Here is a 72,089-nt window from a genome sequence, read left to right as displayed (position 1 = left end):
CGTTTTAATCTACCTATTATTATTAGGTATAATACCACAATATATTTATGTTGTTTTTTTTGAATGTTGATGATGAATGATTAATTTATAACAATGAGAAAAAATGTAGAGATACCTATCTCAATAACTAGGTAGATAGGTATATAGTATATTTCCAATTTCCATATCGGTTTATTGGCAGTTGTCTATTACCTGTCTATATTTTTAGTATGCTAGCGATAACTACTTTATAATCTAAAGATTCTGATTTAATATGACTATTATGCATTATTTAAATGTATAAATTGATTTATTTTTTGAAAAAAATTATGTGTACATACAAATAAGAGAAGCGTATTAATTTGGCTTCTTCAATCATAGAAGAAGTGACGAAATTCAATTTTGGATTTGTAATCCAAGAATAATACATCCATCGCCCAAAATAGGTATCTAAGTTCCACGGACATGATACTGTTTTTACTGTTTCCATTATACGGTATTGTAAAAAAAAAAATGTCTGTACAGAAAAAGAGAAATATTAAAATACTACTAATTATATAAAAATACTATTTTAAATAAGAAGAATTCTATAATAGAGATCTATTGTAGAGAATAGAGAGATATAGGTATATAGAAAATGTTCAATGGATTGTGAATGTGTGAAGAGACAGTCAGCCATAGCCACTAGATCCGACTTTAATTTAAAATAAGCAGAAAGCCTGATATACTATATTATTATCCGTCAAATTCACAACATTAAGTGGTGCTAAACATTATCTTACTTACATATTATACGGTAGTCGTTTTGGAGAATCTAACTTTAATAATAACTACCTAGTACCTATATAATTATTTCTAAATGCAACTGTTGAGAAAAATCGTAAAAAAAATATTTAATCATAGATTGGTAAATGCTAAAACATGATCATCAAACATTCAAACACCATAGATCATAGTAATTGTATGTAAAAGTTTCGATTGTCAATAGTTGTATTCACTTGTACAAATCCATAGATTAATATTTTCTAATCGTTTAGGTGAAATGCCGCGGGAGGGGAGGGGCACAATTTTTTCCTAACTCATAAATCCACCCCTCCACCACAATATCGGCCATTGCTATGAATAAAAAATAGTTGATCATATTCTCCAGACAGCCTGACACACTGATTTTTTTAGTAGCCATCACCGCCCACTGCACAGAAAGAAACTGTAAGTACGCCACTGCATATAATTTAATTTAATAATGTTAATTTAATAAATCAATCAATTATCATATCTAATATATTATAATTATATAACTAATATTTTGTTAAACAATAGATATGTCTGATCAGTAAAGTAGATAGTTTGAAAATCGAGTTACCCGAGTTAGCCCATGGTTTTTTTACAATTGGGTATCAACATTTTAATTATATTGGTTATTTGTTTTTTAGATAAATAGTTGTACTGTAAGGTACTAAGCCACTAAAGGTGTACTTTTCCTCAAGCCTATATAGTTAATATTTACTATTTAAAATTTTAAAATCATGGCTATTTAGTATTTTTAAAGCAGTAGTAGACAGGTCTATTAGTTTACTTTTACTGGTAAATTCTACAATCATAAAATATTTATTAATACTTTAAAAAAAAAGAAACAATTTTTATAATTTTTTTTATTTACAATGGTCATCATTTGTGAAAATATAATTTTACCCAGGTCCATTATTCAATATTTACCGGCCGCGGTAGCCTCAAAGAAAGTCCAGAGGCAGCATATATTCATGATTGTAGAAAAAGACTCACCTATATTTGAATAAACACTATCGATTCATTGTGCGTCCTTGGACTCACGGCAATTGACGACAAATGATCAGTTCAGTCAGTCCAGATGTATATAGTGTATACATCCGACTAACCGCAACCGATACCGCGGTCATTACCACAAATACCTCCACCCTAAAAAAGCTATATAATTTTGAATTTGATCCAAAGAATGATTTGAAATTAATCAATATCATTATTGGATATCGAGATTATTTACTGTGAAGAAACAATGTGCAACAGTACCTAATAGCAAAATAAAGTTAGCTCTTCGGTTTTTTTCTTTGTCATTTTTTGATAACCGACTAAACCGAGTAATAGATGATTTTCTCTTTTAATATTCTATTGTATGTATAGTACTTTTTCATGTTAGGAAAATATTACAATCATATTTTTGATAGTTTAAACTGTTTAAAAGATTAGGTATTTTAATCTAAATTCCTGCAACTTTTGTCAATGCATAATATTGAGCTAAACACTCCAAATGTCTGGACATACATTTAATGTTATACATCTATAAGTTAAATTTGTAAAATATATATTTTGACGTTTCATACTTATAATCTGATCACAAATTAGCATTTATGTAAAATATTTATACTAAGCACTTCACTCTTATAAATGTTCTTTCTCAAAATTTTGAAATAAAAAAGATAATCAATTAAATAACTAGTACCATTATTTTACTTACCTTTTATTTCATATTTTTTTGATAAAACATATTATTTTGAGGAGCTGGAATATGAAATAATGATGAAGTATGACTTATAAACCAAATAGCAAATACTTTGTTTTTACTAATAGAATATGTTGATAAATAATTAATACGTATAAGTACAGATAAAAACAAAACAAAAATATAAATTTAATATCTAAAACATCTATTTAAAACGAAAAAAAATTTCTAAAACGGAACAGTTTAACAACAAGTATTATGAATTCGTTTTTTCATTTTTCACAGTTTCACCAGCTTTTTCTTCTGCATTTAAAAATTCTTCATCATCTTTTAAACCTTCTGAATATACTTCTGGATATTGGTCCATGCATGCCCACATAGCTGTGAACTTTTCCCTACATTCCATACCTTTAGGTTCTTCTTGACTATAATGAAAACACGTAAATGATTCTCTAAATTCAACCCCACAAGGTCCAGTTGCCATTCCTCCTAAACATGGACAATTCCAGTTTATGGAGCCATCAGGAAAAATAAGACCAGGTGAAGGTTCTGGAGGTGATAATATGACTTTACTAGGTGACTGATGATCTTCTTTTGTGGCAAATATAATTGTGTCTTTACCATCTTTAATTATTTGTGACATGTTTATAAGTGGTGTCTTCAGTGATGAATGATATTAAACACGGTGAAGCACGATGGACGTTAAATGCAACAATATTTGAATTGTAACGTCCAAACAAAGTAAGCGCTCCTCGAAATTTTACGTAAAAGGTAGATGGACACCGAATTATGCCTTTTCCAGCTTCAAACTTTAGTACATCAAAGTTGACACTTGATCCAAACTAAAAACAGTTTAATTATTACAATTATTCCTTTTTAATTATAAATGTTTATCAAGTATTTTTTAATATAACATTAAACTTTGGTCTAGCTCAGTGGCGTAGTTATGATTTTGTTCTGGGGGGTGATATACAATTTATTGGTTAAACATAAAGTGGGGGGGGGGCTCCAATAAGTCAATGATTTAAACATTAAAAAAAGGCTCTGGGGGGGATCTATCCCCATATCCCCCCCCCTAAACTACGCCACTGGTCTAGCTTATTAAAAGCATGACACAATAATTCATAAAATAGATGAAAATAATATGTTTTATAATTATATACAATTAAATTGAAATGTTTAATTGCAGTAACATTAACTTTTAGTTAACAGTATAAGTCTACTAAAATAAAGTTAATGTAAAAATCAAGTAGAGCATAAAATAAAATCTCATCAATGATTATAAGTAGATAATGGTATAAGTAAATAAATGCAAGCACTTAGTTTAATTGAAATTGTTTGATATTATTTAAATATATGAATGTTATGAATCACAACTACCTAATAGTTTTAAATGTATATAGCATACGTATATGATTTAATTTCTAAAATTATAATTATTTCAGAATTTGTTTGCTGAAAATATTTGCACAACATTTTAAAAATACTGTGGGTGTTTGGGTCATTAAATAAACTAGAAAACAACAACAACAAAGTTTACATAACTGAAAAGATATTAGTAAACATAATTTTGTACCTGGCCAAAAACTTCTTTAAGCGCTTCCTTAATGTAAAATGAAAATTTTCCGTTATTCACGTCCACGTTGTCCCCTTTTCTGTCGAGAACACTTCTAAAGAGGAAAATAGAAACAGTTAATAAAAATTTAAATAAGTAAATATCGAACAAGCAACGTCTAAGAGTTAGCAATTCACTTACAATGTGACTTCTAGGAAATAGTAAGAACACATAATCGGTATATTGTCAACATTGTATTCTATGATAATATTTTTCGAATATTAAAGCAATAAAAACAGCTATTACCACAGATTATATATATATCATATAATCTGTGCTATTACAGTGTATTTTGTATTTTGGAAAAAAAATATACAAAAAACGAATACAAGTTTCGAGGAGAACGAGCGCACCTATGAAAGATGTTTTAAGCCCTAATGCAAATTTACTATCAACAAGGCAGATAATAATGCAAATGCAAAATTGAAAATTGCAAATGCACTACTAAGTAAAAAGTAAAAGTTATAATACTTCTTGCTTAATGCCTATAAAATTACAATGCACTATCATTAAAGATTTTTAATCGGGTATTCGGGTTCGGACGAATTTGAGGTTAAGACCGACCTCAGTGGTCGTGATTGTAATCGACGGGCGCCGATCAGTGTGGCCAACAGGACGCTCGCCGGGCGGCCGGGTTTGACCTCTGATACGATATTGTCGGGTCGGTCGCGCCACCGGTTGACAACCGGGCCCGCGCGCGAAATTTTAAATCGTGTCACGGCGGCTCCTGGATATGCCGACGGCCGACCCTTCTACCACTTTCATTCGGCCAACCCAACAATACGATAGCAGCGTGATAACGTTCATCTTGATAGTAAATAATTTCCGTCGGGCAGTTTAGGAGTACCTATATATTTTCAATTTTGTAATGAAAAATTCAAAGCCAGAGGTATAAAAAAATGTTACAATAAAATATATATTTGTGTAAATATAATTTGTGTTATTGAATATAACTTATGTTTTTTTGTACAAAAAATTAAATAAATATATTATTATGTATGTATATTTTTGTATGTGATTTAATTAAAGGTTTATAGTCATAAATTAATTTGAATTGAATAACAATATTAAATATTTTTGTGTTTGTATAATTTGTGTTATTGAATATGAATGTAACTTAATATGTTTGTACAACAAAATAACTAAATAAATATATTATTATGTAAGTTTATTTTTGTATGTGATTTAATTAATCTCTTCATGCACAAGATTTTAGATTTTCAAAAAAAAAAACTCATATTATAAAAATGAGCTGAAAAAATGATAAAAATGTATATAAAATAAAAATAATAGCTCTCACATATTCTTGTGACCATATAGAATAATAACAATAGTACCTATTACAATTACTAAATTCATTAACTAAAAATGAAAAATTATTATAATTTCAACATAAACAACAACAAAGTGAAAAAAATAAAAACCAAGTTAACATTATACCATGTATAAAATTAAAATAATACTTTGTATGCCTTCAGCCTTGTGAATGTAATACAACTAATATATTTTAATATAATTTAATTTTGTTATATATTTTGGAGTATCATATTTTCCTATTTGAAACATTTTCCAAACAATGGATTCTTTAAATTCAAGAAGTCATATATTATCTTGACAATTTTCTTTATATATTATCCAAGAATTAACTATGCTAATATTCCTTCCTATTATAATGTGATGTAGTGTCTTCAGGGTGAGCTCTAGCATATGTCGATATAGTGTGTACAAGTTTTAAAGATTTAAATTTTTTTAATAGTGGGACAGTAGTTGTAACAAGTTGTCCATGAAAAGTTTATGGTTTTTCCCCTCAATTGAATAACAGTCTTAAAACTGTTTCACCTATTGGACCAAGGAGTGATTTATTATTTTTTAAGGCACCTTGAAAAAGTTCAAAACAATATACATAACCATTGGTTCCTGCCTGAACCCAAATTTTGAATCCCCATTTTTTAGGTTTTGATTTCAAGTATTGTTCCTTTCTTTGGAAGAAACCATCATTTCATCAATTGCTATATCTATATGATGACTAGTTGATATAGCTGAATGAAAAGAATTACGTAAAATATCAATAACAGGTATAATTTTCCAATATTTATCATTTATTTCTTGAGGCTTTTCATAATTGTCTGCACAATGAATAAATCTTTTTATTTCAGCATCAGCAATTAGGTTCATTGTCAATCCTTAAAATTTGTGTTATTGAATATGAATATAACTTTATGTTTACAAACACTTGTGTTCATTAAGTAATTTATCTAATTCTAATACAAATTCAATATTATAGTCTTTTGTTTGTGATGAGTGTAATCTGAGCTTTAAATATAGCTATACACTATCGAGACACCAAAGAGTGAAACACAGTTTACAGAAAAAAAAAATTGCTACACCTACCGATCTTCAAAAGTTCAAACAACAAGAATGTTGTAAAAAAGTTTTGAGAAAAATTAAAAAATCTTAATCGGCATTTGAAATCAGTTCACGGGTTTACACCTAAACAAGTTTCGGACTCGTCGCTTATATTACGGGTAAGTAAACCTAATTAAATTAGTTTTAAAGAATCAATTGTACCCAAAATTAAATAACTGTCCGGCTATCGTCGGGGAGGACGGGAGTTGCGTTAATTTTTTTTGAATGACAAAATATTTCGGTTTTCGCTTCCAAGTTCCATTCGTCCCGTGGTGGCGTGATTGTAGCCGCCGCCGCCGCCGTAGACTGATTATTACTATTATTATTATTATTATTGTTGTAGTGCACTTACCCGCCACCGCGGTCGTCGTTTTCACACCATTTCGTGTGCGTGTGCCGCCGTCTGCCGTGTCGATCGACCGATCTCGCGCAGTTCGCCGACGCCGCCGCCGCTGCTCGTTGCTGTCTCCCGTGTTGCGCGCCTGTGTATGTGTGGTGCCGTGCGTGTGCGTGTGCGTGTTGCCGTTTCGTTGCGTTTGTTGCCGACGACGACACGTCTAAATGGGAAGCGTGAACAACGCTGTCCGTTGCGGTTTCATATGTCGTCTGTGTTCGAAAATCGACAAGCGCGTTGTGCACATCTACGGCGAACTAGGCAGAAAATACAATTTGGTGCAAAAGATCAGAGACTATTTGCCCATAAAGGTAAGGGACACACACACACACATACACATCGATCGCACCACCGCTCTGCGGTCGTTGACGTCGATTTGTTTTTTTTTTTTTTTTTTATTTATTTTACTGTTACTACCTATCGTATTATATTATTATTTTGTTCGTTTTGCCGTGCTCGGGCCGACGCTTTTCCCGAAGTCGGGAATTCGGGTCGGTCCTACGACCGAAGAACTCTGTGGGTTGGGTTGGAAACAAAAATTCGGGCGGCGATTTTCGTTTTCGTCGACTCTATTGAATTTCATTATTGTGTTTCGAAACTAGTATGACGAAATCGGTGCGCGCACGCGCGCTCTCGTGTGCGTGTGTGTGTGTGTAGTAATGTATACCATGTCATATATTATTATTATGCACATTGCACACACACACACACACACACACATGCGCGCCCGTAGATTGTGTGCGTGTTGCGTTATCACCGGGCCCGTTGCGATTTAGCGCTACCTAAATGTGTGTAGAAACACGTCTGTTTTTTTTTTTTTTTGCGCCATCGCCGTAGACGGTCGCGGGGGCGACGGGACGGGACGAGTTTCTCGCGGACCGCGTCGTCGTCGACGTTTTCCCGGCCCGTGGGTTTACCGCTTTGACATATTATTTTGCTCACCGTTTTTCGGGAGACCCAATTCGTCTGTTTCTCTCCGTCGGTTCTGACCGAGACACATCGCCGCCGCAACCTTGACCTCGGGTTTTCGGTGAACTATTTTTTTTGTTTTTCAGGGTTATTAAAAGTGTGTTACTTTCATAGGCGCCGAGGACGCCGTAGCCTTGACGCTCGTGCTCCTTACGCATAATTTACGCTGACAATATCACAATAATAATATTATAACGCAAACGGTTGTGTACTACCACTTAGGCGGGCGCCTGTTTTCGAAATTTCATTTCTCCGTCCGCACGTCCTGCCGATTTTCGTACAATATACTTAGTTCCTATAATTACACACCGTGTGGCACATCCACATCTCGTACCCGCCGTGTCTGCTCAAACCGTAAATCGTATACGAGTACGTTGGTACCCACACGACGTGCGAAATTTCTTCAAATCCACTTGCTGTCCACTTTTTTTTTTTCAGTCGCGATTTCAAGGTCTTACACCGTATTATATTATTGGCTTTCTAAGTGAATTGCTATTTCGTCTTTCAATTTTTGCCGTGTTCGGTATTTGATTGTAGTTTAATAATATGTTGAATTCGAAATATAAATTTGGATGTCCTTTTTTACATTTTCCATGGTCCATTTGTAACCTTGACCCAACTATACCTAATTGCCTACTGTTTGGATACATTTTAAATTAAAAGTATTTGAAAATAAGTCAAGGATATTAAATTGGTTACACTACTGAAATCATACAGATTGTATGCAATCTTAACAATGATTAAATCGGTGATGTCATATTGATGTGGATATTGGATGATTATGGAATTAAGTAAATGTTTACCTCAGTCTATATTAATGGCTAATGGTTTTATCAGTTACATGTCTAGATTGTGTAAATACAATTATTTTAATTTTAAAATTAAGATTAACTTTAGTTAAACTCTATTGGACATTATCTTAACATCGTCAAGTTCAAAACTAAATTATCTAAAATTATTTTTTTTTTATTTAGAACCATAAGTTTACAATAAAAATAGATTTTTTTTATTATTTCTCGTGTTAGGTACTTACTTATGTATATCATAATTTAAACATTTTTTTCTTTTACTTTACTTTTAGGTACCTACCGATTATAGATATTAATTTATATTTACCGAAGTAGGTATTTATCTATTGAAACATTTTCTTATGCATAAAAATACTATATTTAATAATATACTTGGTCTTGAACTATATTAAATTATTTGAATATCAAGAAGACTGATTGTGGGTTTGACAATTATGTTTTTTTTATTGTTTAGTTAATAGTTTGTGATAACAATAACATTCAAGTGCCCTTGATTTGTTACTAATAGTTGATAATTTTCTGACTTCTCCCATACTCTTTAAAATTATAGGCACTGTTTTGTTGTTTATTTTATGTTTTAAATAAGACATACCTAGATATGAAAAGTATTATTAATAAAACACCTAACCATAAATCATATTTTTATAAATTTAAAAAAAGGTTATTGTAATTATTTATTTATTTGTATTGAATTTCCTTGTTTTTGGTTACTTGATGAAAAATTAGATTTGTGGCCTTCTTACAATATCATGCTGTATCACAGACTATATCATGTTTAATGATAAATTATAATTTTTAATAAGTCTTATTTTTGCGCTCCAAATACTTAAATTAATCATGATATTTTTTATACCAAGTTTGTTATCATTACTTTTAAAATAAATAGGTACTCAGTTTACACTTCTTATTTAAGTTCTTGATTATTAGTATTTACGTAGTATTAATTAATTTAAAAAAAAAATGTAACTATAATGTGTTAAACTGTTAACACCTCGGTTAACACATAGACATACACATGTATTACATAATTGTTAACATTTATATGTGGTAGATGAATTTGTAACTAATTGTTATTTTAATATATTTTTCTAAAGTAATTTGTAAATTTTAACTATGATATAATCAATAATTAATTCACAAATGATCACTTATAATTTAACAAATTGAGTGCTTCAACAGTAATAATTTGATTGTTATAAGTATCAACATGCTATGTTATAATTGCAATGATATTATAAATTATATGTGTAGATTGACTAATTTAGAGTAGTAGATAATTAATAATAAGTGATGAAAATCCTTAATAAGAAAATAAAATCTTAGTTATCAAATTATTTTCCCAACCTAACAAATTTCTCAGTTTATGTCACATTTTAGATATACAATATTTAAAAACGTACTTATACCTACTAACCTTTAATATTTTTAAAGTTCTAGAATTTTCTTAGATCATATTATATTCTTTTGTATTAAAATATCATAAACTTTTGGCTTATCATAGAATTAAATTCCTTATTCATAGAAATCGCATTATTACGTAGGTAGATTAAGTAAAGTCAATCTTAAAAATTGTTAATAACAGATTCTTGGATTTATTTCTTTTGGGATTTCTTTGTTTAATTTATTATTTATAAGAATGCATAAGAGACAAAAGTACCAAATGTTGTAGAATATAATTTTTTATGTTTAATACTTGTTTTTGAAACAAAAAGAATTGTGACTATTTTAATAAACTTAATTTTAAATAAGTAGTTAAGTTATTGACTTGTACTAGGGTTTATTATCAAAACAATTGAATAAATTTACTGATTCTTAAAGTTGTTACCTACTGTTAAACAATGCATCTGATAAAAAATTCAAGATATATAGCTACTTATTATATGAGTACATAATATTAACTAATAATACTAATAGTTTATTTTATTTTTGTTATAATAATATTTATATTATATGTGTGAGCATTGTAAGGTTAATTATTACAAATAAAAAAGAAATATTGTTGTATTTAATTGACAACATACTTTCATTGAGACCAATTTTTGTCAGCAGTGATTGGGCAATGCTTATCCATCAACCTTATTAAGTCTTGAATCTCCATGCATATTATATAGTGGCATGTGTGCTACCAGAGTACAATTTTATTCTGAATAGAGTACTTATATTATACTTTTATTTAAATAGTCTGGTCATAACATATGTGTTTGAATCTTTGCTTGTTAGCACCAATGAAAAAATTACTTTTGCTACCCAGGTTTATTATGCTCCCTCTACACTCTTGTGAGAGTGTAGTCGATTCATTTGTGTTTTCTTGTCTCACCTTGCCATTTGTACTCTCCGTTTAGTGTCGGTGTTTTGGTCACGAGACAATAACATGGTTGCCTTGCTTGGTTTTTGTGAGAGTATGGAGCCAGTGTCTCGCTTCATCCTCGCCTCGTTCAACTTTATGATGAGATAAGCTAGCGAGAGTAGGGTATAGAGCATTATGTACAAGATTTGGATATTGTAGTACTTGGTATATTTTTTGGTAGGGACAAAATACAGTTAAATTAGATAGAAATTTGTTTCACTTATTGGAGATTAAAACTATGGTATTTTCATTTTTCATAATTCAAGATTATATTATTGAGTTTATTACAAGTTTATTTCTAAAATTATTTCTTTACTCATAATTTCTTTTAAACATTTTTTTATTATTATTTCCTATTTGTTCTTAATTTTATTTTATTTCAACAAAAATGTTCAATTTTGTTCAATTCTTATCATGTATTGTTTATCGCAATTGTAATTTATGTAGGTATGTATAGATTGTGTATTTTTTATAAATCATATTTTTATTTGTTTGTACATATAAAAAACACATAGGTAATACCATATTTCTTAGAATATACTTTTTGAGCACATTATATATAATATTCTATTAGCCTAAATCTGCCCTAACCTAAGGATATGTTTAGTAGTTTTTCCGAGCATATAAATGGGATAATAATTATTAATTGTTTTAAAATTATTACATTTTTGATTTAATTTATAAGAATATTAAATTATCAATAAAGAAATAATATAAGTAAACCAACCCAAAATCTAATTTATCTAAATTATTTATTATAACCTTTTTTTTGTGTAAACTTTGTTGTTAATCCATAATTTTTTTTTTTTTTTGGTAAAATAATTTATCATTGTTTTCCAATGAAAAAGTGTTACAAATGACTACAATATTACTACACTTAAAAAATAAACAAAATTCCATAAAACCATCCTTAAATATACATATTTTTTAAAATATTTGTGAATTAATAATAAGGATATGTTCAGTAGGGCAGGGTTCAATGTATTTAAAATAATAGTATCAATGTGAAAGGTTTTTATAGTCACAGAATAGCTTATGGTTTTTAATTATACATAGCAGATTAAAAAAATATAAGGACTTAATTCTGTATATTATTCAACTAAAAACCTGTCTTGTACTATATTATTTAGATAGGTATTTATAAAAAAGATGATACTTGGTCTATGATCTATCTGGGATAAATGAATATTTTCTTCTGTTTTAGATTAAATCTTCTGATGGTTTGCCGCTTACATTATGTGTATCATGTGTTCAAAGATTAAATCGCAGGCACACATTACAAATGGCGATAAAGCGCAGCATAGTATCTCGCGCCAGAGTAGAACCTACCACCGGAAGAAACGAGTGTAATCAACGTCAAGAGATACATCTCAGCTCTGCTGTACAGTCAATTTGATTTTCGTCTTCTTTTATTGTATATACCTATTTTTTTTCAATGAAGACTGTTATAAAAATTGAGTTCAAAACACATGAGATGAATATAAATGAATATAAATGTTATTCAAATTTATTAGTCTCATCAGTGAATTACTAAAAGTGTTTTACTAACGGTTTTTATTAGATTTAAGTTGAGCAATAAGGTTATTTAACAAAAATTATTTTAAGTGTTTAATTATATTTCTATGTATAACATTAATAATACCTAAAATAATTTATTTTTGATTATATGTAAGTTAATTTTATTTAAGGTTAAATGCTTGTTTTATTTAAGAATAGTGTTGATGTAGACCTATTAGTAATATATTGTGGGTAGTCAAAATAAATATGTTAATAATAAGTAAAAGCATATATATCCAATCTACCACTGCATTTGACAACTATGCATTTTTCAAGTATCGTATAAAAATAGGGCGTAGAAAACAAACAAATATGTATTTTATATTAATAATTGAACATATTTATGTTAAATGAAAAACTTGAAAAATGCATATACATAATAATCTTATTTTTTTTTTGAATAGTTTCAATTTTATTTCTAAAAGGGGTTACTACTATTGTTTACTAAACCACCAACGTATTTTAATAACATGGCGTGCCATTTGTCTTTAATTTTATGTTATTTTTTTTTTAAAGCATTCACTTTGTTTAATTTGAAATAAACTTTTCCTGATCTCAAACTTATGGGAAGGTTTTTAGTGCAGATTTATTGAATTTTTTAACATATTCAATTTGACATCCCAAAAAATATTAATTTTTAATTGATTTTTTAGTAAAATCAGTGCCTATAAAATTCAATTAAAGTATTAATATTTTATAAAATTTAAGTTTATATTTTACTTTGTAGATCTAGAAAAATAGTACAATAAGTGCAATATGAATTGGCGCTGAATAATTTGTTTAAAACTTTTAATTTATTATGTTTTATGAAATACTTCTTTTTCAGAAATAATAATTTAACAAAATTATCAATATTTTTTTTAAATTGTATTATGTTGTATGACAATTTTGAACTTCCATTAAATATGTTTATCTCCTTGTTAACTTGACCTGCAATATAAATAAATGTTAAGATGTGAAAGAGATAGTATTATAATTTGTCATTTGAAAAACTTATATTTATTTGCATTTAATTTTTTGCTCTGTTTTCTATTCCTAGTAATGTTTAAGATAATCAATAGTCAATATTGAAAAATGATAGATGTTTTACAAAATTAATGGAATTGCTTTTTAATCCATCTAAAATTAAAAAAAAAAAAAGTCAGAAATAATTTATACACTGACTTACTAAAACATAAGTATAGACAGTTTAGCTGTAGTTTATGATAGTTACTACAGATAGTTATTACTAGTTTATAGTTAGATATTATTAAGTATGGCCTTTATAAAATGATTATCTTAAAAAACTAACCTAATTAATCATATTAATTCTAGTACTCGGAAAATAAAAATACTGAAAATGTTGACAAATGTTTGCAAATTATGTAGAACTTGCAATGTTTGGTAAAATCTTTTTACTAAGGGTAAAAATTCTCAGTCTAAGAACTGTTATCATGATCAGATTAGAAGGTATTTTACAATGGTACAATAGTAGGTACCTGTAAGTAATAATATTATTGTTAAATAGTTATAAGTCCCATTGATATAGTGTACTAAAGGCTGAAGCTTACTGGTAAACCTTGGTTAACTGCTTCCGACTGCTAATACATCGCGGGTAATTTATATTGTATATTGATAATTTTAAAGTTTACTAATTTTTATTTATCTCTAGTTGTTGGCATTATTACATATATTTCATAAATAAAAACAATTTTGCGACTAATGGTATTAAAATTTAAAAGTTTAAATATAGCGTGTTTTATGTGAAGTATTAGAATACATATGCAGATTGCAGATTTCAGTGATAGATGGTACCTATGTACTACCTATACAATTTATATTATTACATTTTACAATTTTTAGTAATTGTATTAATTACCTATTCTGTTTACAAATGTAATTGTTTTTGTATTAACAGTGGTTTACATTATAGTAGGTCAGTGGCGGATCTACGGGGGTAGGGATATGGGGGATAGATCCCCCCCCCGTAGCCGTGGAAATTAAATCTAGTAGAATAAAGCATATATACCTATACATGTTCAGTAAGAAAATATTTATATCCCCCCCATGAGAAAATCCTAGTTCCGTCACTGTATTAGGTATAGGTACACGTGATGTTTTTAAAATCTATAAATCAAGTGTCAAATAATAATATTTATAAAATACGTGTTGGTAATGTTTAATATTTTTAAATGGTTTTTGTATTTCAACACGGAATTAATAAGGCAAGTGGTAATGTGTAAATATACGTTCATATTTGAAAATAAATTACATAGTATTGAATTTTTAATTTGTTAAGTAATCTCGATTATGTTCAAAATTGTATTAAACATTTGGCTGAACTTGTACTATTATTGTCATCATAATTTCGAAATGTATACATAATGACACACTTAGTACTTGCAAGGTAATTGCGTTTAATGAGCTACTCAAGGACTTTAATGCTACTTCATTTTGGTAGGTTCCATGAGATGGTTTCATCGTCGAATCATGAAGGTCACTAGACAGTTATAATCATTAATGCAACTTTTTAGCGGACTATTTTGTAATGCTGTAATTTTGCAACCAGTAAATTTTGGAGATTTTAATAGGTAGTTTACGATGTATCGTAATCAATAAAAAATAATTCTCCTAGAATGGACATTGTTAGTTTAACTAATTGAAGAAATCTACATTAAAAAGTTCATTATTTAGATCGCGGAGAGAGGAATCTTTAAAACAATATAAAACAATTAAATCTATGATTTTAATTCTAAACAAATACTTAAACAATTGTCCATCACTAATTAGTAACTAAAATTGCTACTACATATGCAATAACTAATAATATATTAATTAGTTAATAATTATGTATAATATTGTAGGTACTAAAAATCGGTAAGAAACCCTATCGATCGACTTATCTCTGATAGCCATATAGGTGTACCTATTTTAATATAATATACATTAAAAACGAGTTATTAATCGCAATCCATTTTATATTTTATTGTAAAATTCAATTCTATTAAGTCACAATAATAATATAATATAGTATATAATTAATAATTATAATATATTATTATTATATACAAATTAAACTTTGGAATTGGTAGTTGCGTATTTTGAGGCACCCTATAATATACTTGTCTTAAACTTACTTTATTTATTATTACCATTACTAGCTAGCTATAGGCATAATCAAACATTTTCGTATTAGATTATATTTGTATATCTAGTATTAATTTAATTCAGCATTTATGTAAATAAGGCATGACTAATGATGTGCTCATATCCCTGTCTATTATTATAAATTGTATATAGATTAAAGCTTGTGATCGTGAAATTTTTAGATTATTATAAATCTTATTATGTTATAAATAAAAAGATACAATTTAAAAACACTCAAAAAAGAGGTGGTAGTCATCTACTTACCTAGTCTATTTGGTATTTTGTGTGTGGTGGGGGGTTAAAGATTAAAAAATTCTTAATTTTCAAAATAATAAACGGAGAAAATCAATTATAGGAAACAAATATTTTTATGATAATATTTTACCCAATCAATTATATATTTTTGGTGTACTTAAAAATTTACTGCAAATAGTAAAAATGTTCACCAAAATATGTCCATATTAGGTATCATTTTCTACACATCTACGCATGGTATGTGTTATAATACTTTTAAATTTTTCTTCAGTAAAATGTTTGAATGTTATTTTGCAAGATAAAAAGCTTGGACATTTTATACAAGGTCGGTCCTTTGTAAGTTGTTTTTAGTTCTGATTATTTATATCTACAGTAATGTTAACAATTTATTCTCATATGGCCAAATAATGGAAATCAATAGTTGCTGTTATATTATTTTATTTAGAATTTAGTTCAGATTATTCTGTAACACGTTTGTAGGTAGGACAACTTTTTAGAGATAGAAATGATTTAGAATCGTATTCTATAGTGTACTCACATATTTGTCCACGCTACCTTGCTGGAGAGGTCATATTGTTTTCGTAAGATATAGTGCTTACGAGGAATACTAGATCGCGCGTAACTTACCGTTTTATACAACGTATTAGTGCTATATTGATGAATAAAACAATTTTTGAATCTAACGATTCTGCAGTTTTAATGTTTTAGTATATTGTTTTATACATTTATAATGAATGATGTTGTTAAAATATATCATACCTATTAAATTATAATATACAGCCGCGTTCTGCAGGTATTATACATTAATATAATTGTTTTTACTTACTTAATTTAAATTTATGATTGATTGGATGATAAAAAGGCAACTATACGACTATAATACTGTTAACATGAGAATACACGCAAGACTCAACGCTATGCAAGGTTGTTCTTTATTTCCTTTCACAGTTAACACACATTAATTGATTAATGTAATATCTCGAAAAGTAACAATATTTTTGTTGTAAATCTGTAGTCATTTTAAAACGACATTTTTGAAAAAAAAATATTTTGATATTTATACATAAATTGAATGTCGAACGAGTAATTCAATTTGGTTTATTGAAATTTAATTACACGGGTTTTAATGTTTTTACCATTGTCACTTATTTGCATAAAAATATAGTGTACCTACTCCATACCTATGAATATTTCTATCAATACACCACTGGGTATAGCCTTACAGTCCAAGTATAAAATATTAAAATACGTTAATTAATTATTTTATACATTAATATCATTTATATCAGTCATATCACACATTATGATAGTGTTAAATCAATTGTGTAAATTGTTTGTTAATTTATTGTGGTACATATTATAACATACGTATTTCAGTCATAAGATAAGATAGACGTCATAATCGTTAAGTTGTTATTATTCCCATACTTCAGTCATATGCTGTATATAAATATAAACTATTATAGTATTATTAATTCTAGTTCGTAAATACGTGCCTACTTACTTTGATAGAAATCAAAATTAATAAGTCGTATGCGATAATTTGTTAGTAAGATATAGATAGTTATAATTAAAGCACAGATTTTCATGCACTAAAAAGTAAGGAAATATGCTGTATAATATGCAACAAATACTCAAGAATTTTTTTTTTAATTTGATAATAATTGTTATTTTAAATATATCCGAGTCGGTACTCGATTATCTAAATTGCCGCATTAAATGAATTTAGGTGAGTCGTAATATTAGTTTTTTTTTAAAAAATATTAAACAATTAGAAAAAATAACGATGGGTAATGGGTATTGAAATTTAAAAATCGTGGATGATAATTGATAATAACAAGTAGGTTTTGTGTGTGATATATAGAAGAATTCGAGCCGAATTAAACATAAACGTAATATAATGTTTAATTATTTGCACAATCACACTATTTTCTTTATCTTTCGTAGAGCTCACTTCACAGGATGAGCCTGGGTCTAAAAATCCTAAGTCTGGTCCTGAGAAGAGCATTAAAAATAATGAAAATTAATATATAATCGACATTATTGTTTTATAAAATCAATTTATTATAAAAATATATTTGAAGTTATTTAGATATATATATATAGATATAAATATCTGAATAGACATATAATGAGTGTAAAATAAGATCAAAATATTATTCTTTATGGATAATTATATTTAACATTATAGTTATACTTGTGAAGTTGTGATGTTCATTAAAAATATTATTTATTTAATATTTTATATAATGTCTATAGACTATAATTATTGTTTACTTCTTATATTTAATAATGGATTATTATAATTTATTAAACGATATTTAAATAACATTATGGTTCATAACAATTATCGCTAAATAGTAATAATTTCCATTCAGTTAGTTACTTATTATGTATACATATTTTTTACTTTCGTTTACACTTAAAAAAATATTTATCCACACACACATACACACATAAGTATTTTATAAATGATATAAACGGTAGATAAGATGAATAATAGCATGACAGCAACCACGTCCAAAAGATAGTATTGATACCACGTCAAATCGAAGGAGTAAGATTTTAAGTGAGGTGCGCTTTTATGACGAAAAACATATTCTGTCCAATAAACTACCGATCTTTCCGGAGCCATAGGTCGATCTTTGAAACGATTAGAAACTAAATTGGCGTTTTTCCGGTATCTTAAAAAAAAAAGGTTTTAAGTTTTTTTTTTTTTTATATATTATCGTGTCGTATTTTTATAAATATTATCGACAACAATTTGTTATATTATGATAGTCAAACTTAACATTTACTGCTACTCACTTTTCATTGATAATTAATTCATTAACGGCACTAATAAGGTTTTCTTTAGTTACAGATAAAAAATCCATAGAAATTGCCATCCCTGCGTCCACTAAATTTTCTATATTCCTGGGCTGATCATAGAATATGGGAAGTCCAAGAACTGGAACACTGGCGTCTATAGCTTCATACACACCAGATATACCTCCATGACTGATGAATAATTTTACTTTAGGATGCACTATAAGGAACGAATGTTGAAAATTCTGTTGTGTTGTTTTTATTTTAAAAACGATTTTATTGTTTAACATATATGTAAGTAAATACTAAATACTTACATAGTATTTCACGTTGAGGAAACCATTTACGTGTCATCACATTTATTGGTTTTTTTTTCATTTCGCCTTCATACTTCCATAATATTCTTTGAGGAACTTTCGACAGGCCGTCTTTATACGCATTTTGGATATGGTCCGGCAACGTTGACATTTCCACGATTGATCCTAAAGTGAAGTAAATTACTCCATACGGTGAATTATCGATGTATTCTAAAATATCCTGTATAGGTAGTGCAAAGAGTGTTAATTGTAACAGTATCATATTATTAGCCTTTATTAATTTATAACTTGCAGATACAAGTAGCGTCATTTTGGTATTAATGGTTGGAGGATGTTCCAAGGAGGGACATTTATTTCTTCTAATTTTAAAAGTTTCTTGACTGCAGTCGCGGACCGCGGTTGTTGGCGAGATCGACCTAATTTTTGTCATAATATTTTCAGCAAAATTTCATAACTAAGATTTTAAATTTTGAATTCTGACGGGGTATTGAATATATTAATCTTTCAACGATGTATGTGTCAGTACCTTTTGGGGCAATGTAATTCCTTCAGTTTAAAATGTTAGGGGTGGTTTTTGGTAGCAAATTTCTAATGTTGTTGGTACTTTGGGTGGTTCAAGTAAAAAATTATTGACACTTTTCAAAACAACTGGAAAATGAAAAAAATCAAGGAATAACGCTAATTTTTATGTACAACTATAGTTTTTGACGAAATTGATTTCTATTTATTTTCTTAACACTAAAAAAAAACTTTTCACCAAATACTCAAACTATCATTTTTATACTTAATATAATTTTTAAAATATACATTTTTTGAGTTATTTACCTACGAACAAATGGAATTTTTGATTTTTTCTTTAAAAGTTAATAATTAAATGTTTACTTGGTAAAAATGCTTGAAAATTTATTATGAGGTCCTCTTCCTCATTAGTTGTTTATTTGCCAACTAAAAATATCGATTTTGTATTTTTGTTTAACGATAAAATTTTAACAAAATTCATAAAATATTAAAAATTCATAAACATTATCTTTTTATATCTGAGATTTAAAAATTTAACACTAGATTCTTCATTAGTTTTTTTTTTTATCATTAGGCAAACAAACAAAACAAAAACATGTTTATGGTTTATCGGAAAGATGTTAATTTTGTATGACTGTATGAAATTCAAATTTGTATGACATTAGATACTCCGTATAATATATTCCCATAGAATAATAACTGTTTTTGTTTAACGAATTTTGATATTTAATTGTGAATCAAAAACTATAATAGTGGTAAATATTTTAAATTTTCTAAATGTTTATGTTAGTAGGTATTTCTAACACATAGTATAATTTTAATTTAACTCTTTATCAATGTGTTGGGATTTATTAAATTTCTGTGATAGTATTTTACGTGATACTTCTAGTGATTAAATTAGATCAAATTTTTATCTCCATGAAAACAATAATTTTTTCAACAATTTAGACTGATTCCAAAATACTATAATAGGTATATATCATATATCATTATACGAGTACATAATACTATTAATACTAAATTATATTACATTCATGCATTTATGGAGTTTAGGAAAATAACTAAACCAATTAGTAGAATTTCTCAACCTGATGACACTTCCATTTAATAAAATATGGATTTTAAATGCAAACAATCTTTTTTTAACAAATATTAGATTGAATTAAAAACAATTAACTACTTTATTGCTTGAAACTATTAGCAACCCGTGTTATTCAAACACTCAGTTAATATTCATATTAATATGTTTAATGTTTCTTGTATTATTTATTGATCATTCAATCAATGAATTTACATATAGAGTTCGTATTTATTAAATTTTATAAAAAATGGATTTGAGTCACGATTTTATAAAACCATCTACTCCTTTTCTTTATCGATATAGAAAATGCATGTATTGTAACAAAATAAAAACCTTTAAAGCAGTATATAAGTGCAAAGATTGTACCGAAGTATGTCACCGCGATTGCCATACGAAGTTTGTAGAAATTGAGCTAAAACATAACAAAGAATTAGAACACATGAAGTCGTCAACTATCGAAATAAATGACAATGAAATCGTTGCACGAAAAAGCGTGCATGAAATAGGAGAAAAAAAAGGAGAGGAATTGCAAAATGCAGAGAAAGAACAACATAAGTCATTTCTGCAGACGTGCCAAGAGCCAAACACCAGCTTAGCTGTAAATATATTGCAGGTACACTCATGATCCATTCAATTATAATAGTAATATTACTTATTAGTATAATAAAACATACTCATATTTACCAATGAAATAATCGTAACAAATAATTAGATCTGAATACCTTGTAGAATTCCTGTAATTTGTCTAATGGTACAATTATATGCCTTAAGAGTTTTCGCACATAAAATGTATGTTTATAGTTGATCAGTAAATTTATGGTTACAGGTTTTTACGATATAACACTAAATATGTTTAAGATATGATACAAAATAGTATTTATTATTGTTTTGTGTAATAATTGTATACAAATAATATAATACACAGTGAGTTCTGTTTGTTGTGATCACTGGCTTATAAAAACAAACATTTATTGAAATCAAAAATAAAAATCTCAAACAAAATCTTATGTTACTAATGGTAAAATATTAACCTTTTATTAGATTAGAATCACTAAATACCAGGTAATTGAATCACTTTTATGAACGTTCTTATCGTTTTTATGATGTTTGAAACTGATTTTAGTTCTTATATTATAGTATTATATTTACACACAATGTACATTGTATACACATTATTATATATTAAATTTTAAATAACTAAAAATTATATGGGTATTAATTGAATATGGATTTCAATTTCAGGCTAATATGAAAATTAAATTAGTAGATTCTCAAATACAATCGAGAGTATTATATAGTTCCTTTACTTTATTTTAGATATATTTATTTTATTATTTTATTTTAAGCATAGGTACGTATGAAATATATAAATTGATATTTTCCATATAAATATGGAATCATTAAAAAAAATAATGTTGTTTAGTGGAATCAATCGGTTAATAGAATCAAAATGACCTGAACCATATGTTATCACATTCAGCGGAACTCACTGTACCTATTATTTATGTTATGTAACAGAAATAAGATAGATGGGATTCCCTCTTATAAAAAGATTAATTTTGCAGATCAAACTTTTAATAGATTTACAATACTTGAAAATAATTCAATCATAATATTGCTTAAAGGATACACACAAAATCGAATCAAATGGAGTAGCTCTGGGTCAGGGAAATTTCACTCTGGAAGAGAACAAAGATACTTCGATATTAAACACAGATATTCAATATAAAACAGGACTCGATATTAATGAAAATGAACTGGAAAAGGTTATAGACGGAACGGAGTCAAATTAAGCGTTTCTGGGAAAGGATAATTCCATGCCAGAAACCAAATCTAGTCTAGCCTAATAATGTTTGTGAGTGATAATATCAAATTATTATATAAATTGTGGAACACATACCTCATCACTGTTTTGTATGAATAATAGTGGGTGGTTTAATTGCAATTTTTTTCTCAATAACAAAATATTCGTACCGTCATAGATCCATACGCCTATAATGTTTAACATTAAGAGGGAAGCACACCTATATGTGTTTTCTCTATCTTACATATATTATACAACATACTTAATAAATTTACGATCACTCGAATTTATTTTATGTTGTCAGCTTTAGTGTTAAAGTGAATTTATCCATTATCAAACTTAAAGGTAAGAATATTATCTATGATATCTCATAGTATTTTAGTAATATTATATAATTTCAAAGTGAGTTAAGATTATTTAAATAGTTGTAGTATTTAATATAGCTATTTATTATTCACTTCAAAATTATATAATTATAACATTAATTAAATCGTATAAGATACCATGGTAAATATTTTTACTTTAAAGTTTGATATAATAGGTAAAGTCACTAATAACATAAAATAAATTCTGCTGAACGCAACTATCGAAATATTTTTATTCTGTTCTAGGATGAAATTTTCTTGGTCCATAACGGCTCCATTTGATTTTATGCCTTGAATAACCTTTTCGAGTTCGGTTATATTGGGATCTAGTCCTGTAACGCATCGAATATTTACAATTGATATTGAAATATTTTTATTCTATTCCCGAGTGAAATTATCTTGGTCTAGAACTGTATAGTTCATTAAGTTGTGCCTAATTTTGGACAGAAAATCAAAGTTTGTTTTAAAAATATAATATTTATGTTCATCAAAATTTCAAAATATATGGAATGCAAAATACAAATAAATTCGTTTAACTATCAGATAACTAATTGTAAACATTAAATTAATGTAAAAAAAAAAAATCTAGTTAAAATATAAAAATATAGTCAAACATGACCATCTGTCATTGCTTCTGGAGGTTATCATCTTTCTGATGTTATTTTCAAAGCTTAACGTATATAAAACGGCATAAGGTATGGAATAAAAAAAAATTAACCTCATTTCTGTAAGTTGCATAGTTTTTACAATTACTTAGAAACTTTAGAATCAAAGAAAAATTATATCGTACGTATAACTACTATCTATTACGGTGCTATGCGTCATCGCTAACGGTGTCAAAATTTGAAAACTAAATATTTTAATTTATTTACAAACAACATTTAACATTTACAGGTATATTATATACATAGAGTTATTTATACTTCTCAATCACCATATGAATGGTCAGTCTTAATACCGAGTTAACGAGAAAACGTTGTAAACAATTTTTAAAAAAATGTCTTTAAGTTACCGAACAAAGCCATTTTTGTTATTTATATTATTATTATTGATATATTTTATTATTTGGTACAATAACTTTAAAATCATTTTTAGAAAAAGCTATAGAGTTGACTGACCGTCTTCACTCAGAATTGTTTTTCTTAAACAACGCTATATTATTGGATTCAAATTTAACACATCCATTAGAGTGACCTATTCGGTAACTGTATATATTGTACAACAGAACGGTACCCATAAATACACATTTGTATATCTTTTTTCATGTGTATCAAATTTTTTTTACAGATTAGTTTTATTCTATAACAATAGCATAATGTACTTAATTGTAAATTATAATTTAAGAGTAGGTATACAAGTGGTATATTCATCAGGGTAAGCTAGGTAATCGGCTAATGCCTGGCCACAAAAGAAGAAATAAAAAGTTTGACATTCATTAATGTTAAATAACAATGTGCCTTATACATGGTACTAATTGACTAAAATGAACACTATTTAATATTTATTGATTCCTTTATGAGTATATTAAAAACAATTTATTAGGTGATTTTGAAAGAAATTAAATTAATTTTTTATTAATTTTTATATAGGCAATTTCTTAACAAAAGGAGCATTTTTCAGATTGTTTGGCCTAAATCATTATCACAGAAATTACCGTTTGTGGTAGAAGGGGATATTCGTGTTTTTATATGTCAGTTTAAAGGTCTGTGTTGAACGCTTATCAATATTTTTTAAAAACTCAATTCCAATATTTTGTCAGAGCATATCGGATAATACATATACATTTGATAATACATTATTAATACACTTTTATTGTATAAATACATTTTAAATTATAATTTTCATCAATAACATAATTTTTTTTATATTTAACTAGAAGTTTGATTTTAGTGCTTATTCAACATAAAATACCATCACTCGTTATTGATATCCATTTTTTTAAAAACCAAAAATATAGGTAGGTACTATAAGTTAAGTATTTAGTATTAAAAAATACTAAAATTTATGCGGCTATTAGTTATACATTTTAACTAATAGGTGGTTGTAATAGTTTATATCCTCAGTTTGTAAGAATTTACAAACTGAGGATACACTTTGTAGGTTTTTCAAGGAGTAGGTTAACAATTCACCTTTCTTAAAAAATGTATTATAGTAAAATGACGCCACTGAAATAATAACGCTATAAATGGATTATTTACTCACTGCGGGTATATCTTTTTTTGGCGATTGTAAGTGAATGCCACCTACTTGTATTATATTTGGTGGAAACGGTCTTGGTGCTTCGGTAATGTAATGCGTATTAAGAAATACGATTGATGGTTTAACTGGTTCTATTAAATCGTACTCACCGGGGTTATTTATTTTCATTTCAGACTCTTTTCGTGTACTTAAAAATGAGCTATAGGCGTAGAATAGAGAATTCGTAAACCGCTGAAAAAATGTTCTGGGAACGGAGTGATAAGCCATTACATGTGATACGGATGCTGGATTTGGACCGTTTCCTATTATGCTATATTCAATTGTCGTTTTCAACGGCGAGGGGGACGAGAATATGACCGGTATATCCAATTTTGCGGCTATGTAAGTGACACATTCCGACGCTGCTCGTTCGACAATAATTAAATCGTAATGAAACTGTTTGTTATTAAGTATAATGTTTTTCATTTTGGGATGTTCGTATATAATACTGCAAATACGTCGAGTCCAGTTCATAACCAAAGGTATCATTACCGTAGATTTCCTAAAGTTTTCCATCACGAAATGTGAGTCAATGCCTATATCCATTGCGGAAATATCACTTGATATGTCGATCTCTGTATAGTTGACTCGATCTCCATCGGGGAGTGGAGTGAATGCAGTAATGCGATGGCCACTGTCTGTCAAAGCTCGAAGAAGTGCACTCATGAAATTCCAATGGCTTTTACCCGTAACTGGCTCTATAGCTAGAATGTTTATAGCTGTGATTGGTCTATTAGACAACGAAACTGTAATGGTAGCAATAAATAACATCGTACAAACAGACATGTTTGTTATTATTTATGAACTCCGTTTTTATTCTTGATGAGTTTTTATGCTGTTTTTATAAATGCCTAAAATAATACCTGCAATTTTTATCAAGTGTCAAAAGTTTTATTATCTGAACAATGCAAGGATAATATGAAAATAATATGGAATTCACTAGCTATTAATTACAAAACACTATCTTTTTAAAACAATTTTACCTTATGTACAATTTTTAACAATAAACTAACCGCTGATTAGATAGTCTGAATTATTTTCAACACTAAGAACAGTTCTGAGACCATGGTTATACGACACAAATTAGGTATTATCCTATACGTATAAATGTTATGACAGATTTATCAATTTAACAAAAAATCTTTGTTGGCTCTAAATTGACATATTATTATCAAATTTACTTACATTTTTATCAATATTATGAATACGATTTATCTTTCGGTATAAATACTTTATTTTTGTACTGATGATTGTAATCAGATTTAGTAAAATAATTGAAAATATCTTAAATATAAAAGTTTTTTAATAATGACTATTTGATACAAAACCTTATACATAATAATATAATATAAGACATATGTGATTCACCAAGTATATTAACTGGTTAACTTCCTTTTTTATTAAAAAAATGCTCAATTTATTTTATCAAAACTAAGTTTTAGACTTTTTTAGATTTTTTTTACTACTTATAAGAAGTAGTACGTATAATGGACATTTAAAGATATAAACTTCTATTTTTTTTAAACGAGAACCCTTATTTGAGTTATTTTCCATCAAATTATTTAACATTAGGTAGGTATAACTTCTAAAAATGATGACGTATTAAAAATTAAAAATTAAAATAAAATATATTAATAAATATATATATATAAAAATATATAAATAAATATATATTATTAAATATATTAATATATTTAACTTAGATTACTAAAGTTAATAAGTTCTTATGATTTGCAAATAATAATGGACTTGAAAAATTTGAGGGCTATGGTGATTTCAAAATTGTATTATAATTTTAATATTACTCTGCAACATATATTATTTGTAAAAATGGGCAAAGTATACTAAAGACTAAATCTAATATTACATATAAATAATCAATTTATATTTTTGTAAAATAATTTTCAAGGAATTTTACATTTAGTAAAAATATTTTAATAACTATAAATCTACTTGTTCAAATTTTGAATTGGCACATAGATATTTTTAAATAAATTATTTATTAAAACATTTATAATAAAGTAAAGGGATTATCATTTGAACAACAAAAGTTTATGTCGCCACACGAAACTCCTTCAATAGTACAAAAAAATCTTAAGAATTTGAAAATGCAGCCTTAAAGTATGTTTAAAAGTTCAAAAACAAAAACAGAATTTGCATAAATTCATTATTAATAAAAAAAAATAAGGAGTGGGCATGCTTAGTGAATCATCCTGTATAAACACTTTATATTACCAATAAGTGCAATTTATTTTATTATAAAATAATTTTTAGTTAATCTACCCTGCCATTTCAAAACGACATACTTAACTGGTTGATTAATTGTTCAGATGATAAAAGTTTCATCATAATAGGTATCTACTTTAAACATATTATATATAACTATTCCTACTTATAAAATATAATTTTTATATAACTTCATATAATGAACAAATCTATATTTTATAATATAGTTTTGTGAGTTATACAAATTTACACAAAATTACAGCAAACTGCAATGTTCATAGGCTAAGTTTATTTTATTACAATATTTTATACAACACATTTAAAATTGCTTTAGATGTGTAATTTAATGAACTGACAAGGGACCATGTTTTATACTTGAAAATATATAATAAAATAAAATCCTTATTATAAATATATATAATAAATATATATTATTAAATATATTAATATATTTAACTTAGATTACTAAAGTTAATAAGTTCTTATGATTTGCAAATAATAATGGACTTGAAAAATTTGAGGGCTATGGTGATTTCAAAATTGTATTATAATTTTAATATTACTCTGCAACATATATTATTTGTAAAAATGGGCAAAGTATACTAAAGACTAAATCTAATATTACATATAAATAATCAATTTATATTTTTGTAAAATAATTTTCAAGGAATTTTACATTTAGTAAAAATATTTTAATAACTATAAATCTACTTGTTCAAATTTTGAATTGGCACATAGATATTTTTAAATAAATTATTTATTAAAACATTTATAATAAAGTAAAGGGATTATCATTTGAACAACAAAAGTTTATGTCGCCACACGAAACTCCTTCAATAGTACAAAAAAATCTTAAGAATTTGAAAATGCAGCCTTAAAGTATGTTTAAAAGTTCAAAAACAAAAACAGAATTTGCATAAATTCATTATTAATAAAAAAAAATAAGGAGTGGGCATGCTTAGTGAATCATCCTGTATAAACACTTTATATTACCAATAAGTGCAATTTATTTTATTATAAAATAATTTTTAGTTAATCTACCCTGCCATTTCAAAACGACATACTTAACTGGTTGATTAATTGTTCAGATGATAAAAGTTTCATCATAATAGGTATCTACTTTAAACATATTATATATAACTATTCCTACTTATAAAATATAATTTTTATATAACTTCATATAATGAACAAATCTATATTTTATAATATAGTTTTGTGAGTTATACAAATTTACACAAAATTACAGCAAACTGCAATGTTCATAGGCTAAGTTTATTTTATTACAATATTTTATACAACACATTTAAAATTGCTTTAGATGTGTAATTTAATGAACTGACAAGGGACCATGTTTTATACTTGAAAATATATAATAAAATAAAATCCTTATTATAAATATATATAATAACATATTTACTTACCTAGTTTACCAATGACCAAGAACATAATAAAAAACAGACATATTGCGATAAAAAATTCTTAATAATAACAAAAATATTATTTTTTAAATCTTAGATAGGCACCGATATGGTAGGTATATGATCAGAAATATTATTCGGCATTAATATTATATTGTTAATGGTATGTCGGAATCCATTTAAGTATTCATGTTTAGATAAATGATAAATTAAAGTCTAGAATGTAACCTAATAGTTTATATAATGATAATTTTAAAAATATTTAATTATTATGTTATTGTTAGAAGTCTTATTAAAAACGTGTAGTTATATAATATAATATGGGATGGTAATGTGATAAATAAATAAACAAAATTTATAAAAAATAATAAATATATGTAAAACTTTTTTTCTTCAAGAAGTCGATCACAACAATAAACATAATTATTTTTTGTGCTATAAATATATTGTTATAGATAAACTTATCCACACTCAAATTCCATAAAAACGGATTTGGTGGCTATGAATATTTTTAGAACAGAATGTACAAGTCCTGCGTGGACTTTGAATGTAACTAATGGAAGTACTATCATTGATAATAAATAATATTTTATAATCAATGTTACTACTAAAAATTTTCTTAAAACTTATAATATACATTTTTTAAGTTATAATTTATGTATTATTCAATTTAAAACTACAAAATATTATATAATTATCAATTGTAACATTATATAATTTTTTACAATGTACATTTAAGCAATTTATAATTTCAACATTTTTAGCTTTATAAACTACTAGATGTTCTCAAGCCCTTCATTGCCTGTAAAAAATCAATCCATGTTAAATCCGTTGCTTTATGCTAACGTTTAGTGTAACTCAAGTGAAAACCTCAAAGTATCAAAATGAAAGCATAAATTAATTATCATGATCACCAGTCACCACATCGCGATGCATTCGGAAACCATATTTTTTTTTCGCGATTGAACGCTGATTTTTCGATATCGATTGAAATTCTTGAGCTATTTTTATCCACACATACTGTATAGAAAAATGTCTATTTCAGTCGATTTGATTTGGGTCAGCAAGTATTACAATTGTAGAGTTGAGCGCTAATGCGTCTATAAGAAATAATTAAAAAAAAAAACTATAAGAGTTAGAAGGAAACGAGGTTTATAATATTTATTATTATGTATTATAAAAAAATGTTATAATTTATCATACATAAAAAAATAAAAAAATAAGTACCCCATACAAAAAATAAAAATATTTAATTATGATGTATGACGTTTAACAAAAATAGTGAACTTTTGAAAGAAAAAACTAATACATAATAATAAATAATTACACAATTCGCGTATAAATAGGCACATTATACAATAGTAATACCTAATAAAGCAATTCTGATTTTTCGCATACTCAATAAATTAACTGCAATATTTACATATTGTACATTCAAAGAACGCGAAACACAATAGAATTACTGTGTATAATCGTGCATATTATTGTGTACATTTAATATTAATATATATTGGTATAGTGTTCAAAAGTCTTAAGGGTGACCTTTCATGGACATAGGTATATACTATACAATATATCATAGCTAATAAATTTTATAAATTATTGCACGCTTATATTATTGCACACACACACTCTCATACACATAATATAGCAGGTATTATAATATGTACCTACATATTATATACTATGCAGACTGCCCCGTTTGTGTGTATATATGCATATTTCTTTTGTAAAAACCACGAATGGCGAACTCGTATTTCAAATACCTAATGAATTCCGTTGACCGTCATAGCCGCGAGTTTGTGCACACACACACACGTACATTACCCAGCTATAACCCTGCAACGAACGGAAAAATATAATATAAAATAACGAAAGTCTGTCGGTCGGCCTCCCATCGCCACCGTCACGGATTCGCTGCTGCAATGTTCGTATTAAATCGTATTATGTTATATATTATGTATACACACTGACCGCGCCTCCGCCCGCGCCTTCGCCACCGCCCCTCAAACCCCTCTCCCTCCATCCAAAAGTTCCTATTCATGTATAATATACGGCGGTCCAATAAAAACTTCATTAATCAGTTTGCGTGTTAAGCCGATTTCCTTATTTGAATGCGAAAAATCGAAAAACAAAAAAAAAAAAAAAAAACAAAACAAAACAAAACAAAACGAAAACGAAAACCGCTATACACAAAACATAATAATAATAATAATAATAATAATAATAATATAATAATATTATACGTATAGGTACACGGGCGCCACAGTTGGCGTGAGGCGTGCGCGCGCCAGTCGCAATTCGAAAAAAGTTAAAAAAAAAAAAAAAAAAAAAATATAATAATATATAATACGTATTACGTATATATTATATGGTTCTTAACGTCGGTTCGCCCACACACACAAATACACGCGCGCGCACGCAAGTATATACACACGTACACGCACACGCCACTCACGCCACTCACACATACACACACGCACACACCACACGCCGACGGGCGATCGGCCACCGACGTCGCCGGCCATTTGGTGTTGAGACGCGGCGCCGTGGACACGTCTACGAGACACAGTCATGGCCCAGTGGACTGTGCACGCGTTTTTGGCGGCCGCGTACTGTTGTTGCTGCCTGGTGGCCGCCCTTCCGTCTCCGCAATCGGCGGCCGGCATGACCGTCGGGTTAGCCGCCGCGAACACTTCCGCCGGCGGCGTAGCCGTTCCGTCGCCTTCGTCCGCCGCCCGGAACAAGCGGTGGTCCACGACGTTTGGAGCCAACTCGAGCAACAAGAACGTGACAGGTGAGCGCGATCTCCGGTCGCACGCCGGTATGTGTGTGCAACGTTATACCACGGTCACTGCCGTGATGCACGAGACTTACGTGCAGGCTTATTATAATGTTATGTGGTCTGACTATGACGTTTGACCGTCATAAATAATTATAATATAGGTACCGCTATCTTAAGTCTGCGTCGTCGTTATTATACAATATACCTAATTTGGGTTGGCTTCGGCGTGTATGCACTTGATTAGTAAATACTAAATAAAACCCTGATCGGACTATAAGTTATTATATTATTCTATAGCTGTTTTGTGTAAGTAGATATTATGTACGTCTGTCTATAATATATAATATATAAAATGATTTTGTGTCAGTACCTATTTGATAACATCGAAAACTGTCGAAGCCATACACTCACATATAAGCTAGTCCCATTGGTCTTTGTTTTGACCAGGTATCGATGAAAAAAAACCCAAAATCTTAATTGTCAATGTTAATTTGCCGGATCAACAGGAATAAGTATACAGTTCACATATTATATTGTCACATAATAATTGGGCAACTGCCATTCTATATAAAGTAATTCTACGTTAATTCTATTTAACACATAATTAACAATGAAGGTCATGGTTCTCAAAAATAATTAGTCAAATGGAAGTTATGAGGAAGTTTTGCTGTAGATAATATAAGTTGATATTATATATACGCGTGCAGTGCTGCAACTAACATTATCGAGTCCCGACATAGATATTATACTTCAAAAATCTATAGATGATAAACTCTACATTTAAGTGTCATGTCCTAACATCGTCCTCTAAAATCCTGATAAACTACTTATAGCGTATGAAGTAATATAGCTAAATAGCCTTTATAAACGTCAAGGATCTATAAGACTAATGCGTGCGTACACGAAATGTCGATTGTTTTAGTTTATATATTAAATCCAAAATTGTAATGATCAAATTTTAAGCTTCACACTGAAACATTGACGTGCGCACAGTACTAGCTAAATAAGTATGTACCTACAATTGTTTAAATTTTTTTATCGATCCGCAGTATATATACGTTTCCAGCACCAGTGCAATGCGTATTATATATTGTGTTTGTGCGAATAATATTATCAATGCTCGTGCTCGGACATGAAGGGAAATTAAAAAGTCGACGGTGAATAGGAAAAGTACGTAAGAGGAGAGGATTACGAGTAGTGGAAGGGGACGAGAAAGTAAAATTGTAAGGGGCGCAAAAAAAACAATATATATATTATATTCACGATTTACGATTGTTTCGCACGCTAAGGCTGCAGCGGCAGCTAAGGTAACAACACGGGTATTCATGTATACATATATATTACATCGTAATATTTGTGTATTATAAGTGTACTACTTTATACATAGCGGTGGTGGCTGTATCCACGGTGGAAACGGCTGCGAACGAACTGTTTGACGCCTTCGTCGAACACGTAAATAGAGAGAAAAAATTCTAAGTGCATACAGTTTTACAATAACAATTTGTTTTGTAGTTAGGTACCATGTTTCTGCCGCCCACGTGAATATATATAAAATAGACCTTTTTTTATTCGTAATATATACTAGTGCCTGTATATATTGGTCTACGGTATAATATTAAAATAATGACGTAACGATGGAAAAAAATTAAGTGGCGTTACAGTATTATATAATTTATATCATAATATAATATGTGTACACAAAACTCTGCGCAAACAATCGCAATAATTATTATAAACGTTAAAGTATGATGTATTATATTGTATAGGTACACACGATTTGCTCGGATTGTCTGTTTTGGCGTTTTGCCCCTTGAGGTTTCTTTCGTCGTTTCATTTCACGCGAATTTGACGATACGTCGTGCAAGTGCGTGTTCGTGAAACACATCGAGGGTTAGAGTAGTTTTCGGACCCACAAAATTATTCCGTTGAATTCCGGAATCTCCGATTTGATTTTATAAAAGCTATTTTTACACACATCGGCCCCACTTTTTTCCGAAATGTATTAACAGCGCAGAAATAGTATATTATTTTATTGCCCAAGCGAGCTCGCATACATATTCCGATGACATTCATTGATAATATAATATGCGTTTTAAGCGATTTACTGGTTACATTTTTTAACCGTAGTAAGATATCTTTAATACTATTACGTACTGATTTCCCGCCCCTTAATGAGACTTTGTAATAACTATATAACAAAGTGCCAACATTTGTATTATTATATTGTTCGTGTTATATTTTTAAATTTTCGGGCCATTCGTTTTGATTATTTTTAATGATAAATGATAATGCATATGCAGTGTGCACCTACATTAAATCTATGATACCTATAAGTAATGATATTTTTTATAATATATTTTAGGACTGTCGATACTATATCGATTCGATAGATCTATTAATGAAATTATATAAATATATAATAGTATAATACACTATAACGTGCTCAACTCGGAAAATACAGATATAAATATATAATACACAATATATAGGTATGTAAATCTATTCAATTTTGACGACCTTTTCTATAGTGCATTAGTCAGGTTTGAAATTGTATAGAGAATAGGTATTATATTTTTATGAGCATATACAAACTAAAGTAATATAACATAACAACAAGGCAAATTGCCCTTGACTAAAACAAGTATAGGCAGTAGGCACCTTACTTAGGTCACGTTATATACGGAATAGGCGTTTCGCCTAACGATATAATACAATTAAATGTTCTTATACATTTTAACCGATAATGTTCAACGCTTAGCTTATGATCAGATTACTGTCTAATATTTTAGTATATTATTGGTTACAAAAAAGAAAATAACGAGAAAAAGTGCCGTAGAGAGTTAAACGATAAACTTATTGAACGTTAGAAATGATTAAAAACACCAATTTATTCTTATTTAATAATATTTAAAATACATTAAAGAAAGCATTACATAATATACTAACATGGGACATATAGACATATACCTAGAAACACAATACTTCTTAACGTTTTTAAATAATATTTATTTTCTCTTCAATTCAAAATTATTTTATTTTATTTAAATACAGTCTAACCTTATAACTTTAAAACAGAAACACTCAATAAATTCAACTATTTTAACTGATGTACGGTTTTAAGTCAATAATATTTCTATAAATAAAAAAAGGTAGGTAGTACAATTTGATTTTTATCTTATAGCAAGGTTTGTTATGTCATTTAATCATTCTTCATTCTATTACAGTATCGTTATTCTCAGACAAAATATTTTATCGATAAATGTATTTAAAGATTAGTAAGTATACCATCAATAATATTGTTCTTTATATGGATTAAAAATTAAAAAAAAATCTTGCGTATAAGTTCTATATTTTGAAAAAAGTATTATTTTAATAAAAAAACATCACGTTTTTTAAAGAATTTTTTGGGGTAAATCGTATAATAATTAAAATAATTATTACCATATCATGAATTTTCATAAAAAATAATTTGATATTTAATAATAAATATATCAGGTATATCAGGTATACTAATTATTTTTATGTGCATACTTATAAAATAGACACATTCAAAATGTCTAAAAATTCTTATGTACTGCTTATAGTTTACTTAGTGTAATAGTTAACATTGTTTATTGTAATTATAAATTTAAAACTGAAAAACTTAGTACCAAAATATTTAATATACACCATTATAATGTGTTATTATGTTATAAAATTCACACTTCAATGTACATGTAAATTATGTCAACTATTTATTATAAAATTGAGGGCGTGTCTAATGGATTTTTTAAAAACTCGTATTATTAAAGTGCGTGATTTATGAAAAAACTAATCACGTCATATTTAGACTTTAATCTTGCGTCGCCCTTTATTATTTATTGTACAAATATCATGATTACAAAAGGTTAATATTAATCAATATTTTGTATGAATACTGGAAAATTTGGTGTTTATTAAATAATAGTTAAAAATTAAATTAAATTTGTGATTATTTTTTTTCAGCTAATAACGCAGTTCAGGAATGTACTACAGACTCTGATTGTTTAGATACGCCATTTACATCTTGTGCGCTTGATCCAAGTGACAAGAAAAGAAAATGTTTGTGCGCAGATGGAAAACTGCCATTGAATGGCGATTGCTTAAAAAAACCAAGAGGTATAACTGTATGAGCAATAAATAATTTATCAAGTTAATAATATAAGGTTCCTAATTATTTGAAATAAAATCAATGATTCTATAAAAACACTTAATATTGAGCTCATTAAGTTGTATTATAGTTTGCAATTTAGCACAAATTATTTTTATTTTATATATTAATATTTCGTGTATCACTGTATTTCACAATTTATTTTATAATTTTTATATTTTATTCATTTACATATTTTAAAAAAATGGAAAAGTTAGTCTGCCATGTAGTAGGTTTTGAGTATAATTCGTTATTAAGTAAATCATTGTAATGGAGGTGTTAAATTTTTGCGCAATGATAAATCATTAGATTCTGATCCATTTTTCTAGCAAAAACTATCCTTAAAGTTATTATTTTTCCAGTAACCATTTTAAGTGTAAATTTATTATAAGGTATTACATATTAGTATGTAGTATGTACTAACTTTTTGCCAGGACCGCTTTTTGTTCCAGCATTAAAAACATCATGTGAAACAGACTTGGAGTGTTTGCCGAATGCCATATGTAAAAATAACGCTACATCAACGAATCCAAGATTGAAAATATGCGCGTGTAAAGACGGATTTATCGAGGAAAAGGAGTCTTGCAACTGTAATTATACATTACATTTATTCGTACAATAATATACTATAATATCTTAATAATTGAAAACTATTCATTGGTATTTTTGTTTAAAACTAAGCACATAGGACATGAACATAAAAATGAATAAAATAAACATGGTTAATATAAAATACAATCTAAGTAAAAATAGTTAATTTTTTATTAACTATTTATGCCAGGCATTGCATAAAAATAAACTGGTACCATAATTTGTTAGACAATAAATTAAAAAGAAAATAATGAATACAAAAAAAAAAAATATAAAATAAATAACTAGATAACTTCTAGCAAAGTATCACTTATGGGTGACTTCTTACTCAAATAATATATTTATAAATTTTCTTTATTCATCACATACATACTTTTTGTGCTAAAAAGTACAGATTGTGTGTAATTTAGTGTTAAATAAAAAAAAAGTATTTTGAAGTTATACTTTGTACAAATTGTTAATAATTTTTTAAACTAAGGTGTTGGTTATAAATTGATAATTTTCGTATGTATACGTTTATGGGTGTTAGTGGTATTACTTGTTAGTTGTCAGTAGTAGTAAAGGTGTATCAACACAGAAACAAATAAGTCGGTTCAAATTATTTTAATTGACCGTTTGTTCTCTATTATTGTAAAGTTTGCGTGACTTAGTCGAGTTTAAAGTGATTGACCGACAAATTATTAATAGCACAACTATCAAAGTTGGTTGGACATTTGAACTTTAGTGTTCATGTTATATTAGACATATTGATAGTCAATCAATTTTTAAATAATGGATTTTTTATTTTCATTTAAGACTTTAATTTTCTCATGAAAAAATAAATAAAAGGGGATATTCGTATTATTTATTTATCGAATTGTCAAAATTGAAGACAACTTTTAAAATTAAACCAGAAAACTATTCAAAGACACTTTGTGTATTATTTAAATTATTAATTTAAAAGAAATGTATAAAACCCGGGATACTCTATCTGCTATATATCAGGTGTCAAGTTATAGAGTAGGCCATTGTGATATTCATTACTGTCATCTAACAGTCTAAAAGAAACAATTAAAACAGTCACTTTAATGAATATGCTAAATTTGAATTCAATTATATAAAAAACTATTCTGAGTTAAGTTACGTCAGCCTTCATAAAATTTTGAAGATATTTCCTACTATAGAAATATAATGATAATTTGTACTAATACATTTGAAAAATATTTGAGAATAGTTCATAATAATATAGGTATTATTAAAAACAAATAAGGTTCTATGAATAATATTTTTAAATTAAACAAAATAACATAATAAAAAAATTGTTTTCATTTAAATATATAATTGAAATACAAAACGAAAAATTGAAAATAATATGTTTATACAACAAATTTAAAAATATATAAGTGCAATTTTTTTTTTTTTTTTATAGAAATTTGAATCAAAATTCATATTTAAATGAAGTATAACGATGTTAGTAATTTATTAATAAAAATTTATTTGTAAGGATTTGAAACAATTACAAATACTATAAATTTAATTATACAAAATGTTATTTTTGAAATATGTAGATTTATTTTTAGCTATTACCTATTTTCACCATGAGCCTATTCACAATGATTTTCGGATTAGGTGGTATATTTAATCAAAAAATAATAACAAAAATATATCATGTTATAAACTATTATGGTTTAATTTTAATAATTTAATATTAATAATTTAATAAATTCAATCTTTTCGGAAAAACCAAATCGACCAACAATAGATTTAATATTAATAGCAAAATAAATTACATTAATAGCAATATCAAACAATATATTTTGAATTAATATTCAAAGTGATATAATATGTATGTTAACACGCCGTCTCTGTTTAAAATTGCTTTTTGTTTATTATGGTAAATCGTAAATCATTGAATTCAAATTTAATACATTCATCGACTATCACTGTGATCCAATCGAAATATACGATACAGTATAACTTGCCTAATTTCTTTTTTTAATTTGATTTTTAATTTTTATTTATAGTTAGTACTTAAAAAATAAAATTGATTTAATGATCTGTGTAAAAAAAAAACAATTAGACAATATATGAAAACGGTGCATCGGATAGGCAATTTCGGTACAGCTTTGTGTAGAAAACAATTTTGTCGTATTATTTATAATATTTCAAGATAATATTATAATATTATGGTAAAATCACAGAATTGATTAAATCAGATTGAAAATTCTGGCCACCTAAATTTTAGTGAGTTATTTTGAAAAAGCTTATCACTGATCTATTCTATGGTAAAAGCTTCCTTTGTTATATTTTAAAATATTCCAATAAACCATAAAGGTTTTTCTAAAATTTTCTTAATATTTAGCATATATTACATTAGTGTTAGGACACACAAATTGTATTTGTGTTTTTTTAAATAAATGTTATCAAGTATATTATTTATACAATAATAGGATCATATTAATATTATATACTATATAGGTATAATAATGTTTTATACAAATAAATATAATATAATAAGATCCATTGAATCCGTCAGCTTCATTTTACAAATAAACTAACCGAAGTGATGTTATATTTATCTAGTGTGAAGTCAGTATTTACAATTTGATTTCATCTGACCTCTAAGTATTTTATTAGCTGAATAAAAATAAAGTTTTAATAAAATATATTATATGTTCATAGATTGAGTTTATAATGTTGTCATCCCTTATTTAATTAAAATAAGTATTATCGTAGTATTATAGTACTACGATTATTATAATATTAACTATATGATATTAATATTCAGTATTTTATGTAAGTATATAACTATATATATATATATATAGTCATATCAAAATGTAAAACTAATATTATTAATGAAATTAATGTTTGTAGATGCTGATTTATTAACTTTCAATTACACAACCTTGTTGATCGCAGTTTTCACTTCATGGATTTGGAATGATCATCGTGCATAATCAATAATCATAGTAGACTTTTTCAAAACAATATTTCTTCTATACTTACACATTATTAATTATTTATTTACTATAATATTTTATGTTATATTTCACTAAATTGATGCACAAATTAAAAATAATATTGTAAGGTCCTGTTATATTATTACCTTACAAAATGTTTGCCTAATTTTAGTCGAATTAATATTTCAATTTATTATATAATATAGGTATGTATCCTATACTAATATTTTATCATTTTTTTATTACACATTATTTAAGATTGATAATACTTAAGTGAAAAAATATTATATATATTATATTGCATTTTAATTTTATATAATATATGAATATATTGTACTATTTGTACTGATATGAATACATGTATTACTAAAATAATTTACCGATACAAACTCAAATTAAAAATAAATCTTAATGTTTATTCTAATTTATAGTTTTACTTAAATTGTTAAATATACAATATATATTATTAATTATAGGTACATGTGGATTCAATATGTATGATATAATAAATCAACATAAGTTCATATTTTGATGAATATTAGGTATAAATGAACAAATCATTTTTTAAACTGAACAGAGCGATAAATGTATTCATTTTACAATAATGACCCATTATATTTTTTTTTGTGTTTGCATCATATTTTGGAGCATTAAAATGCTTACATTTTTAAATTTGAGGGGATTAGTTTCTAGTCGAAAATTCTAAAAATTGAATATGAGGTATATATCGAAAGTTTATCATATACTTATTAAGAAATATCGAAAATATATTTTATTTTTATAACTTTTTTAAGTTAAGATTTTGATGAAATTTTTGTATTTAAAATTTTTCAAATAATATCTCATACTAAAGATTTAAAAATGTAATATGTAGTGTCTCATTTGTGATTATTCCTGGAATTAAAAACAATGGTTGAGCATAATTCAAAAAAAAAAATTGTATGACTGTTTGAAGTTTAAACTTGATTAAGTTTTTTATATATTTCATATTGAAATCAAAATAAAAGATATTTGGAATTCAAATTTGGACAAAATAAGATATTTAAACGAAGAATAATGGTGTTAAAGCTAATCATTTCATTTCACTTAATTCAATAACATTATTCGTGTGGACTTGAAACTTTTATGTATATTATAAAAAAAATTTTTTGAGTGCAATGATCAATATCTTTTTAAAATATAAAGATTAATTTTATTTTAGACTGTATATCCCAATATATAATTAGCCTATTTCTCGGCGTTTTTAAATCGGATGTATAATGTATATGCACAGTGCACGAAATACCCGAAGGACCAATTTGTAATATCCAAAATAACAAAATGTAACAAAAGAATAATTTAATCAACATAAAAAATGCACAGAAATGTTTAATATTATGTACGATACCGACACATCTTTGGGTTAACAAGTACGACGATACAATAATGAATCAAAATAAAATATAATAAATATAAATCGAACTTGATTAAATGTATCCAAATACAATATGATTACTGGATATGCATCATAATTTATAATTAATAATGATAATATTTAAAAATAGTAAATTACCAGAACTAGGAAAATAAAGCAAAGAGGAGGAAAGTCTGCGTCGTGCTGATTAGCATTACACAATAGCCTATAATAATTACATTATGACTATATGCACCGTGCACCGAGATGAATCTTTAGCGTCGTCAACGGTATTAATTCATAAGTGAATAACAATAATATATGATATAAATAAATAGCATTATAATACCTTATTAAATATTAATAATAAATATAGTAATGCGATGTCTTTGGTAAAAATTAAATTAACCTACCAACTGTAATACTAGTATATTAGAATAAATTACTTTAGCAATATAAAAAAACATTTGGTGAAATATACTTAGTGGATATTATAGCCATATCAGTGTAGGGCTTAGCACTGTTTTTTTTTAATTTTATAAAATTATCTTATTAAATTTTATTGTCACCTATTTTATAGCATAGCTTGTCCAACTTTTTCAATCTAAAAATTAATTATGTGTAAATACTATTATACGATTTTTGAGTATTTTTATGACAACAAAATATGGACGATGATAATGATTTTGAAATAAAAATATAGGTACTTACTCGAAGAAGCAGTGAAAAACTTATAGGATACACAAAGCCAGAAAATATGATGACTCGAGTACAATAAGAAAGTTTAAAAATTAATATATTTGTGGTATATGTTATATCTATATGTATTAAATAACTAGTATAATATATAATAATTTAAAAATAATAATATATAATAGGTAAAATAATTTTAAATTATATTTTTTTTCTGTATAGGTAAATTACTATATTTCAATATATATTATTTGTATACATCGAAATTTCATTTAAATTTGAATTTATTGTATACATTATCATTAATTATATTTTAATGTTAGAAACTATTTACTATTTTCTTAAGTATTCAATTTTAGTCTATATTAATAAATTATGACTTTTATATATTTTTATTTAATTTTTCGTACTCAAATAATGTAGGATAATAAGAGTTAATAAGTTAAGTGAAGTTAAATTACTTTTAGTTTAAACTTATAGTTACCAAACGAGTTCCTATTTTTATAGTAATTTTTAATTGATGAATTAATTTTTTTTTCATTCATATGTATTTTTAATTAACTTTTTTTTATAGTAAAATTATACTATAAATTATCATAGTTTCAATTTCTAAATTAAATTTTTTTCGTTTAGTAAATAGGTTTATACATATATTTTATTTAGCGGTGCATTTATGGCATTGAAGAGTTGAATTATTCAACTTGAATAATTAATATTTAAATTTTTTATTAACTAATATTATTAATTATAAACTTTTTTCACGTTTAACTTTTAAATGTTGATATATATATATATAAATATATATTAGAATTATTCAATTATGTGTCTAAATTTAATACAATATACTTATATACTTAATGTATAAAAAGTTACAAATTTAAAAAGTCAATATGTGATGTTAAGTCGTTAATTTTTAATCAAATAAATTGAACATTGAAATACATAAGTTTTCACCCAGTTGATACAATATTAAGTATATTATTATAATACCTACACCTAAAGTATAGAGTTTTGATATTCTAAAAAAACAAAAAAAATAAAATCTCATCTGGAAAATTGAAAATATTTTTTATATTATATATAGATTATATAGATACATATAGTTTATTTTAACTTTTAACATTTTACGTGTAGGGTACAATGAGTTTATAAATTGTATGGTAGGCCAATAACATCATATGGTTAGTTTTCATACAATCATACCCTAAATTAAGGAAATCTCCTTCTATTTATATTGAAATGGACGAAATCGTCTTTTTAATAAAAAAATTGTTTGAAATCTGTTTTATGTGGAATTCAAAAAATGACATCGTATTATTGTTTTATTCATATTAACTTTAACTTTAGTTTCTTTATTTTTCATTAACAAATTTTACTTCATGATAACCCTTTTATTTTGAAATACCTTGAATTAATTATATATTATATTTTATATTTTTATTTTCAGAAGTTATGTATTCTGGCTGTCAGCCATCTTCTGATAACTCAAATAAAATAAAAAGTGAAGCAATAATAATAAAATTAATTCCATTTATAAATAGTAAACTACTTTTATCTATAGTTATCAAGTATTTAGATTTAATTGAAGAACTAAATAGTATTATTTCCATGATCTGGTCCTAAACTTTTTGCAGTAAGATGGCTGTTTTTAAGTTTCTTCCTGAATTTTTAGAATTTTTAGCATTCATTGCATATGTGATTACTATTTGGTTATAAGAGTAAGGATTTTTTGTCTTTTCACATATTTTTGTAGTAAAACATATAAATTATAAATATAGACTAATTGGATACTGTATTTAAACCATAAGAATTAAATAATATATTATATATTTAGAGCATGGAAAGGATTGGACTATTGGAGAATTTTTGGATTTAATTTTAAATTTTATTGTTTATATCATAATAATGATATAAATAGAGACCAAGAAAAAACTAGTAGCTGAATTTAGTCAAGTCTTGTATTATATACTTTAGCGGGGTACATAAATACGCGGATGTTTGTATTCAACGAAAAATATAGGCAATAGCTAAGTCAATTTTGAAAATGGACATTGAAAAAGAATTTTAACTATAACATGGATATAATCAAAAATTGTCATCATAAGAATATCATAGTATTATAAAATTATACTAATAAAAATTAATTAACAATATCGGTGTGTCTAAATTGCTCGTTCGAGATATCTATTATAATTTTACAGTTAATGAATATTAGAAAAATTATATGGTCATAAATTACTTCAATATTATCTAGTTTGTCTTTTTGTTTAGGACTTAGGTAGTCTTTTTATAGTGTCGCTTTATTGCTACAAAATTTTTTAACTTTTACTTTATAGTTTTGAAGAATATGTTTAACCATGACCTGCGAATCATATCTTATCTAGTTTAGTTTATTATTTATATTTGTAATACTAAAAATTAATAATAATTGTTTTAGTATGTTTATTATTCATGGCAAATCGTTATATTTTTAACGGACTATTAAAGTTTATTTATGCAGCTGGTTCTTAAATAGTATGTATTAATATTTTTGTTTAAAACTATTGGCATATTATAGGATCATTAATAATCATTAAAGGTAAGAAAATATAACTAAAAACTACTAATGGTAATTGGTAAAAACTAATAACTAAGAAACAACAACAACCCAAGTCTGCAGCATTTTAAAAAAGAATATTAATAATACTTTTAAGAATCTAGATACTTTGATATAATATTAAATATTTAAACACTATCAATCATTAATTCAAATAATAATAATAATATTGCTAATGTAAAAAAATATTGATTAAATACTAAGTACTAACATAAGCTTATTAATACTGTGTAGTTTTAAAAATTAAAAATAAAAAGTAATAATAATTTTAAATGAGTGTATATTATATATATAGGCTGTTCTAGGCAAAAATTCAAAGTAGTATCTAGTAAATAGTATTATACGTCGGGATTTATGTAATTTTCTATTTTAAAAAGAAAAAAAAATATGGGGGATTGTCAGTTTGCTGTATAGAACATTTTGTCATGAGTATTGTTCATTGATAAATCATAAAATTAGTGCGAAAAAGTATGGTATACTATATTGAAGTTGTAACAACTAACAAGCCTCAGTTAGTACAAATCGTTAAATGATGTGAATTTGATTAATTATAGATAAATAATAAGTAATGATGTTTATTAAAAAAAATATTTTATGTGTTTCAGTAGTATAAATATATATTAATTCCTAATGACTCTATAAAATCTAGCAGTGAGTAAAGTACCCACGATTTCAATTCTCGTATAGACCCAAAACATCTTCGACTTAGTACAGGACAAATTGGTTCAATCTGCATAAGAGAAAAATCAGTCACTAGTAAGGCAGCGATGTTAGTTTAATAATACATACATTTAAAAATAGTATAGTTCAAAAATTGCGGTACCAGTTTTCGGCCGATTCCTTCATTTACTATACCTTTATATTTTATCTATGGAAGAACCACATCCAAATAGTCCTTGTAAACACATGTAGCCTAAATTTAAACAAAAGTCTTAACGATTATATAATTAGTGAAGAAAACAAAATACAATGTATTCAAAATGCTCATAGGTAATCTACAATTCATATATATATAAACATTTATCATTTATGTTATTACATTTTTAATTTAACGAAAAATTTTCTATTTATTAAAAAAAAACTTTTTTACTCTGCTGTTTGCTCAAGTTTTCTACAAGGTTTGTAACTTTAGTCTTATTTTGTATATCAACAAAATTCTGTCTCCTATTTATTTACTATTTTAAGCGGTTATTTTAATATAACTAATTACTTAGTGTTAAACATATAAACTTAGTATGATAAACACGCATATTTTAATTACTATTTAGTTTAATTACAATGTTCGTGTTGTAGCAAGACAACATAAAATCCAAAACATTCTTAGAAGTAGTTAATTCTATAAGTAATTATGACAACTAACGTCCATCACTCTATACTCAAAGTAACTTAAAACAGGTAAGAAGATGGCTGAAAGCAAATAATATAAAACATAAATCTTCTATAAATACAACTTAAGTTTTTAAAATTATACTTAAATTTAAATTGTTATTCTTTTCAGTTAGCTTTAAAATAACACAATGAAAACAATGCATACGATGGAAAAAAACAAATCTGTATAAATTAGATATCCTTTTCATCGTTGAACCAGGGACTGATTGTGGTTGCAGGTACCAATGATTTTATAGGTTTCAGTTGATGCGAATTAAAGATCTATTAAACAGTTTTAATTCATGCCATAATCAATACCTAGTCATACATATTTTTATGTGCTATTATACATTTTATACTTATATTAATTTTTGTTATAAAAGTATAGGTAAGTATATCTACAATATAAGTACTACTTAAACACTGACCAGAATCTTATTTTTCAAACGCGAATAGTATGATACATTAAAATTAAAAAATTAAAAATCACCCATCAGCTGTCGGTACCTAACGTACGTCGCGATGGATTTTCTCTGTATTTTTTGTTTATTTCAGTTTTTGTTCTACTTAGTGTTCACCTAATTTTTGAATTTTTCAACAGTCGCAAGAGATTGAGATGCCGTGTTTTTTGGTTGTTACCTGTTACAAACGTTAACAATTATTATTATATATGTAGCTCCTATAGCTAGTATACTAATTATTTATAATGAAATACACACGTATATTTTTTAATTTCCATTTATTCCTAATTATAATGCTCACGATTACAAGTAAGATAATGCAAAAACCATAAAAAAACAGTTAATCCTGCGTACCTACCTATATCCAACGTTCAACGACAACGATTTTTTATTCGCTCGATAGTCACATTTAAACGCTATCAACGCGCCACAATCTAAGGGTACCTTTATAATAAAACGAACGTCATTGTATCTGATAAAGTGGAAACTTTAAGAGCATTGCGTGCGAACGAGCCATGCGACCCATAACATTGAAAATAGGGTCATCAAGACCGCCTTGAGCTTATGTATATATATTATTTAGGTATATATATAAAGAGTATATGTATATTTATTGTTGTTATTATACTTAAATTTTTAACATTTACATCGTTTTCGAATAGATATTTCAAATTTTAAGCTGAGTAATGAATGTATCGAGGTTTCAAAGATGTATTTATTTTTCGTGTCTGGAAACACTACTTTTTATATCCAAAAAGTATGTTTAATTATTCCATATGGATGATGATGATATTACACACTAAAATATAAATCTAATTTGGTAACTATAGTTAAAAAAATTATTAGATTTAGAATGATAAAGTTAAGTAACTACTTAAGCGGCTTACATTAGGCTTATATATTTTTAGACTTTTAGTAATTATATATACCCTTTATAAACAATAGAAGCCCATAAAGATCACTGAATACTTAATATAATATATTATAGTTACGTAGAATAATCAATATCAGTTATTCAAATTTTTTTTTTTTTTAAACGTACATGACCAGAAATAAAAATACTGATTACATTTTAAATTTTTTGTTTCCCATACCTAACCTATAGGTAATAAGTGTTTTAAAACTAATCTAAAATAAATGTATAGAATTATATTTTTATTTGATTATTATACACTAGTACTAGTTGAAATTGTATGCTCTAGTAAGCGTATACTTTTATGACTTTTATGTTTTTATTTAGTAAAAAAGTATACAAGGTCATATAATTATTCATATCGAGCATGTCTTGTGTATAGTTATGTCCATGCACCATGCATGCATCTCCAACACAAATATTTAACGTTTAGTTGTATAAGAAGTAAGTAACCATTTGGCACTTGCACACTATTTGAATATCATATATTATTTATTTTTTTGAACATTATATATAATGTATAAAAATCAATAGCCTTGAACCTAACAAAAGTCACTCCAAATATAGAAAAAAACGTTACATTTGAATCGGTTCAACCGTTTTTAAAACTAAGCTATCGAATAATTTGTGAGTGTATTATTATTTTGGAATTTCATCTTAAGTCAACTCGTCGTGGTCGTTTTTTTTACCAGAGAATGTATTATTTTCTATTAACAAAAATTTCAATTTATTAAAAAACTGAACTCTGTTGGTTTTTTGACAGAACATTTTCATCTTGATCATACTTATTTTTATCAATTGTAAACCAAAACCATTTCTGTAGTTTTATAGTGATATTAATATATTATACAACGGTATACTTTTTGTTACCTGCAGATTAGAAGTATATTAATACCGTAAAATTATTTTAATGTTAAAAAAATGCTTTGAAATTGCGTATAAAATGTCGTACTTAGTACTCATCCAAATTTCGTGCGTCTAAGAAATTGTGACGTATTGACTCATTGAGCAGCCACATCATATTTTGATTTAAATAACAGGTATAATAGTAAACTTACGTAATTCCTATCTACCTACAAAATTGTCCAAGTGTTAAATTATAACCATAATGTACTTATTTTGTCTATTTTTAAGGTATATTGAAAAAAATACTTTTTTATGATACTGGTATTTTTCTATGTTCCTAACTTGACCTGCGTAATACAATTTTATTTAAAGGTGTCCAGTCTCTTTTTTCATCATCAATTATGATTGTTCTTTGTATTTTTTTTCACAAACATTAGTAGTTTAAGTGATTGAACTGACTTTTTAAGGTAAACAATGGCTGTGTACTATACCATTTTGAATATTACATATAGGTAGGTAAAACTATATGTTGTACAATGTGATAAGTATTTAATTAATCGGATATTTTTGAATTCAGTGTGATAGGTTGTATAGTATATAACTACTGATCTCTAGATTATAATAAAAGTGTTCGCAATATAACTCATTTTTAGTTGTACACCCACAATTTTTTATCTATGATTTTTAGCTTACTTTGATTTTATTGAGCTATAAAAATGGCTTTAAAAATATGATAGGTATATATTTTTTTTTCATTTGGAAAATTTGCAATCTAATCAAGTTAATCTTAATAAGCAAATAAGATGATATAGGAAAAATATTTTAGCTTATTTTCTCAGTTAGGTACCTAATTATATTGTTATCATAGGTCACATAATAAAATAAAATTAAGCCCGGAGGAAATTGGTGAGAAAACCTATCTCAATTAGTTCAAATATCACGGATTAATTAAAAATATTTCATTTAATAATATTTTATTTTACGTTGCACCTTCCTTATGCAAATTATGTATAACATTCAAATAATTATTACTCAGCCGTTTTTTTCCATGAAAAAATTGAACGATTCTGCGTTGAAATGTATATGCTTTAGTGTTATCTGCAGTTGTTGTGGACATCCTATAAATTATGGCTATATGTTTGTTTATACAGCTATACAAATGTATTTTATAAGACAATATAAAGTATGTAATAAATTATAACCATTAAGAGCTCAATCTGCAATGTACCTATAAAAGAGTGGCATTTGTGATTTCCCGATTCCCATGTAATATTTAACAAAGTGTAGTCACAAAGATTGTCAACGGTGTCATAATAATATAATATACCAATGATATTGCTCCCGAGCACGCTCGTCGAAAATGTAATATCATTCAAATCGTGTTATAGGTAAATGTACATGCTGTATATATATATATAGCCTTACATGTAATATAGTCAATCAAAACAATCGTTTCGATGTACGCGTATTAAAATTTCGAACTCTTAGCTATATGTAAGACTCAAGGTTTATGTCGAAATGTTCAGATAACGTGAGCGAAATATAGAACTATTATATAACCCATTTATGCGTGTGTGTGTGTTTATGTACATAATAAATAATGGCAAGGGCGTGGGCGTTGCACGACAGGAAACGACCAAACCGACCCTTCTATCGCGAGACTTTGAGTTTTGGTCATTCTGCCAAAATGCGCGTTCTAAGCAAGGCCTTGGTCGCGGCATGCGCGATTATTACATTGTCCTGTTGCGAAGCCTCCACTGAAACACTGAGGGCCAAACGAGGTGTAGTTCCTGGTAACGCGGCCTCTAGGCCTAAAGGTATGTAATATATTATTATGATTATCGTAGTATCATAATAACCATTATTAATAATTATACATATTGCTGCTGCGATAGAGCACCGCATCGATAACGGGCTTAAACATTTTCAAAGGGTCTATATAACTATAAAAAATTTGACCATTCTCATTTACTTTCACTCTCACCACAGCCTAACCCGATGAAATTGAAGTCTTTATAAAGGGATTATAAATAAAGGGATATTAATAAAGGGATTATTTATAAGGGATATATCCCCCCTCAATTGTATCGCTCACCATTCATACGTATTTAAAACCTAGAGTCTAGACTCTGGGCTACTATTATTAGATACATTCTTTACTCATGGTTTATATATACTATAAAGGTTACGTGCAATTGTAGTACCATACCTGTCGATAAAATTTTTGATTGGCAGTCGCGGTCACTCAAATATATTAATATTAATGGGTATATGGAGCATTAAAATGCTTTAAACAAAAAATGACTAAAAAATCGATATACTGCACTTAGATTTTATAAAAACTGCGTCTTAAATAATAATAAAATATATGTATACCTATACCTAAAATAACAAATTATTTATTTGTATGAATAGTATAATATGTATTAATGGTTTATAACTTTCTTATTTTAGTTTCGTCACCTGTAAACTAATTGATATTGTTTAATTTTTCTTTGTACCTATAGGTATACTTAACTATCGCGCTAACATACACTTCAAATACTTACTCATTAATTTATATGTTTAACTCATAAAATATATAATAATTAGCAAACTAATCATTAAAAATAAAAAATTCCAAAATACGTAAAATTAATATTGGTAAATCATTGTTATGTATGATCATCGGATATCCGGCAGTGGTGTTCTACTAAAACTTATTTTTAAAGGTATATCTATAGTATAGTGTAATTAATAATTGTTATTAATTATTATCTGAATGATTAAGATAAATAAGGCTTGATAATTTGTACTCTAAAAAGACTAAAAAAGTACTGAGTTACCGCAGAGGAATGAAAATTATGGATTTTAAAATAAATTTATTATATTTTATTATTTTTATTTTATATTATATTATTTATTTATAATTTTTCTGATATTGATTTTTTTAATATTCAAACAATAATAATAAACGTATCAACAAACACAAAATAATCAAATCAGATATTCAAAATAATGGTACTCAAGTATTTAGATTCTAAGACGTATGAATAAAATTATTTCGTGTTTGTAAAGCCAATAGCAACTACGTTTTGTAATACTCGGAAAAACATTACCTATATTTTCATTTAAATCTGTGCCCAGTAATTAGATGCTAATAAATAAGTCTATGTCTACACAATTCCTAGTGGGGATGTTTTGAAAACATACTACAAGTAACAAACTCGTATTATTAGATATTTATTTTTCATTTTATATAAGTACATCGTTTATAATTTTGGTTTTAGACGCTATTCGACGGTCTGAATGTCGTACGGATTACAACTGCAAGGCATGGCCGAAGACGTCGTGCGGTAAGGATCCGGTGGACGGCCAACGGCGATGTCTGTGCGCAGATCAAACGCATCCGATCAACGACGATTGCATAACGTCCCCACAAGGTAACGACGAATTCGGTGGTTTATGCAAAATGCCATGTTTAAAATATTTACCAGCTATATATAGTACTCATTGATGACGGTTTACAGATCTGGGAATGCCTTGCGAACGGGACATCCAATGTATCCAGCTGGCGCATTGTACACACAACATTAGTGAACCGCACACAGATATAAAGATATGTCAGTGCAGAGAAGAGTTCGCCGACGACGATGGGACTTGCAGTAGTGAGTGGAGCGTTTACAAACAAATAATATAGATCTAATTTAACATGGGTTATTTCAATGCAATAAAATGTATTAAATTATGTTGCAGGCGGTGTTCGAGCAATGGTATCTATATGTTTGGCGATTTTAGTTGCTGCTGTTTTGCAAAATAACCACAATTAAAAAAAACAGCTTAGAGTTTATTGCAAAGAAAACCACAATAGTAAATTAACCAGTATTGAATAAAACATAACATTTTTCTTCTTTTATAATTTTTGGTAAAGAGTGGCTGACAATGTATTACCAACAGCTCCTCCAAACTGGAACGATGGAGTTGGTATGGTGTGAACAACTTGAAAGGCTTAAGGAAAAAGTAATTTTTTTTTTATTAGTTAACAAAACTAAGAGTTAAACAGTAATTCTTACCATCGCCAAATTGTTCATTCAATTCTAGTTGTGTCCAATTGCAACTTACAATTAAAAACATTCCATTTGGTTGTAATAAGTCGATTATGTTTTCTTTGTATCGGGTTCTCTTTTCTTTATTTTCATCCTCCATACTAATAACATCATAAGTACCTTTATCCAAGACCAATGAAAACGTCGGTAATGTTTTTACATCATCAGTCAAAAAGTCAAATTCTTTTAGTGTTATATTTTCTATTTTTTGATCTTTTACTATTGAATTTGCTAATTTTACTGCAGGCGCTGAATAATCTATGCCGTATAGATTGGAAAATCCTAATTTAGCCTGATTACAATTGTTTTTTTTAACAAAACTTATTATTACACATATTTATGATAAAATAAAAATATAATTACTAATTGAGCTAAGAGTAAAGCATTTCCGCATCCAACATCTAAAATGGGATCTTCTAGACTAATTTTACAGTTTGATTGTATACACCTGTAAAAATATATATTTTGAATAAATAATTTATTTTTTTAATCTATGAAAATATGAGCTGGTTATATATGTATTTGAGCATTAATTTTATAAATTGTATTAGTTATTATTATAGGTAATGAATTAGTTTAAACATTAAATATGCTTTGTATTAATTAAAATATAGTTGGCTAACCGAGTACAGTATAAAAAGGATAAACTTTTCACTTTTGTATTTATATAATCAATTTAAATTATCATTATCCTTATTTCTTTTCTACATATTTAAAATTTCCATTGCTACTTAATATTTTAGAATCCTCTGATATACAAAAATAATGAATCTTATGGAATAACATACAAAATAAATGTAGAAACTAATGTAGAATAATATTATAAAATAAGAAAAAAGATAAAATGTTAACCCGTTAAACATATTTAAAGTTAAAATTTATTTCATCTTGAAGTAATTTAAGTTTAAGTTTATTACTTTAAATAAATTAATATTTTGAAAACAAAATAGTAATAATTGAGATTCAAACCTACATATTAAATAATTTATGATTTAAAATGTTGTATAATGTTATACTTAAGATTGAATAAATTAACAATATTGTAAATCTGAAAAATATTTAAAAAAATTATTTGTGATGTAGATATTTAAATAAATTAATTTTTCTGGATATTTTTTGAAAACCATTGTGGTATATAAATTGTTCTAAAGACAATTCAAAGAAGATAGTAAAAATTACGCAATTTAGATGTTATTAATAAAATAGAGCATGTAGGTAAATTTTTATATTAAATTCTTTATAACTTAAATTATAAATAGTGATAGCCATATAGGTAATAGTAATGTTATATCCAACATGAAAACATTTCGTAATTTTAAATTTTAACAATTATTACATAATTAATATTTTGATTAGATTGCAAAATATGTCAATACTAAGAATATTGAGTTGTTGAAGTAAGACAAATAATACATCAATGTTTAATAATTGAAAATTTTTATTTCACAAGTAACTTTATGCTTTATTTAATTTACTTTTTAAATATAATTAGAATGAATTATTCCATAGTTTAATGAGAATATTTTGGGAGTTTCGTAAAAATATGTTAAGGAAAGTTTCAATTAACTCCAAATTACTATACTTTTACAGTTAGAATATAATTGAGAATAAAAACTAGGAACATTGTTATATTTAAAATGTAATATATTATTAAGCCAGTGAATTATTGAAATCTAGGTAAACTAAAATCTTTCAATACTCCAATCAAGATTTTGTTTTTTTATACCATTTTAAAATCTTAAGCCATTAAGTTTATAATTATTAGTTATTTAATAATTTTTTAAATAGTCATTTAAGACAGTGCTTTATTGCCATTCTTATACATCAACAGGCCACACCTCTACATGAATAATATTTGTTCATCAAACATCAATAATTTAATAAATAGTTTTTTGCTCAATTTTCCTGTGTACAATATTTAATCTCACACTTACTTAATCATCTTTACTCCTATACCATGACCAAACCATTCAGCACCAGGATCGCCAAAGTTTTTGAAATTGTCCAACTCTACATTGTAAGTATCATTCCAACTGAAATTTAAAAGAATATAAATATAGGCACTTATTAATCATTTTTTTCTAAACATATTAAGTTTGGAATTAGGTACAAAAACATTTTTTGGTAGCACTGTAAGTTGATAATGTCATAGTTACCATAATCATTAGGGTACTGAAAAACATAAACAAAGCTGAAAGCAATATTTTTTTTAATGTATTTACTTCATTTTTATTTTATTAATTTAAAATGAAATACATTTTATCTTAATTTGAAGGAAAAATGAGTAATACAGTAGATAACTAAATTGTGGTGGGTTCTTAGATATTTATTAAGCACAAAAATTATGGCTCACATGCCAAAGGAACATGGGGAAATATCAAAAAATGAAGAAGTACTACAAATGAAGTATGAGGAAAACAACAAAATAACAAAACAATTTATGGATGAAATCAATGAAATGAAAAGTAAGATAGATAATTATGATAAGCACAGTACACCAGATGTTAAACATAAATCAAAACCAATTAAATCTACAGAATTTAATACGTTTATGAAAATTATTGACAATGGTGATACTATTGAAGAAATTAAAACGGTTACAAGTAAAGAAATAACTATCAAAAATTATGTGCTACAAAAAGAAATTGATCGTTTAAACAACGAACTGGTGAAAAAAGATGATTTAAATGATCATTTACAAGAAGAAAATAAAAAACTGATTGAAGAAAAAGATAAATATTTTCATCAATTATCATTACTCAAAGAAAAAATAAGGAAACATGAGAAAGAAATTGATCATTTAACTGGAACACTGAAAATTAGAGATTCTGAGGTGAATAGAATATTAAAAGAAATAGGGTGTATAGAAAGAAAATTTAAACATGAACAAATCATACATGAAAAACAAAAATCAATTTTTATAAAAGCCTCAGATGAGAATAAACAGCTAAAAGAAACTGTAAAAAAGTTGGAAGCCACACATAAAGACATTGAAGAAAAGTATACAAAAGCATTATCCAAGAATGACGATATTTTGGCAAAATGTGTTAGAGAAAAGGATGTGCTTATTACAGGATTCAGAAAACAATTAGAACTAATAGATTCATTGAAGAAACAAAATGTTAGAACAAAGTTACAAGAAGAAATAAATATTTTAGAAAATGAATTTACTAAACTTTTAGAGGGTAAATAAAATTATTTATTAGATAATAAAAATTCACTTACTATTCCTCTGTAGCCAAGTTAGGTTTATCTTGAGAAATATTCTCATTGAAGCTCATTTTTAAATACAAATGTGAATTAAGAATATAGGAAATAGTAAAATATTCTTTGTTTACGCAGTGTATTATCGATTTCCCATTTATAAGATTGATTGTTTAGTTTTAAGATTAATTATTACTTATTAGTTTAATATGATATTTTTGAAAAATAAATTTTAAATAATTTGTTGTAAATAATTGTTATCAGTACATGTGTAGTTTTTTTATTATCAGTAAAATAATGTTAAGAATTGTGTGTGATTTTGCTTATAGATGGCGCACTCATAATAACAATATTAAAATAATATATTAATAAAAAGTTGTGCAAAAATAGAAAATATCCAACTATCTTTTATTATATATAATAATCTATAAATATTTATGTATTTTGTAGTTACATTAAAACGGCCTATGCAAAATATTGCATTATACTAATATAATATTTTGCTGTACTGCCTATTGTAATACTTATGAATAAAAAAGTAATTAATAAAAATAAATTCAATTTTTTTTTATCTATTTAATAGCCTAAAATTATCTTTGATTTTTTGCACTATACTCCACACTTTAATGCCAGTAAAAATAAAAAAAAAGTGGGTATTTAATTCAGTGATTACCTGCCATTGAAAAAAAAAATTCTTATTGGGGACGATATTATGTCAATGGCCAATCTACAGCACTATACCTAAGGATATTAATTCAAAATATGTTTTTTGATAATTTATTGAAGCTATTAAAGCTATTTTATTAATACATAATAGTATGATGGTAGATTGATTGAATTTTTTTTTTTTTTTTTGTTGAATCATTATATTATTCATGTTTAATTATTATAATATAATATAATATATATATTTGTATCATATTGTATTGTTGTAAATTGTTAACTCCCCCAAATTTTAATTTCAAATATCTATAATAAAAATTGTATGGTATACCTAGGTAAAATTTGCTATCAGAAACAACCTTTAAAGTTGAAATTCGAAACATGTTATTGACTAATTATTTAATTAAAAAAAAAAAAGTCATAATATTAAAAGTTACGTACATTCATTATTTTGCTCAGAATATTTTAAAAAAGGTTTTTGGGTAACACTCTTCTGCGTATTAGGTGTTGAGTGATATATTATTATACAACTTTTTTTGCATACGAACATTCGAGTATACCCTCCCTATGCGTAGATGTCTCAAGAAATTAAGTTCCCGTTAAATGCATTATACAGGTAAGCGAAAAAAAATACCATAAAGATGAAAATAAACAAAAAATTGAGTTAACTGAGACAACTAATGAATACCAGGCAATAACATAAATTTTTTGAAAATATTATTGCATATTTTTAGTATTCTACTGTAGGTACATAAAATATAATAATATAAGTAAAAAATTCATGTTCCTATTGCAATAAATAATATTTTTGAATAACAACAAAATAAATTAAATTGCTAGGTTTTCTTTGTTTTATTGATCAAATATTCAAATATCTGATTTCGTTCAAATTTGAAATTCAAATAGTTATTTATGGAAAAATTATGCTTATAGAATTTTTAGATAGGTATTTTGGTTTCAAGAAGAAATAAACTATAAAATAAATTACTTATATACTGCAGGGAAATGTTTAATAATTTTATCCTTCAAGTTATACCAACTAAATTCATTTAGATAATTACCTACCAAAAGTTGAAAATCTAAACATTTTTACTTCTCCAAAGGTGATGATTACAAGGACAGACGAAGAAATAAATTAAACTAAAAAACAGAAATCATTGTAAAATTAAAACCAATATACATTCATCGCTCAGATATTAAAAATGTAGGTATTTCAGTATTTATTTTGTCTTAAAATAAATTATAACTATATCATATAATATAAAAGATTCTGTTACCTATAGCTGCTATACATTTATAATATAAATAGTGTCATATTGTACAAGCACTGTAGTACGTTATAAGGAAAACATTTCTGTGGGTTTTTTTTATTAATATGTTATACGATCTTTCTAAATATGTGATGGTTGTAAATTAATACTTAATAGTAGGTACCTACTTTATGTTTTTTTCGTTATGTTGGGGTTACTAGGAGTAAGTAACTCCTTCCAAATGTTCAGCACAGCACAATTTTACATTAAGTGTAAACTAAATTATATGGGCCTTACATTGGGGAAAATTTCAGAAAAACATCGTGGGAACTATTTCTTACGTTAACACTTGCAAAATCAAAATGATAGATGTCATGACTGCAGTAACCAGTATTCAAAAGGTTTTATAGGTTAGAATCTTTTTTTTTACTCAAAAAAATATTAATCATTTTAAAATAACTATCATCTACCTTTATAATAAATAATTTACTACAATAATACATAGCTCTATGATGGAAATTTATTTAGGTAGCCCTAATAATTATATCTATATAGAATCTACAAAATTTAAGGTATCTTATGTAGACCTATATACTTTTTCGATATAATTTTCACGATAGGTATTTAAAATATGTACGTATTATACTGGCAGCTTTATAAAAACGAGTTAATTCCTCAACATATAATAAAGTGCTAAATTAAACGTAAACCTAATTACAATAAATTAAAAACATGTAAGATAATTAAATATATTTAGATATACCTACATCAAAATAATAAAATATATTATATATCTGCAATCTACCTAATTATTGATTAATTTATTGACTCGGACAGTGCATTAATGTATCAAGTTTTTCAATCTATTTCAAAAAAAAAAAAAAATTATATCGCTTTAAGATTATGAATTTTTAAAATTGCATTTTTATTTATATAGCCGCCATAAAAACCGAACCTTGTGTACATAATTTAGAGCGCAACATAATATAGTGATTTTGTGTACAGGGCAAACAAAATGTCGCCATTCGCCGAAACGATGGTCGCATAAGTTACGAGTTATAGTAAAGTTTTTTATTTTACTGTTGTAAAGTTTTTATTTTATACATTTTATACATTCTAAACATTGTTTATTCCCCTTATAGGAAGAACCGAAGCATTAGATGTGCTACATGCACGTATAGCTGTCCTGTTAACACGTTCGAATGAATTATCATTGGTCGAGGCGTTTTGAATACGGATGGAGAATATATATAATAATAAAAATCCCCATTCGGACTGTCCAAGTTTTTTTTTTTTTTTTTTTGATTTCGGTTTTCCTCCTATACTCAAGGGTTTCGTACAAACCTCCGCTTACCCCCGACTGATATATAACAACGTGTATGAAATATTTTATTGCGCTTCAAAACTGATATATACAATTTTCTCCTGACGCCTTCGCATGTGAATACGATATCCACCCCTTTTTCGTCTTCTGCCAACCCTACCCCTCTCTTTTCTTTCCTTGTTTTTACCCTACGGTAATCCCCCAAGATGCACGAAAGTACAAAATATTGATGCCATCGCCGGACCCTTAGAATATTCAATTGGAATTGAGGCGTAAACATGTCCTCACCGTACAATATCGTGCTGTACTGTAGTAGTCGTACACAAACTGACAGACGAAGTACGATCTTTATTTTGTTTTTATTTTTACGACGTATTCGAATGGAAAAATATATATTGATGAATATCAAATGAATATAAAATACAAAAATATTTGTAGTGATTTTTTTCGTTCAATATATTTCAGAAAAACTTTATATGACTGATGTATAATAATAATAGGTATAATTCTATACTAGATATATAATAAAAGTATAATATAGTTAAACCTACTGTAACTGTACATTTTAAATAAATCTCTTTATACCTATATATATATATATAAAAAAAATAATTTAGTTAGGATACAATGTTTTATTGCAGAACCAGACCTTGATGCGTATAGTTATAACATTTTTCTGAAAAGTATTTAAAAAAAAACTTTCGTTTACACTGTTACTATTATATTATTTATAAACATATATAGGTATCTATATACCTACTTGCGTCCATTATAATTGATGACAATAACATTTCATGTTATAAGCGTAGACGAGCGATTAGTCAAAAACACCGGTCAATAATTCCATTTAATTAGAAACGGGAAATTAAAACGAGTTTAATTCTATTTTCTCTATTTCATAGCATGATTAACTAAACCTACACGAGAATTATTGTATAATATACGTTGTACATAAATTATACCGCAATAATGCAAGATAAACTGTTTTATATTAAATATTAAATTATCACATAGCAATAAGTTCTCAATTTAGATAGGTATGCTTAATTAAATCCTATCAATGAATAATAGATATATTTATATTTGTTTAAAGAAAAACACGAAAAAAAATTATTACAGTTTAATTAAAAAATAACTAAATAATAAACACTACCAAAACAAACTCAATTCACATCAGATTTTCATCGTTCTTTTATTTATATGGAATTGTACAATAATTGTTTATCTTATTCTTATATGATTATAGTCATCATTAACCATAGTATTTAAAAAATTTAATTTGTGTATCTAAATTCTAAATAGCTACTCATATAAACATTAAATTATGTTCTTAATTTATTTATGTTTATAATATCTCTCTAAATTCGAATTTATAATATGATTAACTTTAAGATATTCTACCTTTTTTTTTTTATATAAATAGGTATGTGGTATATATATGATAAATATATCACACGAAACTTTTCTGAAATGTATATATATACTTTTTTTTTAATGGAAAAACTGCTGTAAACATTTAATTTAAATGGTTCAATATAATTTATTGTTATGTTTATTTATGGCGTTTGCTTGACATTGGTTAGAAAAGGTATATAACTTTATACTTTTTAATTATAATCTTGTTACGTATAGAAAACGAGAGTAATCACGCATTTGAAAAGTACAAATTTCCCTAAAAAAAAAAAAAAAAATAAGTGTATTCGGTTAAATTAAAATGTTATGTATTTGCTTATTGTATATGTAAGATAAATGTATTTAACATAATGTAAACTATAGACTATACTGGTTACCTAACCATGAAAAATAAAACCTTAACATTATAGCAGTATGCGTGTATAGAACTACATTAGTCACATTTGTAAAAGTTTATTAAAACTATTTAAAAGTAAATAGTATTTTTTTTTTTAGATATGAGTAGATTTTTCGATTTTAAAATGTTTATAGTATGATGATTGTTTATGAAATCGCGTTATTAATATCGCGTATCATGAGCTATATTAGTGAGGCTCGTAGTTTTTAGAAATATTTCGTTTAAAATTATTTTCAGAATTATGGCAAGTATATAGTAACAAAGTACTAATAATTACTTATTTTCAAGGTATAGAATACAGACAAATTATCAAACTCTACATCGATTTTTTATAAAAGAATTTAGGGAAATTTGTTTCAAAATATGATTTATAAAGTCTTAAAATGATAAAGAAGATAGACTGAATTAAATGTTTGCGTGAATACTGAATAGTAGTAGGTATTATATAATATACTAATATACGTACCTATATAATTTTGATTAGTGCTTCTAAGTTTATGTTAAGTTTATACAGTTATGGCTACCATGTATAGTTCAACGTAATGCAGTAGGTATATCTACAATAGCCGTAAGTTTGAGTCTATTTCTAGAAAATATACAATATTTAATAATCAATAGATATAATATAGCTTCAGAGGTATAACTTAAAGAATGCCTTATAAAATGACATTCGTCGGCGACATAGTGAAAATGTTTTTTTCTTTTTTTGGGTATTCAATTCAGAATTTAATAAATCCCTTACAATGAAATGATATTTCCTATTTCGCATCCAACATGCTGGCCACAACGGTATTACGAAACACACCGTTTTACGACTTGATCAGATGTTTTCAATATTCCGTCCGAGTTACGACTACAGGTAACCGTAAAACTGTATTGCCCCTATATGTTCTTTTTTTCCACTATAAAAACTCGTAATTCCACAATTCATTTTTCTTTTTTGGTTCCCCACCACACTTCACTCGTCGAAGTCATGCTTTTTCCACACACGCACCGAAAAATTTAAATTATTACGACGCGTATGTAAGTGCATGGGCGTGGTTTTTATTATACTTTGTACAAGAAAGGGTCCCGAGGGTCATACCTTTTCGCTTATCGAAAACAAATCAAGCTGACCACATGTGCCTCGAGCACCCTCTTTTTGATCCGTAGTATACGCATAATGTTGTATTATATGATATATCCATGCGGACGTTGTCCATTTTTCACTACCCCCGTCTTACTATGACTATGTCTATATATACAAACTTATATATGCAGTTACACGCATAGTATTCATATTTATTCAAAGTGTTGCGGATAGGATTTGATTCCATGGTTATTAGTGTTATAAAATCAATTTTGATCTTATTACTCACTAAATTTGACGATTGAATTGTTATTATTTACATTAAAGTTTATCGTATCTGTAATTTATATGTTTAATCCATAATAATTACATAAATACTCGTTATAATGTACCTATTGATTCTCTATAAATGAATTATTATTTAATTTGTAATTGTAATTAAAGTTAAACCATTTTATCAAGAAGACATTTCCTAGGCAATATAAACGTATTGACGAATATCGGCTGTATTATTGTTTTTAGTTATAATACATTCGAAGCCATAAGATAAAATACCTTTTATGAAAAAAATACCTACTTGAAAATGTAGTGATCGTCTGTATGAGATACCTATAATTGTTTTTATCTTTATAATTTAATTTTTATAAATATTATCTTACTACTATATTAACACTACCTACAAGGCTACAACTAGTTATAACTTATCTTAATAATCGATCTCCACTGCAGCGTCAACATGTTTTAATGAATTTTTAATATAATTTCGTACACAACAATCAATAATGCACGGAACTAATTTAAATAATATATTATGTATTAATATATTTTGCATTTTATTGTACTTATGATGATTATTTATTATACATATTATATATCAAGTGAGATTTTTCTGGGGATATTTGAAAGACAATATTTACTTTAAAACTTTTCTAATATACTCTTTCTCGAGTACTGTAATGCATGCTGACGTAAATGGAAAATGATATAAGTGGATATTTGGTATAAACTTTTTTGTTTAAACTTTAAAGCTTTAAATGAATAACTATAACACTATAATAGTTCGTATTAGGACATTATAGTAATCATGTTTAAAGATATAATATGTATTGTTTTATTATTTTTTTTATAAATCATATACACAGGTAGGTAATTTTATCTAATTGTCTATAGTATAGCTTAAAAACGTTTTATTGTTTATATTGTAAAATAAATTAATAACCATAAATAATTTTGTAGGTATATATACTTTTATTAGTCGTCCAATGTATTGTTTAAAATGGTCGTGGTGATAATAACATAAAAGGCTCAACAAGGGATTTAATAATATAGGTAAGTAACTATAAATGGTATAAGTGTACTCGTTTATTACTTTATTAGTAATTTGTAATTACTATAATTAGACAAACTGTTGGGCAAGATTGATTGTTTGTAATCACAAATCTGTAGAAGGACGAGACCCTAATCGTTTAAGTTATTTTATTTTATATATATTATATAATATAGTATTTAAATGTTGTAATTTATACCTATAATAGTGGTGGTTTATTATTTTTTTTTTTTTTGAATGAACACGGAATTCATTTTTATTATATTAAAAAAAAAGTATTCATTCATCAGCATTTTTTTTAAACTAAAAGTTATTATTATAAATGTTTTTAGTGTAAGATTTTTTTTTGAATAATTGTTATAATTGCCATAATTAAAGGTGGTTAAAAATAAATTATAAATATATACAGTTTAGAATAAATTATTTTTAAAACTATTATAATAAACAATTTTTTTACCTAAATTTTATAGAATGTATACTGTATAGTGTCAAATGAAATATTTGTAATATATAATAATGATACCACCAAAGGCCCGAGATGACAAGATTATAATAATTATAATTAGGGTCCGGTGCAAGAACCGGGTATCTCCACTTTTTTTCGAAACACATGTTTTTGCATTTTCTGATAAAGAATAATTTTGTCGACATTTAGGTGCAATAACGAGGTATATCCGTTTATTAGATAAGCTTATATCATACAAATGGAGATGCCTGGTTACAGTGTTCGGTGCAGTAATCGGGTATCTCCATTTGTTTCTCCCGAACAATTTCAAAAAGAGGAGATACCCGGTTCTTGCACCAGACCCTTTTGAACAATTGTTTTGAGGTTTTCAATAAAATTTTACATAATTTAGCTAGATTAAAAAATGAATATTATAGTTATTTTCAGCTATTGTTACGAGGTAAAATTTCAATTTTATAAAATAATATTGATTAAAAAATCTTATTTTAAAATATTTTTATGTATGTATAATCTATTATCAACCAGTTATCTTAAATAATACATTGATGAAAGCAACAAGTTATACAATTGTAAAATATTGGAATACTGCTGCATAAAATAATCTATTGTTAGATATACTTTGAAAACAAAAATGGTATACATTTAATCAATATTAAAATATATATATATATTAATCTACAAAATGAAGATTTACTATTTGAGTTTAACAAAATGTACCTTTTCATCAATAAAATATTAGGAAAACTCTATAGTTATTCATCTCTTTCAAATAATAATTAAAAAGAAAATATCTACATCTTCTATAATAAAGACTCAATGATAAAACTGGAGCAATCTTATAATCTATTTAAGTAATAGGTATTATATTATGAATTTTTAAATTATATTTACATGAGATTTATTTTTAAGTTGAACTTGTCATTATAAATAATATTATTAATATATATTTCATTATATATATTATAAAAGATTAAATGAATTTTTTTTTGTAAAAATATATTTTGCTTTAAATGTTTAATGCGATGTGTAGGTAATGATATATTACTATATAGGTTAGGTATATTATAGGCCTATAGGTAAATAATTAAATCTATCTTTCTAAATTTAAAACAATTATTAAAACCTATAGTAGGTTAACTGCATTATGTTAGTGTTTAAATGTATTTATTTTATTTTTGTTCAATAACTTGGGTGTTGTCACCATGTGCGACAAAATATCAATTACACTAAAAATTGGCATAGTAGCATAATAACGTTGTAAATGTTTTCAAAATAAACGAGATTGTTTATAGTTTAGAAGACTAATGGAGTGTAAAAAAAGAACGTCCCCTCTTTTCTCGTTATTACACTAAAAGTAACTTAATTTGCAAAGGGATGACGGGAGGTTTTTTCTTTCGAAAAGTAAATGCAGAGTTTGAGGAGGTGGATAGGTTAAAAAAAACATTATTAGGGCGTATAATTTATTACTGTACTTGTAACACGTTTAATATAGAAATCAAAAAAAGTTATGAAAACCTTTGCCAATATCGAAGCCATTTGTATATAAGCAGGGGTGGTTCTTTTAAGTTATCAAGGATATAAAAAAAAAGAACAAAAAGAAATAATAAAATTGGCTGCTTTTGCGACAGTCTTATCGGTATAAAAAAAGTTTTGTATTAAAAAGTTAGCATCCAATAAACAATGTAGAAAGAACGGCGTAAATTGATGTTTTTTAATTTTCCGTTTTAATACAATATCCCTGCCAGAAGATTTTTTCTCTCTGTTTTTTCCATTTGTTTTTTTTTTTATATATATTGAACAATATTTTTTATTTATATTTTTTATTTAGAAGAACAAAAACTGAAACACAAATGGTCTTTGAATTTGTTTATACTATTGATATACATTTACGATATTTAACAGTATAAAATATAAAAAATGGTCGTTATGATATTAATGTAATGTACATTTTTTATTTTTTTTAATAAAGATTTTCATTTGTGTTAAAAAGAAACCTCGTAGTGTTCTTTACCTATAATTTAAAAACTGTGATCATTAATTATTTAGAATAATACGCGAATTGCAGTTTACATTCCCGGTTTTCTAAGTATAGCTGGTATGTATATAATATTAAGAATGTAATATATTATATAATATATATATATAGGTACCTACTACCTAGTAAGTTGACCTATCATAAAGTGTGTAGTTTTATATTGTCTCTCCTCTCCCTTTTATATTGATGTGTTTCGAAATACGTAATAGGGGTAAATTATTTGTTTGGTTCATTATATCGTATCCGTTATGACACACTATACTCTATATTTATAGGTATCTTCGCATAAAGGCAGACAGATGTTTTTGACGCCAAATTAGGGCAAACAAAATTACCATTTAGGGGGTCTGATCCCATACGTAGGTATTCATCTTGTAATTGTATATTCTATATGTATTTTCGATACATTATATTATTGCACTGTCGTGAGTGTTGCGATATCAAATATTATGTAAGTATACATGGTTAAATTTATAACAGTATACGCTGTATATTATTATTACTATATTATAAGTTATTCTATGTGAAAAGACCAATGGCAAACATAAAATGTATATTGTTAATTTATCATCATATAATATTATATATTATGAGTGATTGTTTGTATGTATATATATGTAGGTATATATACGTCTTGCTTTCTAACAAATATTGTATGTTATGTTTAAAATCGTGTAGAATAAATAACGGTCAATAGAATTAAATATGAAGACTACGCATTGGCATATAAAATGTACCTATAGGAAGAATAAATATTATGTATAGGTTAGGTTGTAAGCATGAATGTTATCCTTATTATAATAATTCTAATATATAAGTACTCCATAAATCATACTATATTTTATATAATTAGGTTACATTAAGTCACATAAAAACTCTTATGATCCTTATTGTTGTGTTGTGTTCAATAATAACAAATGTATGCATATAATTTTGGGTGTCGTATTAGAAGTAAATAATTGCACTATTGCAATACCTTAGTACTTAGATAAATTGGGTAAAAGGTATATAATGATATATAATATATTAATATAGGTATATGTATATATAATATATTAGATACCTACAAATAATAAAAATTAGCGAAGAGTGTATACTGTATATATTATAATGTATTCATTGGAAATTGGTTATATTATAGGTATATATAAAGCTCGTAAGGGAATATTAATTTGTTATATATATATAAATAAATATTTTTTTTACAATGCAGTAATTATATACATTCAAAGTTTCACGCTTTAAATTTATAAAACGAGAAATTATTTTTATAATAATCTGCAGTGTAGGTACAACGAGTAACAAAATGAATAATATATAGGTATAGCTTATAAATAATTTTTACTGTTTTATTAGTTAGATTTATATAGATATACAAAATTGTTTCCCGGATCATAACTTTTTTTAATTCTGTTCTAAAGAAATAATTTTAATTTAATCTCTACAATAGCGCTGTTAGTTTATATACCTATATCTATATAGGTTTACGGTTCTAGAAGCAATTTATTATTTTTTTCTCTTTTGAAGTTTCTATTGTAATAACTAATTATGTAGTATCTTGAATAGAAAAAAATTGAACCAATGAAACATATTATGTATAATTAAATTAATTATATGCAATTAATAATAGGTATATACGACAAAAATGTTAACCTATGTTTAATTTTATTTACCTTAAGTACTACACAAAGCTTATAAAGACAAACCAAAATAAAATAAAAACACAGCTATATACCTAGATATATGTGTAATTTTACATTTATTTACATATAATACCTATGTGATCTGTCATCTATATAATATTATTAAATTAATTTTGAACGGTATATAATAATATGGTTTAAAATGTTTAAATAATTACGTACCTATATACGTCTCATAAAATTTCAGTGTCGCATACTTGCATATTATAACATTATTTTTTATTAGTAAAATTTATTTTTATCACAGTATTTAATTGGAATAGATGTGGCTTGTAAAATCGTCTATTATTTGATTTTTTAGTAGTTTTTAATTTGTTTCCCTTACATACCTAGTAGATTTATATGATATTTATACATTCGATTAGATTTATGAGTGAACTGTGGCAAATGCTAACGAACTAAAATTTATAATTTTCGTTAATCTATTCAAAGCCATAAAAATGATATATGGTCTAAATAAAAAACAAGTTAAATGATTTTTATCGCACGTATAGTTATTATAAATATATAACATATATAAATTATATATATACTGTCTTGTCATATCGGGTAATGCAGTTATGAAATCAAAAACAGTTATTAGAATAAAAATCAAATTTGAAAAATGTAGGGGACATTGTTAAATTAGTCACTTTTGAACCTCTACTATTTAGTAATGGTATATTATATATATAATAACTGAATACAATAGTTTGGCGCGTCAATGATAACACACACAGATTGGAGGGATCCACCCTCCATATAATATTTTTTAATTAACAAGAGAATACTTCATGGTGTATTAAAGGATTTATTATTAGTTGAGATCATTTTAATATAATATACATTACATTATATTTTGATTTAAACTGTTATATTATGTAATCCTGCTAATTTCATTAACATAATAATATTCTGAAAATACTAAGCTCTGTAGGGTTTTATTAATTAATTACCTACAACATATATATATTTATCAATTATAACTTTATAGTACCTATACAGAATAGGCTATAGCCAGCTAATGCATGTATCTGTACAGTGTACGCTGTACATGCATTTACTAGTAAATTGTATAATGTATATAGTTGGTACCTACATAATATTAATATGGCATACGAATATGTGCAAATATAGGTATAAGTATATTTATAAAATATTTTACAAATTATGTTATTATTTATACAGTTATATTTATATATTTTATGGGTAAATAATTCATACAAACTATACAACTTATATATAATAATAATAATGTAGGTATTTTAATATAATATAATAAAAAACTGAAAATAAATAATAACAGAATATAGTAAGAAGTTAGATATACTTAATATTGATATTAAAATTTTATAATTAAATATAAAAAAAGTATAATAGTTAATAATTATACAGTTGTTAAATGTTATACTTAGTACCTATCTATAATAATATGTATACTTACCTGTAGTTTACTACAGCTTATAATAATTATTTATATTATTTTATAATGTATGTATATATTATTAAAATATCTATATTTTATGATTATAATATTATTTATAACTCTAAGTTATATATACCTTAGTATAATCAAAAAGAATGATTAATAATAATATATATAATAAGAATGATTATTAATACCTATATCATTGTATTATATACTGCATGTATTAATATGTTATAATTTTGCCTTGTTGCAACTTAAATAGTGTATTCTATAATTTATAATTATTTATGTATAGGTATACTTTGTAGATTTACCGTACATTTATACGTACAGATTTAAAATCAAGTTAAATAAAATTGTTTTATTTTTTATTATTATCAACTGATTTATGAAGTTTGCGTGTTAATATATGTATACGAGTATAGGTATATATTATATATATAATATATATATATATGTATAATATACATTACCTATTGCGATATCGATTTTATAATGGCAAAAAACACATTATTAATATTAAAATATGATTATTATTTATCAATGTGAAATGTAAATATATGTGTAACATTAATATAATAAGAATAGCACGTAGTAAGTATGAAAAGGGGAATAATGAAAAATGACTGACGAATTTTCGTGATGATTGTATAATATATATATTATATACCATATACGCTTGACTTGTTTTTAGGAGGGGTGTGATCTTTGAAATCCAATTCATTCAATTTTAACGTTTGCACAGTCATATTATATAGAATATATCAAAATAATAGCTCTATTGCGAGTATCTATACATAGGTACCATATTAAAAAAAAAAATTATTCGTAATTTACACTTAGGGAATACAAGTAGGTAATTAAATAAGTGTGTTTACCTACACAATATTTACCTAATATACATAAACATGTTAAATTAGATTGTAATAAATTAGACCATCTTTATATCTATAAATTAATAATATATATTATTATACCTATTATTAAATTATTAATTTAACACTATAATTATTATATTTTCAAATACATGTACCTATAGTTTATATTGCACATTTATACATCACCTATAAGTGGCTAGGTATCTAATAATAACTTATATACGTAAGTATTGAATTTGTAAATTTTCGGTTTAAAAGAATTCTGTTTTATTATATATACCTACGCATATATATAAATGTAATATGTATATTGTACAATACAGATACATTTATATAGGTATACCTACTATTCTATATTATGTAAATAGTGGAAAGTGGCGAGGGATCACTATCCACATCTGCCTTTCATGCATTTTGCTCTTTGTCTACTTTCAGTATTAGGTACACCTATTTAAGAATTATATTTATAAATATTTATTAGATACCTATATAATAGCTCATTTCTCCGACACCAAGGAGGAAACATTTATATAGCTTCATAAAATTTAACATCTATAAATAATAAATATCCGTGTTCCGTGTATATATAGGTTATATTTTATGTCAATAGGTATGTACTTGTACAACAGATAGCAAGCTAGCTGGCTGCAATCATTTTTATTTATTTATTCTATGTGTCGCAGGACCTATTTAAATATTATGTTTAAATATATACAAACTTATAGTAGGTATCTACTTTAGTTAATGCACAACAAGAAATAAGAATTGGTATGCCTTATTAATATTATCTGCATAGGTAGTTTATAACTTATACCAAATTTAATTGGGCCAATTATATAATTAAATCGGAAATTAATGCCGTTTTGGTAATAATTATAAAATAAATATAGTCCATCTGGGGTACATGCACTAAGCCCTCGACGCGTCGGCAGGATCAGCGCGCATGATGGCCTTATAATAATAATATTATATAGTAAAATATGTTCATTAGGTAATGATACCATGATAATGTTCTCGCAGCATCAGCAGAATGATTATAGTACCTATGTAGATATATTGATTTGTGTATAATATATGTATGTATTGTATATAATGTAATAATAGTGTACTTAATTATAATATACCTAAATGTGTGACTGATATATACGTATAGTTATGTATACTATTATATTATACATAGTAGTAGATACAGTGCGTGTATATGGAATACCTATAATATATATAATAAGGCACCTATAGGTACCTTTTTTTTTCAGTTTTAACCGATGGCGCCGCGGGAACTGCTTTTGCAATACCTATACTTCCGCAACACCGCCATGCGTCTATTTAAAGACAATGAACATAATACAAGTTATAATAATATATAATGGGGAAAGTCGGGACAGTCCCCGCGACTTGCTCCTTTATTACAGCTGATAACGTTTACAGTCGGTCATTACATTAAAAAATATACAAGATAATTATTAAGTTGGCCATCGTCTTGGGCCTAGGCAGGCCGACCCGCGGAATCCGCTGCCTTGGACTTCTCGTTCTGAAAACCGATTCACGAGCTGACCGTAGTCCGTCCGCCGTTTTGGAATTGTTCTCGTACATGATCTGCTTGATTGTCATCCTTTCCGTAGGCACCTATAGGTACCTACCTACCTAAAACGTCCTAAATATATATTTATATTAATTAGTTTGTACTTCTAGCTACTCGCGAGTCATTGTTCTTTAACGCGTATATAATAATAGTAAATAATATATAATATACTATGTATAGTAGCTATTATACCCATATGTATAATGAAATCTTACTGCAGACTATATATTATATACATAGCATTTATAGGAATAAATATAGGTAAATTATAATCCTACATAATTATTTAAATATAATGTATGCTAGTTATTCTATACCTAGCTATTTACCTATACAATGCGAGAGGATGAAATTCGCGGTATTTATTTTTATTTTTTAGCCAGTTATAAGGATGAGTCTCGATCCGACAAACTTAGGTACCTATACCTATATAATATATCGGGCTATACATCAGCTAATTATGTATAATATATACCTAATATCTAACACAAAATCTTAATACGTCGTATCAAGCATTGCAGAGAGAGAGGTGTTACCTTTTTTCTGTTATACAGACGACTATATATATAAGGGGAAACTGCATGCTTTTGCAGTGTTCTTGTGCATTGGTATATCTATACATTTACACTCGGCCTATGTCAGACGAACTCGGGTCGTATCATTAGTCACGTCGTCTAGAGCCGCAAGTCGACCAGCACCGCCGTCGCGCGGTAGTAAACGTAGCGCTATAAACAATATATTATATATATATATGTAATACATAATAATATTATATAAAATACCGACAAGTCTCGGTGTCGTCTCATCGAGGATGCATTTTTTTTATTTCACTATATAGACGTCTATTATAGGGCTGCTCAAAAGCGTATATTATACGCATTTCACATGATATATAATATATACATATGTAGGTTATTATTAGCCGCGATATAGTTTATTAGCGTCATATATATATATATATATATATTATTATTATATTAGGTATATAGAACAATACCTGCACTATAATATAATTTATAATGATAAAACATAAAATATTTAATGATCGTAATTAGCTATATGCGTGTAAGCCGTAAAAAATTATACACATATATAGACTAAAATTGTATATATAAGTACATTTTATTATTACTATTATTATTACATATATATAAATTATAATATATTAATATTAAAGTTTTTTTTAGTTTCCCGTGTAATGTAGGTATATACATATATTGCACACACCTACCTACCTATATCTATATTAAAAAATATTATAATACGATGATATTCTTTTTGCGGGGCGTGGCTCGGCGACGCGGGGACACACGCAAACCCCTGTTAACCGTAACGAACATCATAATAACAAAGCATTAAAATCGAGTTCGGTTGAGTAGTAATTGATTAACACGGCCGCCGCCGGTCGAAGTGTGCGCGTACAGAGCGAGCGGCGGCGGCGGCGGTGTCGATGGGCGTGCCCGGCCGACGGTCCAATCTGCGTCTCGGTGGGCGGTGCCCACGGCCGGCGCGCGGGGCCCGCCCTCCGCTTGGCCGTCGGCTCTGGGCTCGAGGTGTACGTGTGTCGCCGCACACCACACGCATTCATTTATCGTGCGTCGTTTTTTTCGGTCACATCATCCATCCTGCACCGGTCGGCCGCCGCGGACCACTTTTCGATCTCGCGTATCATCGTCTACATTATACTGTTATTATAATATTATATACGGTTTGTCGTTGTCGCCGTACGTTGCCACCGTTCATACACTGCGTCGTCGTCGTCGTCGTCGTGCGTAAACGATATCGCGATTAAAAATATAATACCTAGGTATATTATTATA

The 72,089-nt window shown here is 26.6% G+C and overlaps 9 protein-coding genes across 16 annotated transcripts in view; 5 read left to right on the top strand and 4 right to left on the bottom strand.

Annotated features, from left to right (window-relative positions):
• The window catches only part of LOC114131948 (sideroflexin-2-like), a 7,384-nt gene extending 6,475 nt beyond the window's left edge, over positions 1 to 909 (bottom strand). For 2 of the 5 annotated variants that reach the window (XR_007604266.1, XM_050201337.1), the window contains exons 1-2: positions 766 to 907; positions 321 to 496 (exon numbers count right to left, since the gene is read on the bottom strand). Coding sequence is in view for 3 of the 5 variants with exons in the window: in XM_050201337.1 (XP_050057294.1) it covers positions 321 to 469 (149 nt within the window). In the remaining 2 variants the exon portion in view is untranslated. Of the gene's footprint in view, positions 1 to 320; positions 497 to 765 lie in introns of all 5 variants that reach the window. The other 3 variants (XM_050201336.1, XM_050201335.1, XM_050201338.1) reach the window with 3 other exon arrangements.
• A 1,730-nt stretch (positions 910 to 2,639) lies between these two features.
• On the bottom strand, positions 2,640 to 6,977 carry LOC114131949 (mitochondrial intermembrane space import and assembly protein 40). Of its 2 annotated transcripts, none has more exons than XM_050199844.1 (3): positions 6,829 to 6,977; positions 4,032 to 4,125; positions 2,640 to 3,297 (listed from the first exon to the last, which is right to left on the bottom strand). In XM_050199844.1, the coding sequence occupies exon 3, from the start codon at positions 3,096 to 3,098 to the stop codon at positions 2,712 to 2,714; it is 387 nt and encodes a 128-aa protein (XP_050055801.1). In that variant the 5' UTR covers positions 3,099 to 3,297; positions 4,032 to 4,125; positions 6,829 to 6,977; the 3' UTR covers positions 2,640 to 2,711. The 2 variants fall into 2 exon arrangements, with proteins under 2 accessions (XP_050055801.1, XP_027853106.2); XM_027997305.2 differs by lacking the exon at positions 6,829 to 6,977 and adding an exon at positions 4,212 to 4,605.
• A 60-nt stretch (positions 6,978 to 7,037) lies between these two features.
• Positions 7,038 to 13,548, top strand: LOC114119843 (uncharacterized). Its single transcript, XM_027981563.2, has 2 exons — positions 7,038 to 7,181; positions 12,200 to 13,548. Exons 1-2 carry the CDS (start codon positions 7,038 to 7,040, stop codon positions 12,389 to 12,391), a joined length of 336 nt encoding a protein of 111 aa, XP_027837364.1. The 3' UTR covers positions 12,392 to 13,548.
• A 3,801-nt stretch (positions 13,549 to 17,349) lies between these two features.
• On the bottom strand, positions 17,350 to 26,076 carry LOC114119844 (UDP-glucosyltransferase 2-like). Its single transcript, XM_027981564.2, has 6 exons — positions 25,030 to 26,076; positions 19,059 to 19,278; positions 18,742 to 18,961; positions 18,394 to 18,617; positions 17,858 to 17,928; positions 17,350 to 17,373 (listed from the first exon to the last, which is right to left on the bottom strand). Exons 1-6 carry the CDS (start codon positions 25,849 to 25,851, stop codon positions 17,350 to 17,352), a joined length of 1,581 nt encoding a protein of 526 aa, XP_027837365.2. The 5' UTR covers positions 25,852 to 26,076.
• Positions 20,798 to 23,354, top strand: LOC114119846 (uncharacterized). The gene is made up of 3 exons (XM_027981566.2): positions 20,798 to 21,271; positions 22,284 to 22,513; positions 23,074 to 23,354. The coding sequence occupies exons 1-2, from the start codon at positions 20,906 to 20,908 to the stop codon at positions 22,449 to 22,451; spliced, it is 534 nt and encodes a 177-aa protein (XP_027837367.2). The 5' UTR covers positions 20,798 to 20,905; the 3' UTR covers positions 22,452 to 22,513; positions 23,074 to 23,354.
• Positions 26,077 to 31,185: 5,109 nt separating the features above from the next.
• On the top strand, positions 31,186 to 39,457 carry LOC114127746 (uncharacterized). 2 transcript variants are annotated; one of them, XM_050201430.1, is made up of 4 exons: positions 31,186 to 31,506; positions 35,479 to 35,631; positions 36,097 to 36,252; positions 39,110 to 39,457. In XM_050201430.1, the coding sequence occupies exons 1-4, from the start codon at positions 31,284 to 31,286 to the stop codon at positions 39,190 to 39,192; spliced, it is 615 nt and encodes a 204-aa protein (XP_050057387.1). In that variant the 5' UTR covers positions 31,186 to 31,283; the 3' UTR covers positions 39,193 to 39,457. The 2 variants fall into 2 exon arrangements, with proteins under 2 accessions (XP_050057387.1, XP_050057388.1); XM_050201431.1 differs by having other exon boundaries at positions 31,194 to 31,506; positions 36,115 to 36,252; positions 39,110 to 39,446.
• Positions 39,458 to 49,137: 9,680 nt separating this feature from the next.
• Positions 49,138 to 52,176, top strand: LOC114127781 (uncharacterized). The gene is made up of 4 exons (XM_027992106.2): positions 49,138 to 49,282; positions 50,735 to 50,887; positions 50,975 to 51,112; positions 51,201 to 52,176. Exons 1-4 carry the CDS (start codon positions 49,153 to 49,155, stop codon positions 51,272 to 51,274), a joined length of 495 nt encoding a protein of 164 aa, XP_027847907.2. The 5' UTR covers positions 49,138 to 49,152; the 3' UTR covers positions 51,275 to 52,176.
• On the bottom strand, positions 51,271 to 55,003 carry LOC114127767 (EEF1A lysine methyltransferase 2). Its single transcript, XM_027992091.2, has 5 exons — positions 54,776 to 55,003; positions 53,485 to 53,583; positions 51,914 to 51,998; positions 51,518 to 51,842; positions 51,271 to 51,452 (listed from the first exon to the last, which is right to left on the bottom strand). The coding sequence occupies exons 1-5, from the start codon at positions 54,829 to 54,831 to the stop codon at positions 51,358 to 51,360; spliced, it is 660 nt and encodes a 219-aa protein (XP_027847892.2). The 5' UTR covers positions 54,832 to 55,003; the 3' UTR covers positions 51,271 to 51,357.
• LOC114127759 (testis-expressed protein 9-like) lies at positions 53,726 to 54,769 on the top strand. Of its 2 annotated transcripts, XM_050201168.1 has the most exons (2): positions 53,726 to 54,015; positions 54,088 to 54,769. In XM_050201168.1, exons 1-2 carry the CDS (start codon positions 53,895 to 53,897, stop codon positions 54,741 to 54,743), a joined length of 777 nt encoding a protein of 258 aa, XP_050057125.1. In that variant the 5' UTR covers positions 53,726 to 53,894; the 3' UTR covers positions 54,744 to 54,769. The 2 variants fall into 2 exon arrangements, with proteins under 2 accessions (XP_050057125.1, XP_027847879.2); XM_027992078.2 differs by having other exon boundaries at positions 53,729 to 54,769.
• Positions 55,004 to 72,089: the final 17,086 nt, after the last annotated feature.

The sequence above is a fragment of the Aphis gossypii genome, chromosome 2 (genome assembly GCF_020184175.1).
Source record: "Aphis gossypii isolate Hap1 chromosome 2, ASM2018417v2, whole genome shotgun sequence".
Classification (NCBI taxonomy): Eukaryota; Metazoa; Arthropoda; class Insecta; order Hemiptera; family Aphididae; genus Aphis; species Aphis gossypii.
This window is presented reverse-complemented; position numbering and strand designations above follow the sequence as displayed.

Coding starts and splice junctions, on each gene's coding strand:
- LOC114131949 (XM_050199844.1), bottom strand. CDS start 3,098: ATGTCACAAATAATTAAAGATGGTAAAGACACAATTATATTTGCCACA.
- LOC114119843 (XM_027981563.2), top strand. CDS start 7,038: ATGGGAAGCGTGAACAACGCTGTCCGTTGCGGTTTCATATGTCGTCTG. Junction 7,182..12,199: donor GAGACTATTTGCCCATAAAG/GTAAGGGACACA, acceptor CTTCTGTTTTAG/ATTAAATCTTCTGATGGTTT.
- LOC114127759 (XM_027992078.2), top strand. CDS start 53,895: ATGGCTCACATGCCAAAGGAACATGGGGAAATATCAAAAAATGAAGAA.
- LOC114127781 (XM_027992106.2), top strand. CDS start 49,153: ATGCGCGTTCTAAGCAAGGCCTTGGTCGCGGCATGCGCGATTATTACA. Junction 50,888..50,974: donor TTGCATAACGTCCCCACAAG/GTAACGACGAAT, acceptor GACGGTTTACAG/ATCTGGGAATGCCTTGCGAA. Junction 51,113..51,200: donor CGACGATGGGACTTGCAGTA/GTGAGTGGAGCG, acceptor ATTATGTTGCAG/GCGGTGTTCGAGCAATGGTA.
- LOC114127767 (XM_027992091.2), bottom strand. CDS start 54,831: ATGAGCTTCAATGAGAATATTTCTCAAGATAAACCTAACTTGGCTACA. Junction 53,584..54,775: donor AACTTGGCTACAGAGGAATA/GTAAGTGAATTT, acceptor TTTAAATTTCAG/TTGGAATGATACTTACAATG. Junction 51,999..53,484: donor ATAGGAGTAAAGATGATTAA/GTAAGTGTGAGA, acceptor ATATTTTTACAG/GTGTATACAATCAAACTGTA.
- LOC114119846 (XM_027981566.2), top strand. CDS start 20,906: ATGGATTTGAGTCACGATTTTATAAAACCATCTACTCCTTTTCTTTAT. Junction 21,272..22,283: donor TAGCTGTAAATATATTGCAG/GTACACTCATGA, acceptor TATTGCTTAAAG/GATACACACAAAATCGAATC.
- LOC114119844 (XM_027981564.2), bottom strand. CDS start 25,851: ATGTCTGTTTGTACGATGTTATTTATTGCTACCATTACAGTTTCGTTG. Junction 19,279..25,029: donor CAAAAAAAGATATACCCGCA/GTGAGTAAATAA, acceptor CTACCTATACAG/GATATTTTAGAATACATCGA. Junction 17,374..17,857: donor CGAAAGATAAAGAAAATAGT/GTGATTGTGCAA, acceptor ATTTATATACAG/CATATGACTGAAGTATGGGA.
- LOC114127746 (XM_050201430.1), top strand. CDS start 31,284: ATGGCCCAGTGGACTGTGCACGCGTTTTTGGCGGCCGCGTACTGTTGT. Junction 31,507..35,478: donor GAGCAACAAGAACGTGACAG/GTGAGCGCGATC, acceptor ATTTTTTTTCAG/CTAATAACGCAGTTCAGGAA. Junction 35,632..36,096: donor TTGCTTAAAAAAACCAAGAG/GTATAACTGTAT, acceptor ACTTTTTGCCAG/GACCGCTTTTTGTTCCAGCA.